We start from the raw sequence: 72,089 nt of genomic DNA, 5'->3' as shown, positions 1-72,089 counted from the left end.
TAGCCTTCAAAATCCAGGTCTAGAGCATCAGATTTATTTGTATGAAAATATACCCTTTCTTGCTTAAGGAAGGATATTAATTATAGATGCAAACCCATAAATCTTCTGGCTTTAGGTGAGATATTTGCTGGATTATAAATATGAATTGGAGATGAGGGTCCTGCTCTTCCTATTATTACTATTATTACTATTATTATTACTTACTGGTTATTATTTTCTATATGATCAGTATCTTCAGGTGGGTCAAACATTGTTGGGGAATGGGGAGCTAAGCCTTCAAAGGGTGCACACACGTTGAATTCATTAAAAGGTTTTCTACCCCAGCCTTGCTCTCCACTGTATTTCACAGTCCGGCGAGTCATTAAACACCCTGTTCAGGTCTCTTTCCCTCCTCTCCATCCTCCTTTTGGTACTTCATTTCATTGTACTGCTTTTGCCAGATCATATCAAGCTCCCTAATGTTTATTAACGATGTCCTGTGCATCCTATTGACAATGTGCTATTGTTTCCAAAGTTCTGCTTCAACACCAATCTTGGAAAGCAGCCAAACCAGGAGGCACCAGGGACCCCAATATCACCCAGGGCTTTGTCATAGGTGGCAATTTTCTTCTCCGCCATTTATTATGTCAGATCTGGGAACATCAGTAATAAGCCACAAGGGCTTGGTTGTCCAGGGAGCTGAGCACCCAGAATACCAAGTGGAGCGTTTGCTTCAGGCAGGACATCACAACTTTGATGTGACAACTGTGGACAGTCCTGATGCTGCCCAGCATCTCCCAGGGCAGGGCTGGGGGGCCCTCACCATACACCACCCCAGCGCTGAAGAACGGTGTGTCCCGAGTTAATTCGATACAAACCGAGACAGGAGTCTTTGCAGTGGATCTCCCAGACTTCACCAAGTGCTCCAGAGCCAGGAACACCAATTAATGATAATTAAATCGAAGACTTCATTAAGAACCTCAGGGCTTGCTGCATTTGCTGCTGTTTCCCTGCTGATCTCTGCTGCTCCAGCCATCCTGGTTGCTCTGTGGTCCATCAAGGACCAAGCAAAGCCAGATGCCAAATGCAAAGGGCTAGATAACACTGGTAGAAGCAAAAGACATGGAGCTGGGCTGGTGTGCACCAGGGGGGATTCCTAAAGGTAGCTCTGGCAGGTGCAGCAAAGCAGGAGGTTGCTGACCAAAGGAGAGCACGTAGGGGGAATCTCAAACTAAATTCATGTAACACCCTACCCTGAAATTAATGGGACCTTGTATGCCAGGACTGTAAAGATGGGGCTCTGTGTGAGGTCTGCTTTTTTGAATTACACTCCTGTGCTTAAATAAATTGAGCTGTCAATATATTAAATGATTTAATGCCTTCTTCAGTTTTGCAGTGGAATCCTAATGAAAATACTCCTCAATATAAAATGCTGAATAAATTAAATGGTGAAGTGTTTTAATAAACGGTCTGTTGTTACGGTGAACCACAGTAAAGTAGTGTTTATCTCTATGGTAATGATGTTGCTCTGGCTTTAAAAGAGTTTCTGCTGGTTCAGGCTTTTTCTGACAAAACATAAGCGTTGTGCTTAAGTTGTTCAGTTCAAAAGTGTCTGCACAGTTCCTGGGCCAAAAACTGAAATCAATGGAAATCTTGTTGGCTGGCTGACACGGAACTGAATTAAATGGCATTTGGAGCAGAGGGCTCTGGCAGACTGAGTTGAAGCTGCTGAAAAAGTTGCTGCCTGGTGCCCTCTGCCCCGAGCAGGAGATGCAAAGTGTGTGTGGTGTTAGTGACTGTGGTTGGCAGCATCCTCAGTGCTGCCTCCTCTCCACTAATTAATAATCTGGATTATCAACTGTGGCTCTCAGGGGCTGGTCACACCAGCAAAGAGGTGGCAGGCGGTGAGGACAGCAGTGATGGCTTGAATCATGCCAGAGCTTAATCCAGCACAGCTCAGGACCTGGAGTCCTCGATGGTGCACAGCTCGGTCCGTGGTGTGGGCAGCGGGGGTGAGACAAGGTCCCAGCCTCCCAGATTCAGGGACGAGGCCCTAAAGTTTAGAGCCAAATAGGTTTTGGCATTGAAGAACCACAGTGAAATCATGAATAAGCTCTGGAGGGGCTTAAAAGTCTTTCTTTGCTGATCTCATTACAAGTTAAGATAACAAATTACATCTCTTTTATATCCTTTATATAAGGTAGAGACCTGCTTTTAAAGGTAAAGACCTTACCAGAAGATAAAGGCCCTTATATATAAATCAATTATGAAACAACTTTAATTGTCCTGCTTCTGGATAACAGTTCTTATCTAACCACCTCCATCCATCACAGTACTTCTTTGGAAGGAAAACTTTTTCCTGACACCATTTGCAAAGCTTGAAAACCCAGAAATAATGTCACAGTACCAAAAGAAAAAAAAAATACATCTACACATATACCTGTTTGGTCCCCAGTGCATCAGTAAGATGTCAGCTGGGGCTTGCAGACCAGTCCCAGGAGAAGTCAATGGGTGGCTCCTGGAGCTGCCTGAGGGAAGGGTCTGCAGCCAGGACTCCTGCTGAATAATTTCCATGGAAGGAGAAATTTCAGCAGCTCCCAAACGAGAGAGCAGAGATGTGGTGGAGCTCCTGCAGAAAGCCCTGCTATGCAAGATGGTGGCTCTCTCTCATGCTGCGATGGGTGTAGGTGAGTGTGTTATCAAACTACGCATTTTTACTCACAGTTTTAGCAACTTTTAAGGAATATGGATGTGTCACTTTCTTAAAAAGTCTATCAAACCAAACCAGCAGATGAGGATCAGCAGGATTTAACTGGACCACAGGAACGCAGGTCCTTCAATACTTGCTTGGAGATGCTCTCTTTGACACTGCATTTCAGGGTTTTTTATAGCAGAGGGATGTAGGCTGGATTTGTTTTATTTGGTTTTATAGTACTTTTCCAGCCTTTCCGCTGACAAAGATGAAGTACTAATAACACCGAGGTGTCTGTGTGAGTCTCCACCAAGGCCAGACCAATAACTCTGAGAAAAGGGAATTGTCCCACTCAGTGCTCGGGGATGATGACTTAAATACTCATTATTAGGAACATAATAAAATGAAAGAAGGACCACCCCTTCCATGTGGTGTGGGTGTCTGTAAGTTGATTCACAGTGATCTTTGGTGGATCCAGGATAAAATTTAAAACAAACAAACAAACAAAACCAACACAATTTTGAAATGGCCAGTGATAATGAAACCGTCTGCTGGGAATTAGTTCTGATGTTACTTCTCCCAATTTAAAAAGCACACCCTTCCTGGTCCGAATTTAACAGTGTCAGCTTCCAGTCACCAGCTCTTTTTATAGCTCTGTCTATTAGATTGAAGAGCTCTCCCTTTCTGCATTTCTGTACCCTGTCTGAATACATTTGGATTGTCATTAAGCCATCCCTTAACCTTCTCTTTGTTAAGCTAAGCGTATTGGGGTCCTTGAATCTGTCACTATAAGGCATGTTTTGCAACGCTTCAGTCATTCTCGTGTGCCCTCTCCCATTCATCACCATCCTTCTTGAGTCACAGACACCAGAAATAGCTGCAGTGTCCCACTAGATGTTACACCGGAGATATTTCACTCTACTATTTTATCAAGTTTCCAACGTTGTGTAATAGGATCCCTCCTCCCCTCACTGCAATCCTGGTTCCTAGAAGTGTGGCTTTGTGTGTGCCCACGTTAAACCAGCTGGTGTTTGCTTATATCTGGTTCACGAAAGGTACAGGTCTGAGGAGGAGACCGATCCACATCCCGACTGTGGTCCTACTCCGAATGTCATCAGCAAACTTTGATTGTAATGAGTTTTGATTTTCTACCATTTGCTAAAAATGATGAAAAGAAGCACAGCCACTTGGGATGATTCTCTGATATGTTTAAGCATATCAGCAGGGTTTTCATCCGTTTAGTGCATGCCGTGTTGATTTTACATTGTTTTAGCTTCCTAATAAATGCGACAACATTGTTAAATGCCTCGCAGAAGTCAAATGTAACAGTGTTGATGAAATGTGCTAAATCAATCAAATCTATAATCATATTCTTGAAAAATTATATCAATTTCATTTAATAACATCTATTTTCCATTAACTCATGTTGATTGTAATTAGTTATTCTCCTTAAATTGTTATTAATCAAGTCCCTATCAGCTCTTCCATTATTTTTCACAAAATCAACATCAAACGATCAGATTTATAATCATGCAAGTCATCCTCCTCATCGATGTTTATGCATTGGCACAAAGTCAGCAATGCTTCAGTCTTCTGGAAGACTCCTCACCTCACAGACACTGCCGGCCCGGGGCGCTCCTGGGACAGATTTTAAAACTTTCAGGCACAGAATATTGAGGAATGCTGATCAAAAAAATCCTCTAGCTGTAGTAGCAGCTGTTTAACATCCTGAGTTGGAACTGAAGATCTTTCACATCATCATATTACATTGCTACTTCACTTAGCTTTTTCCCCAAAATAGAGAAATTAAATATTTAGTGTCTGCCTTTTATGCATTCTTTTTTAAATGTCTGCTATTCTGTCTAGACAACTACTTTTAGTCTCTTACATCTAAAGAGCACTCCCCTATTGCCCTCAGCTCTTCTAGCCATAGGTTTCACCTAACAGCCTTCTGCTTGAGGCTGGTTTAAGTTCATTACTACTCACTTCCCCTTCCTTCCTTTCGGTGAATTTAGACCTACTTGCACTCCCCTTTGAGCTTCTCATTTTAACCAGAATAACCTTCTCTTTCCCAATGCTGAGATTTTTACTAGATTCCCTAGAAGCCAGAGTCCCTTTAAACAAAGAGTTGGCAAATATCATTCACATTTTCTGTTTAAAATCCTCCGGGTGACCTGGCTTACAACACTGAAAAGCAATGGGTCCTACTGTCAGCTCAGGCTTTCTTCTGTCTGTGCCCAATGTGTATGATTGAAACAGGGTCTCCTCTGCGCTGGCTGTGGCTAGTTCTTGGATCTGTGATCAGTTGTCCAGCTGCCAAGATGATCTTGTCAAGAATCCTTCCAGTTTTGGTTAAGTAACACTCTCCTACAATATTTAGAAAATCCAAAAACCCGCATTATGAGCCCTCCAGCTGACATAATTCACGTTGAGGTTCTCCGGGAGAGTGTAGGGGAAATTTCTTAAATATTATATGTATGGAGCCATTATTCCCTCTTTTCTAGTGAGAATTGATGGTCTGGAGAAGTGTCTTCTTTTGGCTTTTATTTGTATTTGAGGTCACTTTCTCTTAAGTTTCAGGTGGTGCTTGGAACACAGCAATGTCACTTCTGTTATTGATTGTCGCTCCTGCGCCTTCTTTGACCACTCAATTCTTTCTAAATAGGTTACAACTATTGATTTTAATATTCCAGGCACATGGATTTTCTCCCCAAGTTTAAGTCATGCTCTCCAGATAGAATTTGTACTCATAAATTAGTCGTTCCCACTTTTTTTTTTATTGCTCAGACTCGCCGCACTGCTGTATAGGCAATTAATGTTCTCTTCACTTCCCGAGGTGTGTTCATTAGCTCTTTTCTCAGCAGCTTCATTTCCTTCCTTGGGCCAGGGATTGAGGTGGATGCTGAAGGATTTCTGTGCTTTTTTGTGCTCTCCAGTGCCCGTTCCTGCTCAACCAGTCTAAGTGTCCCTCCTTCCAGAAAGGCCACCAGCCCCAACAGCTGGCAGGAGACACACAGTAGAAGGGAAAACCTCAGCCCATCCACTGCCAGTTGCAGCACAGATGGATTTCAGGGTCATCATGGCGGTGGATGCAGAATGTCTCAAAAAACAATGTCGTGCGTCTGCTTCAGACAGTCTCCAACATCCTGATTTCTACTGGAAACACTTCCCATGTTCAGCTCCACCTGCTGTGACCGTTCCCCAGGCACACACAAGCGCTTTTAACGGGCTGCTACAAAACCATCACATTTGGGGAATAATCTCACTTGCCTTTTGGTCCTCACGGGATTTCCAGCGGTTTTGCGAGCCCCAGTGATGGGGTGGCTAAGCCAAGAGAGAGGAAGAACTGTGCTTAGGGCACCTGCACATGTGGTTTGAGATCTGAAAGTTTCTTCTCACCTCCTCATCTCCTGCCTTTGACGTGTGCTTCAAGGTTGTGTTGGCTTGAGCCCAGCCCAGGCCAAGCTGTGCTGACCACCTAACATGCCTGTGTTCATTTTAACTGGCTCTGTTAGAAAGCAGAAAAAAAAAAAATAAAAAATTACCAACTCTGTTCTTGCAGGTCCTAAGTGTTTTGCAGCCAAGGGCTGGAACAGAGACTTCTGATGGTTTTGAAAAGTCTCCCGTCTGGGTGATTTTATTTGCAGCTGGTGCACGTTAATGTATTATGGTTAGAAAATCACTGTTTCAGAGCAAAGTCAAACCACAGCAATTATCCACATTCGGCCCTTCCTGGGCTCAGGGACTGGGGATATGCCTGTCCCCAATCTTGAAAATAACTCACTCCATTTTCTTTAATCCAGCAGAGTATTTAGGGGCAAATCTGCGAGTAGAGAAGTGGAGAAGTATGAAAGAAGAAAGCCTGTAAAATAAACAAGAGACAAAATGCCTCCAGGTTGCTCTAAATTATGCATCCTTCCTGTTGTGAGATGTTCAAGGTTGTCTTTTTCTTTGAACGGCTCTCCTCCTGGATACCCACCTTCATTTTCTGGGATGCCTCTGCTGTGGGTCTATGGTTACTTTTCCTTCCATTTTGCTGCCTTTTAAACTATTTCTTTGCTACTTTTAAAAATTCAGAACATGATGAGTGAGGTCCCCTCTCAGCTGAGCGGTGTGGGAATGGGAAAGGGATGAAATCATCTCTAGTAAGAGGTCGGTGCTTGCTGCAGGGCAAGCATCATCGCAAGCCCCTCACCATGATTTCCCCCTGTTTGAGTTCAGGACAGACGGACATTGAGGTTTCTGCAGGGAGCCTGCACGGCTGCTGCCTGCTCAGAGCCCTGGTCCATCCCTTGTCAGAGCCAGGAGCTTCACTGGGACAAACTGGAGCTCCCTGCCTCTCACCACAAAATGTGGGGGCTGTTCTGGGAAAAAAGCCTCAGATGCTCATTTCCTTAATGCGATTGGTGCTTGGTTCGGTTATGAATTTCATTTTTAAATTGTAGCTTCTCCTTTTTTGTTGTTGTTGTTGTTGTTGTTGTTATAAAAACCTCTAAATTTCATTAGTTTGCACTTACAAAAATAAACCTGGCATCAACTAGTGAGCTCTCCTGAGACTGTGTCATCAATTTACCCTGCCACTGAAGCAGCCCCATGTCACGCCTGGCACGGTGACAGCACCCAGCTTCAATACTGCGGCTGCCTGCAGTCACCTGCCCTACCTGGAGGCGAAGAGGTACTTTCATGGACTTTTCTGATTAGGAACTTTGGTTTCAAGGTTTCAAGTGGAGGAAAAAAAAAAAAAAAAAAAAAAAAGGAAGTTGATTGTAAATTTAATCCCTGCATTTTAGTCATTTCTGAACCATGGGTCATTAACCACACATTAGTACTGCTAGCCATTTTTCACAGGGGCTGCACCAGCGACACAGAGCGTGGCTGCTGTGTCCTGGAGCATCCTGCCTGTGACCTGAGGGCATCTTGGGGTGGCGGGGGGCACCTGTAACCTGTGGGCTTGACAGTTTTTTACCAGGCAAATCCCAGAGGAGAGCCAGAACGGTGGCAGTCCTGAGCGTGAGTGTGACTGATAGCATATAAACGTCCTGGGAGTGGTGACTTCTCTATATTTTACATTAAAACACCTCCTTGTCTTATAAAATATCCCAGCGCCATTTCTTATCCTCGTCCCACTCTCCTGTTCATTTTTAACCCTTGCAGCTAGGTGCAGCTTAAACAGTTTTCGGCTTCAAGAATGTGGTCAAAGACTCATCCAGCCCTAACAGAACAAGTGCTATTTGTTGCCAGCATAAACTGAGGTTTTCTTTTAATGGAAAAGTCTCGTGTGTCTTGCAGTGTGAAAGATAAATCTGTGAGCATGTGAAAGACCTGTCCCGAAATGTGCTGAGCTGCCTGTGCTCAGCACCAGCCAGAGTCGCCTGAATGCTTGCGATGTCAGTCTGTCCGCAGGCTTGACAAACAGCTCGAGGAAGCCGGCTCCTTTAATAGGCTTCAGGGGTTTATTTATAGCCCCTTTGAATAAGTGCAGCTGATACTTAAGATAGGCAGATTTAATGACAGCGAGCTGGCAAAAGGCCAGGTCTGCAAATAGTGCCACTAAAAGTCTTCTCCGCCATAAAATTTGTTTAATGTAAGAAATCATATCGTGCAGGGTTTTGCCTGCCATTTTTATAATTAGCAAGAGAAATCTCCATTTCATTCCTAAGAGAGGCTAGCACTTTATGGGACGTGGCTGTCTTTCGGTGGCAGTTCTGGAATTTATCTCCAAGTTTGGAGGGACTCTTGTGCTTTGTGTCCCATGGGATGGGGACCTTGCTCACCCCAGATCTCCTTGAGCTTCCCCGGAGATGTGAGGAACAGAAAAAAGCATCAGGACGTGTGCCAGGTCCATGTGGTGGCTGATCATGGAGGAGAAGGATCACACCCCGTATGTGCCAAGCCCCAGGACCAAATCCTTGCCAAGGAGCCACCAGCCAATTCAGTGACACTCCTCTGAGATTTGACCAAAACCCCATCAAACCAACCAGAAAAGCAGCTTCTGGACTGGGTAGATGGGAGCGGGGCAGTTTGTGATCTGTAGACAGGCAAAACGCCTTGAAGCCACAACACTTTGGTCTCGCTTCATTGATGTTCGATAACTTTGCAATACTTTTCCCTAAAGGGCCATTTTAGATTTTTTGCAACTATTCCCACTTTTTACAGACCTCTTGCTCATATATAAAATACCCAGAAAACTACTTCACAGTCAGTTATTTTATTCTCTTTCTTCCCTTCCTCTAATAGAACAGAAATGTGCTGGAGTGGTTTTGCTTACTAACCACACAAATGACTCTAACGACACATAGAGCAGCGTACCACACCTTATGGCCTGGCATCGTCCCCGGCAGCATCACTGCTGATGGCAACGTGTCCCTGGGAACAGCCTTTGCAGGTGAGCATCTACCTTGGAGTTTACAGAGGGATCCCAGGCTGTGCTTGGGGAAGAAGGGAAATCTCATCTTCCAGCCCAACCCACAGCCCATTCCGCTTCACAAAAGGTGGTGGATTTTTTTGGTGTCGTTTGCCCTCTTCGAGGGAGAAGTGCCTTAAAAACCGATGTATTTGGGATAATAAAAAGAAAGAAAAAGCTAGCAAAAATCAGAGGGTTGGAAATCCCATTAGGTTTTACATTTAGATGTGCAGGTGCATTTCAGGAGCTCTCCGACTGTGATCTAGGTACAGTGCAACAACAAGCAGGCCGCCCACTTTCTCTTCACTGTGGTCACCCATCCAGCCTCCTCCAACAGCAGAAGAGCTGAGAAATAGGTTTTTGCTCATCTTATTTTCTGAAGGATCCCCTCGAGGTGTGTTCTCTACCTGCACACTTCCAGAGCAGCCATCACTGCTCACCTAAGCCACCACCACTCACCTCTGTCCCGAGGTGGCCCATGGGACTGTGAAAGAATCTGGATAAAATGGGATTATTCTGGGCATTTTTACAGGAATACCTTCCCCTTGTGTTCTCAGTGTATATATCCTCTCAGCTATACAGATTTTGGTCCAGCTTCCTCCTATTATAAAGATTAACCATGGGCAAGCCCCAACCAGCTCCATGATTTAGATTACCCATTTCTGTAGTGGACTGAACACTTTCCTGGCTGTAAGATGTGCTGATATTTATAGACACACTCAGGATGCCAGATAAAATGCTGTGTCTTTAGTTGAAGATGCAAGAGATGATTAGTGTCCTTTCTATGGGATATGGTTTAAAGTTGAGGTACTTCAGGAGTGCCTTAATGCCTTGCTGACCTGGGACCTACATTCAGAGGAAGCTTTAAAATTAAAAAAGGCCGGGTAAGGAAAATAATTGGGTGGATTGTGCTGAAAAAAGTGCTAGGTATGGCTGTTCACTCCGTCTTTTTTTAATTTTTAGGCTTTTCCTATCACATTTTCCCTCCAGCAGGATGAAAAATTGAAAGAGCCGGGCGCACGGTATCTCCTCTACAGATACAAGCAAGAAGTACACACACGGACATTTATTTACTGGAAGGAGGATAACTCCATCACACAGAGAAGTGAATGTGTCTCCTTCAATTGCCTCTGCACACACGGGGCCCGGGAAGTCACAGGGGGAGCTGCCAGCACTGGCGGGGTTCAAGCACAGGGAAAATGAAACTCATGCCCTTACAAGACACCATGTGCCCTATTTCCAGGTAACAACTGGGTGTGAAAGAGGCACCTTGTTGGCTGTACATGTGTTTAGACCTGAATTTCACACTTTGTTAGTCTTAGGGGTCCCTGGAGGCTCCTTCATGCTGCCGAGGGGGATTTGACCTTGGGAGAGGTTTGCTGGCGCTGTGCAGGCTGCAGCTCGCGATGTCTCCTGCGATGGCAGGATCCGTGCTGTGCCCGTCGGGATGCTCAGCCCAGCTCTGCATCGGCCAGGGCGCAGCTGTGAAATCCCCTTTGGGAGAGGTTAGTGCTGCTCAGGTGCAGCCGCTTTGCGGTGGCATCCAGGAGCGATGCTCCGGCACATCTGATAAATGAACCCTCCCCTGACACTGGGCAGTAAGTAGGAACAGGCAGTTTTGCTTTTCACCAAACACCTTCCTTCCAAATACACCAGAGGTGTTTGTAGTGATGTGATTAGCAATGGAGGCTGGCAGCTGTATTTTGAGCCCCAAAAAGGTCTTTCAAGTTTTTGAAATGGATTGCCAAAATCCCCCAAGAGATCTAACCCCCGAGCAACCGACACGTAGCAGCTTCAGTAACCCTAGTTTCAGAACAGCAACTCTTTCTCCTGCTCTCAGTCAATTCTACAAATAGAGGCTTTTCAACAAAATGATATTAATTCGAGTTGCCTGTACAGTTCTCACCCATGATCAAAACTCAGCAATCAGGAACATGCTTTTTCCACCCCGTATACACTGAGACGATGCAAACCCACCCACAATCGCTCTGGACAGGAGTGGGAGCTCCCGAAAGGATTTCAGGAGATTTCTGGGGTGCCATGACTGACCCAGTACCCAAGGAGGGTGATGTCCCCCATCCCTCCGTGCTGTTCTGCAGCGGACATGCACCCAGCAGAGATCTCTGGTGTTACTCAGTTACTCGGTCACTCTGGTACACGCAGACACAAGGAGGTTTCAGTGACTGGGGATTGTGCTGATGTATAAAAATTGAACCTATCTATTTAATGGAGGGCAGAGGGAGCAATCCAATGGATTATTCACAAAGACTCAATCCTGGTTGAATTTTGACAGAGCCCTGCTGTAGCCCTGTCCCACGTAGCCAAGCACTTCTACAGGAACAGGTATCATAAAAAAGCATCTGCAACACAGATATAATTTCAGGCAGTTGAAGCAAACTCTGGTCACATCACTCCCTGGCAGAGGAGAAGGTTTGAGCTCTGAGCTTCAGGTACCAGTTTGAACACACTTGTGTTTGTCCAGGGGCTTATCCCTCCGCAGACACCAGCGCACCCCAAGTGCCGTGCGAGGCACCGATGCAGCCTGAGCGTTAGCGACAAATGGTCACATCAAAATAACATGTTTACAGACCAAAAGCGGTTTTGCTACAAAATCTAGGATTTCAAGCAGTGAAAGCACCTGATCAGAGCATGTTATGCTTTGCTAGCATACAAATCACAAGCAAAAGAAGGCATTTCACTCAGTAAAGCTGCAAGTTTCGAACTAAACTGAATTTTTCTGGCCCAAATTACTAATTGCAAATTATTCACTCAGTTCTGGTAGAATGTGATGTTTTTGCTGAACTAAAACCAACTGTATAATACCCTCTTAGCCTACTGGGCTTATCTCCAGAGCTCAAAGCTGTTCAACTTCCTTGTCTCTCTTTTCCCTCTCATTTATTTTCCATATGATAAATAATAATAAAAAGGATTTTTAAACCAGAATAGGACAGAAGTTTTCTTTTTTAGCGCACAGTTTGCTGGGGCATGGGGGAAGGCTGGAGAACCTGTACTATTATCAAGAATGCCACTCAAATTACAATATAATTGTCTGAAAAAAAAATTCTGGCAGCTAATTCTGATTGCAGTGCACATTTCTGTGCTTGTGACAAATGATTTCTAAAGTTAGACTCAAGGACACTAAGCTTCCAAGAGGTCACTCATCTACGGTGTTTATTTTATTTGCTGTACCAAAAGAAGTTTTAAAAGTTACATTGAGAGGAGGGAAAAAACAAAAGTAAAGGGAAGAAAAGCATGGATGATGTGGAAAAGATTGAAGTGTTTTGTTTTAAAAGGACTGATGCTCGGAGCCATAAAGTATGAAATACAGGAGGGAAAGCAGATTTGGGGCTAACCTGCAATATCACATTAGACTTTAAAGCTGTTCCAACAGACTAAGCATTTCAGAAAGAATCGGAGCTGTTTGTGATAAGTTGCTCCTCTTATCGGCAAACTGTCATCCGTCTTGAGTGAGAACATTTTGTCCACCCTACCAAAACAAGTCAGAAAAATTGGATAAAAACAAAAATATAAATCAGAACGGTAGCTGGGAGCAGAACTGAAATGATGGCAATTTCCTGGCAAGGATTGCTGTACAGCTAAATGTCAGATGTGGCAGAAAGAATTATACTTTCAACTTGAGGTCAGGAATTATGTGTGAGCATGTGGTGGCCAGACCCCTGGCCAGTGCAGCCACAGCGGGACCCTCGTGGCCTCCTCTGGCAGCCACGGTGGCCCAGTGGGCAGCTTGCTCCCATCACCGTCCCACCGAGGCTCTGCTCCTTCCCTGGCTGTGGCATAGCCCAGCTCTGCGGCACGAACCTCCCGCTGATTTGGGCAAGGTCTGCGCGGCTGGGTCAGCACCTTTCTGCTCACAGCCAGAAGCAGAAGGTCACGGTGCCTGCAGCTCGCTGAGGGTCTCAAGGCAATCTTTGTGACTGGAGGTAAATGTTGCCGGAGCCGCCCTGCCCTGTGCCTGGCTCCCCGAAGAAGCTTTTCCACGGGGTAAGTGCTTGCAGATAATTACGAATTAAGTGCTTCCCAGGCTCTTTCTAACCTCTAACCATTTCCCTGCATTCCCACAGCACCCCTGGAGCTACAGCGGCGGATGGAGAATGGAGGTGCAACCTCTCCCTGGGTGTGTGCACGTGTGCGGGGTCCTGGGGGTCAACTGCAGCTGAAGTGCTGGGGTCCCCCTCTCCTCCGGGTCTCCTGCAGAGAAAGCCCACTCAGATCAGGGGAAAGCATGTGGGTACGACCTGCTCCTTCTCAGTGATAACTATGGCCAGCCCCTCTATCTGCCCTCCCCGTCTGAGCCGCACACGGGGAGGCATTTAGCTGCACCCTCAGTTCTCAGTGCTTCGTGTCCCCAGGCCAAGGGCACGCGGGGTATCACGGGTGCATGTGTGTCACTGGAGCATGGAAAAATATCTAGGGACATGGGCACGCTATCACGGCAACACCTTGGTGTTTGAGCTGGGGGCAAAGCGGGGTGTCCGTAACAGCACTGAGGATGAGCCATCTCCATCCTCTCCCAGGCAGAAGCTCGGCAGCCCAGGAGGGCAGACACTGTGCTCAAGGGACACACCAAATCGAGAGGGGCAGCAGCAGGATGCCCAGGGACCATGTTGGGTGGAGGGGAGCCAGGGTGCAGCCTGCCAGCCCCTTCCCCACGCTGTGCCTGATGCTCCCAAGTGTTTTTTTCCTTCACTTCCACACATTTAACACCGTGTTCCCACCGCAGCAGCCAAGCTGATATCACTGGAAGCAAGACCTGAATCAGATCCTGAAAAAAATCAGCTATTTAGATGCACCATGGCTGCTGCACTCTCGGCGGCAGTTAAACCACAAGACACCTAATTGTAATTTGGAAACAGAGGTACAGTGAGGGGAGATTTGGAGACACGCTTTTATGAAATCACCAAATAGGAAAAGAGAGATGCTGGGCAGAAATGAGGCGTGTGGTCCGACAGGTCATGAGTAGTAAGGACGTGGCAAAGTCAAAGGCTTGCACAGCCTGGGGTGGGGAGCAGCACTGTTGAAAGCAGATGAGGGAGGAGACGGTTCTGTGCCCCTTCTAAATGAGCAGCTGAAGGGGAATCACTGGCCCAACCTGCCTCAAGGTCACTGCACCCTGGCACCCCCAAAGCTCTTCCCCAGCCCCCAGCACTGCGGGAGCAGAGCACTCGATACAGCGGGGTTGTCGGGGCTGTGTTATGGCGAGCTGCTCTGCTTTATTTGGGGTTTTTAAACTTTTTTTTTTTTTTATGTTAGTCATTTTGCAACAGTTTGGTGCTCAGGGCATTGCAAGTGCTTCTGTAAATCCAGATGAATGAGCAATAGCTGAGCCTTTGCTTCAACCCAACGGGGAGTGAAACTTCCTAACACACAAAGGCTGGATTGCCGGGTACTGTGACATCACGGGCCCATCTCAGAAAGACTAAGTGGTTTGTAATAAGGGGACTGGGATAGAGGACAACAATTTATTCCCTTCTGGAAATATCACAACAGCAAGGACATCAAAGCTGCCACTGAAGCAGAAGCTGCTGAGAGGCTGGTGCAAACTCCTCTCCTAAGAGTATCACTTAATGCACATTTTGTGGCGAGAGAAGGGGTGACTCAGGCAAGGGTTAACCAAGGCTGAGCTGTGCACCTAGCACATACACACCGCATTTGCAGTAGTGTGGGTGCACATATATATTTATATCTCTCTCTCACATATATAGGTATTTAGTTATCTATGGCATGTGGGCTGGGGAGCAGACAAGCTCTCCTCTCACCACGGTGGGGTGTGGGATGCCACACAAATTCTCTCCATCGCTTCTCTGGAAATCCTGGCAAGCCCAGGGGAGCCTGCAGTTAATCAGCGCCGTGTCGCTGGGCACGGCTGCGGGCAGCAGGACTTCACTGCGGCGTTGCGGGAAGCCCTGGAGCAGCCATAGCCCAGACAACCACATTCCCCCCACACCCCAGGGACGCCTGAGCGCTCAGCCCCTTGTGGGCTTTGTCTGCAGGGTCCTGCGCTTGCTGATGAGACCTTCCAGCCCTATTTAGAACTTCATCATGTTTTGTTTTTTTTTTTCTTTTTTTTTTTTTTTGGCATTGTAATGCCCTAACAGCATGGTGGGTACGAAAAAGCTGGAGGATCAGCCAGCTCACGGCCAGTCCCTCTCTGCTGTTTAGACACACAGCAGATCTCAACTTCTGCTTTGGTTGCTTTTAGTTGTGCTGTTTGTCTGCTTGCAAGGATTATCATATTCCCCGCCTGTATTGCACCACTGACAATAAATCCAAAGGAACTGGGGCCCAAATTTTTTGAAGCAGTTTCCTGAAGGGAATGTCAATTACCTTTCCCTTCCAGCACCGCCGACGTCCTCTGGCACTTACAAATCCCAGTTTTATTCTGAGAAATGCAGCCACTTGCTCTAATTATTCAGCCTGCTCTCTAAGGTGAGAAAAAAAAAATAAATTTAGTAAGTAAACTTGAAAAGGCAAGGGGTGGTTTAAATTGGTACGGTTGTGACTCCAGGCATGAAGGAGTACAACTCCTAACAAAGACAGTCTGTGTGTATGCAATGGTGTGTGTGTGAAAGTATGGAAGGAGTGGGAGAACACTGTGGACTAACTCTTGAAGTCTCATTTTGGGTGAAATTCCTGTCTGAGGCAGCTTGATTCGGTTAGAGAAAATAGTGCCATGACCTGTATCGGTATTTCTCTCCCTGCCCAGCACAGTTACTACATTTGAGCCCACTAAGAGCCCTGTGCTTTTCTGCACTGGTGGCTGTTCAGAAAGGGAAACTCAAGAGCCTTGGGATCCAGAAGAGGATGGAGGAGAGACTTCCTTCCCTTGATCCGCCATCGCCACAGGGACCAAGGGGTCCTCCCAGTGCTGCTATGGAAAGGCAGGGAATTCTCCAGGGAGGTACTGTGCTCCTCTGCCCTTGGGTGACATGTTCCCCTCTCAGCATTTGTCCTCCAGGTGCTTCGTCTCACTCCATCCCCACCCCTTCCCCAGATCTCTCTTCATGGGCTGCCACACTCCTTCCACATTTAGATGCCAGTCTGTCCTTGCTCATTGCTATTCTCCACCCATCTCCTTAGCTCAGCCTAGTTTCAAACACAAATGCCTTGTCAAGGTGCCAGGATCCCCCGGCAGCGACAAAGGTTGGTAGATCAATGCCATGAATGCCTCCCAGAGCATGAGCATCTTCACACTCCTTGTGCCTGGAGAGAGAGACCAGCCCCCAGGGCTCGGAGATGCTGAGGACCCTCCCTGCAGTGGCACTTCCAGATCTGCAGCCCCACCTCAGCTGCCAGCTTTACTCCAGCACTTGGCTTTCCTCTGGGCTCACCAATCCAGCTATAAAAAATGTGGTATTTAGGAACCAGCAGCCTTAATTATCTTTTAAATCTCATTATCCTCTTTCGTATCATTGTTTCACCCCTCAGTGTCTGCGGGCAGCAGAGAGCTCTGCCTCTCCCGGCAATTCCTCGTAGCACCATGTTCCTGGACAACTTGCACACAAGCCAACGAGACTTTAATCTAAAACATCCCAAAATCAAGGACAAAATACAAGGTTCATCACTCCTGAATCACAACCAGACCACAGGCAGTGGCACCAACTCAAGAAGATGCAAATGCCTTTGCCAAAAACATGCCCCATTGCTGACAAGGGCGTCCCAAGGATTTCCAGGCTGGTCCCATAGGAGAAAGAAGTGCTATCATCCTGGGACTTGTGGTTCATATTATTTGTAAGGAAAATAACCCTGTTTGTCTCAGACCAGCTTGTCCTGAAATCTCAGAAATTAGATGTCATTACTCTGTGGGCATAAAGTCATACCTAGCCAGCAACCCAGCCATCTGCAGGTACACGAGGAGGATAATTTGATTCCATCTTTGGAAATGTCAGATTTTATGGATGAATAAAATACATTCCATTTTCTTCTGTTTATCAATATTGGGTGAAAACAGACTAGAAATTACTTATAAATGGGTAGTGTCAAGAGGAGGCAATCTGTTACCCCTAGCATGTGCCCAGTGCTGCCACAGCCGCAGACATCTGCATAGTGTGTAAGAGCCATGTAAAGCAAAAAACAAGGCACAGATGGAAAAAAGAGTAACCTCGGACACCTCTCCGTTACAGCTATTGCCATACAAGTAGGTGCAGGTCCTGCAGTCTATAATCCTGGTCTCACAAAATAAAATGGTCTCAAAGCTACTGCAAATTCTTGGTTTCGAAGGGAAATTTGAAGAACCTTGTAAGGATGTGCTCACCTGAGCTCTGAGCCAAAGGCAAAGCAGAGACCCGAGGCTAAATAAAAGGAACCCCGTGCCCTGCAGTACAGCCGAGCCCCCACCCTGCCCGTGGCCAGAGCAAAGAGGGCAGATGGGGCTGGTCCAGTGAAATGCTGATTGCTCGTCTGCTTTAATTGCCAAGCTCAAACCAGGTCAAAATCTGGGCATACAGAAAGGATGCGGTCCCTGACAGCATGGTAATGGTAAAGGGAGAGATTTCAGGAAGGAGAATAGAAGAACAGTGAATGAACTTTTCAGATAAATTATAGCTAAAGAGGAATGAAACATTATAGTTTCAATTACCGCTGTGCCCAGCCACGCAGGTAGTAATTCAAACAAGAAACAATTGGTGGATTGTCACCCTCAAATCAGACACATACCATTTAATTCCATTTACTGAGGGTTCACTGACTGTATTTTGAATCAAATGCAGCCATTAATGTGCAAAGATCTGAAAAATGCATGTGTCCCTTTTACAAATGTGACAGCGAGACACTAATTCCTGTAAAACCCTTTTTCTTCAGGTTGGGCTGTTCCTATTGCCTTTAGTTATGCAGATATTACTTATTAAAAGTTTCAGTATGCCAAGTTAGTTCTTTTGAAATGCCTTGTACCTTTTTGTTCAGGGCACACGAAAACCACGGCCAAATCCAGTCTTATATTCCGTCATCCAAACTTAGCAAATTGATTCGAATGCAGAAAAAGCTACTTTCATTAAAACAATTAAATCCTTACTATTATTGCCATATCTGGCTATTACAGCACAAATATAAATCATCAGTTATTGGAGCTAAAAGCTTTCAGATAGAATTGCTCTAACATCTGCCCCACGCGATGGGCAGAGGAAGGATGACGTTCACCAGGCTTCTTCATGGGCAATGCTGGTGCCTAAATAAAAACCTGACATGTTTATAAAGTGAATAATATTGTGGTGCCCCGTTTTGCTCTAGTAGAAAAGCAACAGGCGAGGTGAGTGGGAGGAGGAACGGTGCCCAGGATGGGACGAGCTGGCACCTTCCCCAGGTGATGCCTTCTCCCCTGCACAGCCGTCACAGGGGGTGTGTGACCCTGGCTGGGTTTTACATAGTTTGGACCATGCAGTGGCACTACACAAAGTTAAATCTATGCCCTCCCTCATCCAAGAAACAATTTTATGGGTGAGAATGTCCCGTTCAATGTGACATGACGGAATGGTTTTGGCACAAAGATCTGGGGGATCATCCGGACTGCTTTGGCTTTCCTTTTTAAAATAATAACTGCACGTATCCCATGTGTGTGCACTGTCACGTGCTCTCCATGGGGCCACGAAGTGTGTTGCCTAATAAAACCAGACCTTTCCACGAAACTGCACTCGCCCTTCTGATCTGGTTGAGATTGCATCAAAGGGCAGATTGTTTAAACATAATTTCACTGGTTATTGAGCGGGTCATCAGAACGGGATATGAAATTTCAAAGGCTTTTCTCCTCCTGCTCTTCACATCATTCCAGGTCACACTTCCCTACAGGTGCTCCCTGTTGACTCAAGGACACTTCCAGGCAGCAGAATATCAAAGGAGCAGGGATGGACAGGCCAGCTCATCCTACACATTTTAAATTGCTTAAAAAGACCCAGAAGCCTTTCTGCAAAGAGAGTTTGTGGCAGGGACTGAAATCAGTGCTCAGCATGTGGCTTAGACAAACAGAGTGGTCATTAGTGTCTGTTGTCATTGTCACACCGGTGTAGACTGTTAATTCAGCACAGGAGTCATTAAAAAAAAGCCTCAGTGGAGAAAGGGGGGTTTTGTAAATGCTAGATGACTTGGCAAAAAATGAAGATGACCCTCAATATCCTATGTTGCTCTGCTTGTAAATTCAGAACAGAAACTCCCAGGAATTTGCTGGGGACAGGATTAGGCACTAATTATTTTCTTATGCTGAAAACTGCTAAAACCTGACCTTGCTTTTCCTCACCCCACAACCAAGCTAAACTCACCAGTCATTCAACAGATCCCTCTCTTCCCGGAGGATGTCACCACCTCCGAAGCTTTCACCCTGACTTTGCTCCTGGGTTACAAAGGCGGTATCACCATCCCCAGTCCTTCTGCCAACCTGTGCCCTCAGCTCGAGGAGATGTTTGGCTCCATCACACTGAGTATGACTATTCCCATGTGTCTGAGAGCGAAGGGCTTTAGCCACTAGCACCCACTCCTGCTCCAGCCTGAGTCCCAGGGCTTTAATTGCAATTAAAGAGCAGCATCCGCTATGCTGCATGGGTGTCCCTCCGTTAGAGTTCCTCCTACCAGGGGCTTTTAATTTATTTGTATTTCCAGCAGCGATAATTGAGTTATCAATTTTGTGCTCTTTTGGACCAGAAGCAAAGAGATCAGAGAGCTATTTTATACACCTAATTATAGATTATTTCCCATAGCTATAAAACCACAGAGAGACAGATCCAGAAAACCTGTTGTGAGGTGCTCTGTGTCCTCTTCGTCTCGTGACTTCTCCTTATTGCTCCCTTAGGCTGAATGCCCGCCAGGCATAACAGTTGTCAAAAGCAAGGGATACCTATTTCCCCACAGGACAAAATCTCTCCCCACCCCAGCAGAGAGCTGCTTAAAAATCAAATTCAACTTATACCTAAACGATCTGTTTAAGCCTTTAGCACCTCGTAGAGTCAGGCTGAGATTTATTCCATTTCTGTGCAGTTTGGCTATAATCTGTCTCATAACAGTGGCCTGGGGTGCTGCTGAGGAGTGAAAAAATTGATTTTCTTTCCCACTTCTGGTCTTTGGGGGTTTGTGTTCGGTGTGGCCCTTCTAGGTCCCCACTCCCTGGGTCCGGCTGCGGTGCTGCAGTCACCCTCCATCCGATGCAGGTCTGAGCTGCCTTCAGCATCCGCAGATCAGGCAGAGCTGCCTGGAGCACGCTGCAGTGCAGAGCAAGTGCTAAAGTCCAGCAGATCCTATTTTTATATTTACGGAAAGAGATGGGAATTGTCTGTGTGCTGGTATTAGGTTTCTGGTGGTGACATGAAGAGGCCATCCAAGATGTATGACCTAGCAAATGTACTGTAATGCACACATCACATTTGTTCTCTGAGTAAATAGATATTGTCTAGGGTACATTACAGCTGTGCTTTCATGTTTAATTTAATGTAAGTGAACTGCCTTAATTCCTCTAAATTGTAGTAATAAACATAATGCTAACAGTGATATTGCTAATAATTTATTTAGCAAGTGATTAATCAACAATGAACTATTTTAATTACCCGTTCTGAAATGCCAAACTCTAAATTAATTATGTGTCATTATAAGAATTCATATGTATATATATATATATATATACACACTTATATGTGAATTCCAGGGCTAATTACAATGAATAAACTATCGGATTTGGTGAATTCATAGAGCTGAGGGGGGATCTGCTCTCCCCTGCTCTTCTGCCCTTTCGCATTTCATCCTCAGCACAAAGAGAATTACATTCCAGTGCTTTAAACAAGTCATTCGTGCTCCTGAAAAATATATTACCCAGAGAAAGTAGCAAACTCCCTGGGTCCCACGCTGCAAACAGAAGTGCTGCTGCGTGGCGAGGGCAGGGCAGTGGCTGGTGGGAGCAGGGGTGGGAAGCGTGAGCTGCAGCACTTCTGCCGGGGGGACATGCAGGGTGGGACTCTTCTGAGTAACCTCTGTGCCAGACCTTGGAGCTCCCTGGAAATAAAACCCAAAGGGAACTCGAATGGGGGAGAAGGACATGATTCAGATTCCCCGTCTTCAATTGTACACAACAATATTTGGAGGGAAATCGGGGATTGAATTAACAGATTTGGGGGGCACAATCAAAGAGTTTTTCTTTTTGCCTGGGAGGGGGGGCTACGAGGCACAAAGCTGACAGCGTTGGGGTATTTAGCAGCAGGAGCACCCCCAGGTGCCCCGAGACGAGGCTGGGCAGAAAGGGGAGACCATCTCTTTGCATTAAGTCTCAAGTCCAGAGCTCATGGCCAGGAGGTCCCCAGCCATCCAGCACTGGCCCAACCAGCAGCAGTGGTCTCTGGTGGGTCAGTGCTCGTGGTGGGATGTGCAGCAGGGAGGGGCAGGGGACTGCAGGGGAGGGAATCTCTAATTAAGGGGTGGGGAGTGAGACAGTTGTAGTGGTTTGTAGCACCGGCTTGAAGAACAGGATGATTAATGAGGGCAGTGGCATGAAGGAACCAGAAACTAAGTAATGAGATCTTTATTTGATACATAATACCACTGGGACCTTCTATAAAGAGAATACCAGGAGTAGGGCTAAGTTTTGCTGGTTTGGGAGTGTATCCGAAAGGGGGAAAGTATTGCTGACTTTGCAGTCAAAAGCCTGGGCTGTACACAACCGGGACTGCAGTGTTGTTCAAAGGAAGTCTGGGACATGTTAATTTGGTCATATATTTTCAGATGGTGCAAAGACACCCTGACTTTTGATTTAGTGCGCTGCGTGGATCTATGCAATGTTGTGGGTTTAAAATGCGGTGTCCAGAGCCTGATTCAGTCACCTGATGGTTGAATTCCAGCTGGGAGATGAAGAAGCCATTATATACACAACAAGAACTTCCAGCCAGAAATTACTTATGGTTTCAACTGAAGGAGAAGAAGTTGCTGATAGTTTAGGTATGGATGTCAGAAACACAGCAGTTAACAGCAGAGATGAATGAGAGATTGGGAGGTGATAACTTAGATAAATTGGTGTCTCATCCATATTAAGGAGACAGCTCATCCTCAGTTGCTGCCAGATGACATGAACAGTGGAGCGTATATGGATACTAAAATACATTGGTCTTAAAGTTAAATCCCCAAGAACCATCAGAAATAAGTCTCAGAAGCCAAAGTGAGATCTGATGCACACTGCAAAAATATGCAGTCTGTCAGAGCACACTGCTCTCTCCATATAACTTCCACCGTTTGTGGGACAATTATAGAGAAAACAATAGTGTGATCTGTAAAGCAGCTCCTGGAGTGGTTTTATTCACTAACTCAATGCTATGCATAATCATTGCCAGCAACATCTCCAGAGGTGTGTGCATAATAGAGAGACATCAAGTCAATGAGTCAAAACATCAGAAAATAAAATTCAGATGAACATCACATTCAAAAATTGTATCATCTGTCATTTAACACTGTCTGAAGACCTCCTTATTGAAATAATACATCTAAACCCAAAGTTACCCCAGGCAGTAATACCGTATTGCGCCGTGTTTAGGATCTACCAGGAATTGGGGTTTTTTTGCAACTTGAGCTGGCTGCCAAGGCAGGCGAGCTGGGGTTATAAGCCCTATGGGGTTCTTCAAACTGAAGCACCCAAAAGACTTGTAGAGGGGAAATACAGGGAGATGGGAGGGTCTCTTCCTCTCATGTACCCACTTCAAAACCTGTCAAAGTCCGTAGTGATCCCCCATTAGCGATCCCCTGCATCACCCATTTTGCTGTGTGGATGTGTGTAATAACGTTCCTTTTAAGACACACATTAGCCTCTAAAAAAAAGGTGTTGTATCCAAACGCAAAATTAATTTGGCCTCACTGACGTTACACTTCACTAGATTAAATCCTTCGCTCCTCCTGTTCCAAAACACCCATCGAGATAAGAAGTTTCCCTTTTTGAAAATGCAGGTCTGGAAGACCTTTAAATCCCTTAACTAAATTCTTATCATGCCGTTTTCCCAAAGCACCATGTATAGCATCATCTCTGCACTACAGCTTGAAAGAAACAATTCCCTGCAGATGCATGCATTGAGGCCAGATATCACAGCATGGGCCATAAGGCAAGCATATATATTTATAAATGTGTATTTATATATAGGTGTATTTTCTCTAATATATATATACACACATGTATTTCTTAAAAAACAAGGCTTTTATTCTCATCTTGATTTTCTCTTAAAACATATGAAAACGTATCTTATCCTGTTGTTCTAAAGGATAATAAAAGTTGACAAGTTGGTTATAATTCCCCACAAGTTCCTAGTTGTAGGTACAGGCAGAATGATAGTTCTGCTCCCTCCTTTTGCCAGCTGCCCGTATCTCCACAAGCAGCAGGCAGCACAGGTCCCTGCCGTGGCCGTGGGGGTCCCACCCCGCGTGCAGGCAGGTGCGGGGGCAAGAGCGAGCGCTGTGTAATGAGTCCGAGTTGCTTCAGGGTATGAGAATGAGCAATGAGCATCTCTGCTGGAAGCAAAATCAAGAACTTGGGCGAGCTTTGCCACTTAGACAACAAATCACCGGGTGTGCTTGAGAGTTCATTTTTCATTGGGAAACACCAGTGAAACGAGTACTTTGCTGCTTATCTCTTTATTGTTCATCGGTGCTTCTTTGCCCTTCATTTCTTGGAAAAGGCATGGTGCTTAAACGGGCTGAAGGGTGGGCGCTGTGAAAGAACTAAGCCACTTCTTTCATCCCAAAGGCTTCGCAAAGGGTTCATTTTGCTCTCTGGGAAAACCTCTGCTTTCCCGGTTCACCCGCCTCCCTCTCTCCGCCATCCATCTAGGTTGCGTCGTCTATATCTGAAAGCACGCTTGCCATCCTTTGAAGAGGTAGTCTCCTCTAAAAAATCAATAGTTAACATTGTCTTTAAATAGTCTGACATTTACCTTTACTGCAGTTTTCATTTCTTTCTGGGATTGCTCAGACATTTGTATTACCCGTGTACATTCCTTATTTCTCTGCCTGTAGCCACCGACCAAGAGCTTTGCAAGGATGGCAATTCTGGTGGTGTAGCTCACAGCCACAGATAAGGAGAATTTAGCAAGATAATTGAGAGGACTGGAGCTCACTAATAAAAGCATCTTTAATTTATGGAAGACATCAAGTGAGAATAATTACAAGCAAAAGGGTAGTGTAAATCCCTGAAGAAAATATCCTGAATGCAGTTTTCCCAACAAGCAAATCTGAATGCTGGCCCAAAGGTCAAAAATAAAAGATTGTGAGCTTTAACCTCCTGAGCCATCCACCTTTCCTTTCCCCTCTTGTCAAGAAATTGTCTGGGGGTTCATTTAGAAAGCTGCTTGTTCAGAGTAGGGCTGTTTGCAATCTGGGAAAGTTAAGCAAATTAGCAGAATTATTAGGTAAGAGGCAATTCTCCACAGCCTGCAAAGCAACCGCTTGTTAAATTAGCTCACACGAGAGAGTTGCACTGATCAAATGATGGTTGCAGTGTTTGCAGAGAGAAGGCTGTGCAGGCATTTTCTTTGAAATAACACTGCTGTACTCCAACTGAAAAATAAAAAAGGGGGAGTTTGTGCAGATTCCCTGGCAGGCTGGAATGGGCTCCTTGCACAAAGATACTGGAAGATGCCTTTGTCTTTAACACATTTCCCTGCTACTCAGTTCCGTCGGCAACAATAATAAAAAAAAAATACTGAAGAGCTAAAACCCAACACCTTCAAACTAGCTACTTCTAAAAATAGGGAGGGCTGCAGGAGAGCTGATGCCATGAGTCCCCTGGAAGCAGGTGGCTCGTTGCACCCACTCCCCTCCGGGACTTGCAAGGACACCTGAGGTTTTGCAGCCTCGTTGACCTGGGGCGACTTTGGGAATGGGTCTTTGAGCAGCAGGAACAGAATTCGGAGTCCTCCATGAAGCAAGGAGAGCGTGGCTCACACACGGTTTCTGATCACTCAGTCTCGTTTTTATATACTCTTTGGCTATTGATTTGATATTTTTATATCTTATGTAGTGCACTTAGTACGGAAAAAAAATGGATTAACCAAGTAAATGTGCTTTATTAGCAGGTCTCTGATGGAAAATTATGTCAGTTTTCCATTTAAAAGATGCATCAGATTAATCCACTCATGAATCAATTTGTCCATGCTTGAAAACCCAACACCCCACATAAAAATTTCCAGCGTCAAGCTGCACGCTGGATATAACAATGAAAGTTTTAAAATGAAGAAAAGGTATTATCGGGAAGTCTTTAGCACTTCCAACACAGCTGAGAATGAAATGCTCATCCCCAAAGCGAAGTGAGGGTGTTACAATAGGCTTAACTCCAGCTTAACTCGCGGGAGATGAAGCTATCTTACTAAAGTCATGGAACTGCATCCATCAACATCAGCACAAGCAGCAAACTGCTGGGCTTTTCAACCCTCACCCTGCCTATTCAGAAGTGCAAAAAATCACCGACAACTACAAGCAGAAGAACTCTGGAGACCAACAGTGTTTAAAACAAGGGCCAAGACACCTGCCAGCTCCTTCCTAACTGCACCCCACGGTCTGACAGCCCCTTACAAACCCAAGGACCTGGGAGTGTGGCTGCAGTGAACCTCAGCTAGATCCTGCAGTAACTCTGCCGGCAGATCGATGGGGAGGCTTAAGGGAGAACCCGCTTTCCCTGCAGCCCTGACGCAGGTGAGGCTCCTGCAGATGTCAAGGCGGGCATTTGCCCACGGGGAATCTGCAAAGTCAGGCTGGGCGTATTCACCAGATAAATCCTCTGCAGTTGCCGCAACGGACCTGAGCCACGATGCGGAAACTCTGGATCCAGATTCAACTCTTCTCCCAGGTTTAAGAGGTACGGAGTCTGGAGCCAGTTTAAGTCTCTGCCCAACTGTTAGCTAATAGCTACTTTCTGACTGTTCCCTGGTCCCCCAAATCTCTTTTTTTTTATTTGACTGCTTCACACTCCATCATCTGCTTTAAAATGATGAAGGATACAACTCTTAAGGCTCTCCAGCAGTAGTTTTGGGGCCAGGATCATTAGACTTCGGAATTGCCTTCTGTTGAACACTGCCCTATGGCATGAATGGTGCAGATACTTTTTTTTTTTTTCTTCTCCTGCTTCTTTCTTTAACTGTCCCAGGTTTTGTCCTTCCAGGCTTTTTTGGCTCGCTGGGCCATGCTCCTCACCATGAAAAGATGGATTATGCCTTTAGTTTCCATGTGATCCACTTTTCCCCCTAAATACTTAACAACCAACATGTTCCCCTTCCTCCTCTTGTCTTTGCATAAAAACTTCAAGCTCTCTTGCAAAGATAGATGGGGCAAACTAGCTATGATTACTGTCCACCTGGGAATAATGCTGCCACGGTATTAGACAAAAGTCTACTTAGATTTCATTGTGTTTCATTACTAAAGCACGGAGCATGCTGGAATTTCACAGAAGAGGAGTTTTAGCACAGGAAGGGAGAAGAGGGCTCAGGGTTGGAAATTCCCCTTAAATTCTGCAGGAGTCCCTCTAATAGAAAGTTACTTCGTCAGCCCTTTCCCAGCCACCAGCACTGGGAGCCAAAGCGATGAGGACACCTCACTAAAGCACACGGGCAGACCAACTCAGCGCAGGGCATGACCAGCCACGTAAACCACCCCATGAGGGGACATTTTATCTACTCTTTGAGTAAAACTACAATGGCACAGAATCAGGAGGTCTGGCAGCTAATCTGCGGAGTGAAAGGGATTGAAAATGGGGGTTCTGGTCTTTAGAGCAGGTGTTTCGGGGAACACAGATCTTTCCATCCATGGTCATGGGCAGGAGTGGACAGTATGAGCTAATTGTCCAGCAACAAAATGTCCCTTAAAAGGGAATGACAGAGGCTGGGAGAGGGGGATCCCAGGCTCAGAAGAATGAGCTGCCTCACAAAAGAGGGATAGAAATTAGCTCCTTTCACAATGCTGAGGAGGAACTGCAGGATAATTCATTATTTGTTCCTGAGTTCAGCACAGGGCCACCTCTTACCCCTGCCAGGGTATCAGCTCATGGCTGAACACTTGCATATTTGGGAAATAGTTTCAAATCTCTCCCTCTCATTCTTCACACACACACACACTTAGCAGTAAAAGGAGAAAGCAGAAGCTATCTGTCATACACTGCACAAAATGATTTCGAGAAGGAGGAGGGCAGAAAGAGCCAGAGGCAAAGGTTATCGGAGGGAGGTGCTAAGTGACGTGAAATACCTGTCCCACATGGAGGTGGAAAAGAAGTCCTTGGTGTTCAAACCCTTGTACCTTCAAGAGCAACACTGGCCATGTTCTGCCTTCATTACCCATTTATTCAGTTCGTTGTAGCCCACCTGTAGCAGATGGTGCTTCTGTGCTCAGCCCCAGCTCTGTGGTGCAATCCTACCTTGCAGCCTGGGGACTACACGGAACATCACAGTGTTTATTTTTGATGGAGTAAAATAAAAGAGGACTACATATAGCCAGCTGAGATGCCTGGGCCTTCATTAATATCACAGGCATACGGTAAGAGCAGGTGAACATAAAAATAGGGAGTTTGTCCAATCCACGCAGGCCAATTGCATAAAAAAATACCTTGCATGTGGCATTGACAAGCTATTTTCCGTTATAAATCTGCTTGCTGAATACCCCAAAATGAAGGATTTTACTCCTTGGGAGAAAAAGGAGGACTTGTCCACACCCCAGGCTGGGGTGTTACTACAGCTCGGCACCGCCGCAGTCACGGAGGTAATGCATGAACCCGCCAAGCTGCTACCACCAGCCACGTGAGTGCTGTCGGGCCACGTCAAACACAAAGGACAGGACGTTTGCTTAAACCTCAGCCAAAGAAATACGCGTGGACACGTTTTATCTCATGGCTGCAAACATTTCAGGCTGTGCAGACAGTCACTGTTGCACAGCTCACCGGGGCTGGGCAGCAAAGGAGCAGCCCACGTGCAGGAGCTGAGGCATCCTTCTTACGTTCTCGCATGGATGTACAGAAGATACCATCATTCAACCCTTTATTCCTTTAGAAAACACGTGCAGCGCATCTCACTGTTTATGTTTAGTCCAAATTAATGTCCTACAGCTATCATACGCATGATTATGGCAGTCATTTTTAATTAGGGATTGTGTCAATAGTATTGACATTTTCATTGCTTTTGGGGGAAGTAGAAACTATTTTCTTGCAGGTGAAGTCCTCTCTTTGCAGTTCTCTATCCCTTCAGCTGCTCCCACTGTACAAAAGGGCTGTGCAGCTTATTAAAAAAAAATGCAAGAGTATTAAGCTCATTCTCTGTGCAAGTAAATTACAGCGACTTAAGCAACACCAAACTCAAGGAATGCAGAAATTCCAATTCCCTCCATCCTGTGCAAGATTTACAATCTTATTCTGAATGCAATATTTATTATTAACAGAAGCCCTGGCAGGACCTGGGAAACACTGGTGGTCCTTTGATGAAGGGGATGCATTCAGTAGCTTGCTGGGAAGTGGAGTTAGACATGAATGGCTCAAGCCGGTCGTTGCACTCAGTGATAAACACCCTGCAGGAGCCATCATTCACCCGGAAAGAAAGGGGAAGGCAGATCATTACATTTATTGGTCATAGTTTTTCAAGAGTCAATAAAAACCTACTAGAAAGGGCATGGTTAGTAGCAGGAATATATATATTTTTCACCTATCTCAAAAATACCCTTGGCTCAACAGCTATACATAACACCAGTAGAAGGTCTGTCTTCTGCCCAATATGTCAGGATGAATCTTCCTCCTAGGTGATGGTCCTGGTGTAGATGGCGCTCACATTGTACAGTTTTTAATGTCTTTAACCATCTTTAACTTTGTATCCTGATAGCCCCTTCAGGCTATATGTCAATGCCATCTGGGAAGAAAAGAAGAGACTTCTGCTCAAGCGCCGTGGTAACGCAGATCTCTTGACTAAAATTGTGCTTCCTTCACTTGACAAACTGTCAGCACAGAACAATTATCTGCCTGTTGGTTTGCTTGTCCTTTCTTTTCTCTCTTGAGAAAAAAAAAACAGATGAAGGAAAAGGACACACATAATACAACTCCATGGACATAATCCAGCTGATCTGATCACACCCACCCGGAGATGCACTTGCAGATGTATCAGAAGTAGAAGTGGGTCCCTTCTTTACCACCTCTTTTGCCACCTTCTCTTCCTGCAACTGACTGATGAATAATCTCAGGTCTTTGGGACAGATAATGTGTCTGGTTTTATCTGTCTTAAGTCCTATATAAATATGTATATTAGAGTATTAGTGTATTTAGGCTGATGTGTTTAGCAGCTCTAGATTATAAATTGCTCCTCAAAATAACATTTGCATTTGCCAGCTAAGGTCTTTATTCAGAAGAGGGTCAAGCAAAAAAGGATTATTTCTGCTAATTATTCAATGTTATTTAATATTTGCACAAAAGGTTTGCAGGACTGAGTCCTCGGGATTGCCTTGTTTGAGAAGCTAATAGGGTTTCCAGGAAACCAGCAGTGTCTGGTGGGCCATCAGAGCAGCTCTTAGTGGATATGGAGGACAATTAGATTTGATCTAGTTAAGGGTGGTTGGCTAAAGGCTTATAATGATTTAGCCAGGACTTGATCCTGGGGTTTTCAAAGTCAGCAGTAAAACTTCCACTCAGAGCTGTGCTTTATGGGAGACGGACGCTGATCCCGTTTTCAGAGCATGGATACCCTTGTGACCTGGGCAGCTCCTGACTGCAATGGGCAGCCATGAGCGAGCTCCGTTTGCTCCAAAACCCTGTTGCGACAGGAGGGATTTAGGAGTGAACAGAGCTGAAAATGTTGAGAGGGATATTTGTAATTTTTTGACCTATGCCTTAGGTTTGTCCCCAGAGAGTTCCCTTGAAGTCTACCTGTTGCCTTCTTCTTGGGCCTCATATTTCCTTGACTAGACCATAATAGGCTGTATTGCTATAGAAATTCCTTGCTAAGTAAATTGAATTTCTCATTCCATAAAAATCTAATTAGGCAATAAAAATACTGGCAGATACCTTCAAGCATGGGTGCCTGAAGGTGGGATCCACATTTAAGCATCTAAATACACATCCCAACTTTTGGGATCCCTGTGTATTCATTTCTTCTCTAGTTTCAAAAGAACTGGAAGCTTTCCTGATATTCGAGGCTCGGGTGGCTTTGGGGTACCTAAATACGGACCACACTTCTTTAAGGAGAAAACATTTTCATTTACATTCCATGGTTTTGTTCAAGTCGCAATGCCTCCAGCTTCCCCATTTGACATTTTTTAGTAACTTAATTATCACTACCATGGAAGAATTTTAATAATGGTGTTGTTTACACTGGATGCAGCCCTGGGGAACGAGAGAGAATAACCCAGATTGCAGAAGCAGGAGGGAGGAGCGTGGTATTTTGCAAACCCAGGACACAGCCTGCTGGAAGCATCTGTTTCTACTCAACCTTTTCCTCTAGAGTCCTGATATCATTCACAGCCCAAACTGCCAGCAATTAGGGACTTGTGTTGAGGATTCCCCTTCCCTTGTGCTTTCGTCCCCATCCTTCCTTGTTTATGAATCTTGGGATTGACAGCTTTAAGATGATGTTTGCTCAGCGACTGCCACTCACGCAGTCATTCCTGTCTCAGCAGATGCCTTCACTTGATGTTTCTGAGATGGAAATTAGGAGGTGGGATCGGGTAGTGCTGGGAAACCAGCACTGCTAATTGCAAAGCAAGTAATCGGCTGGGAAAAGACAGTGTGTCAAGATATGACTTGGAGCTACAGAGGCGGTGGCCACTTGGCTATTTTGCCAAGGGCAGAGCTGTGCTGTGTGTCTGCAGCTGGAAAGCCACAAGCATCCTTACTACCCACAGCTGCAAACTGGCTCCATGCTAATGTGAGGATTTGTTGTAGCTGCTCATTTTCCTCTGTTTGAAGGCACAGATGTCAGTAAATGCATACTGCAAAGGCTTGGGTCTCTTCTATTAGGCCAGGTCAAAGCCCTTTTGGATGCACTGTCAGGTGTTTGGAAAGACGTTGCACTTGTGAAAAATAAATAAATAAAACCCCCAGTAACTGCTTTTATATGTTTTCAGGAAATCACCTGGTGACATGAAGGTGAACATCCTTCTTCAAGAGTTCATCTGTTGCTTCCCACTTTTTCATTAAAAAAATAAAATAAAATAAAAAGCAGGAAATATTTCTGATCAGTTCTGATACAACCGCTTCTTGATGGTGTATTTACACTTCAATACTGATGAACTGATGAAAGGGAAGAAGTTACGAGAACAACTTAGTACCTTACATCTTCCCGGCAGCAACCTGGAAATGTATCTGTCATCACTGTTGTACAGATCCAGGCTCTAGCAAAAGGGGATTTCACCAGGAAGATGGTCTCACTGCATGGCAGCTACAGAGGCACTGGTCCCATTTAGTGATGTTTTGACATCTCAGCAGTCTTTTCAGTATGAAAACTGATCACTGCATCCCAAAAGAGACAGCTGGAGACCTGAGCTCTCAGCTCCACACTTGCTTTTCCATCTGAACTTGTTCTTGGGCAGAAGTACCGGGTAGGTGCCAGATCTAATTGAAGTATATGGGGAAAAAAAAAAAAACATGTAGACTTCAGCAGGATTTTGGCATGGATGTTTAGGCACTGTTAAAGTGCAGAAAAATGAGTTAGCAGAATTGGGTAAGTCCTGTTTTTCCTTTTCACTGTGGAAAGGTGCTCCTGCAGTAACATTGCTCCCGATGTCTTTCCCTTTTAAATAACCAGTGGCATAATATTAGATGCATGTTAAGCCTCAGAGCCATCAAATAGCCCCTTATCTTAAAGCACATGAATACTCTTAGCCCTAGTAAGAAACTAAAAGATGAGAAACATGGAATTGAGTGAACCAAATTTCTGGCGCTTGAAAAGAGACAAATCTCTGCACTCTCTGATGCCAAGGGGTTAACTTGGGCCAGGTGTCCTTAAGAAATAAGGACATGAATAACCTCACATCAAATTTTTGCATCCAAATGGCTCATTATACCAGCAATATTCATAGCTTGTGATAGTCCTGTAGATTTACGATGGTTAAGAAAAGATGGTTAGGAAAAGATGACGCCCAGCTTACTTTCCCACCAATCGTTATTGCATAGAAAAGTAAGTGATTTTCTTTAATTCCATTAGCATAACATTAGTGCTTGTAAGGACCAGACTGGAGTAAACACTTTTACAGGTCTTTTAGGCCAACAAAGTCAAATGGGGGACCCTTTTTTAGGAGCATAGCTTTTATTTCCCAAACAAAAAAACCCCGTTGTTGGCTAGTAGAGGCTGTGGTTATTTGCAATTTGGGATAATTCAGAAGAAGCCATCAGTCCTAACTCATTCCCAGCTCTGGTAGCCCTGTAACAACCCATTTCTCCACTAAAGCCTATTGAATGAGCAACTTGGCGCGTGGTACAAAACACAAGGAGGGAACTTCAGATTAAAATGTTTATTCTTCATTGCAGCAGGTGAAACACCGAGGAACGGGGCTCCTGGGTGGGCACGAGAGAATACATATGAAAATGCACAGCATTTGCAGTTGAAATACACAGTCCTGAATTACAGCTGAGATCAATATAGGAGGACGATAGAGATTATCAATCTTGAGTGGTCTCCGTTAGACAGAATTGACTGGCAACCACATAATGACTCAGGCTCAGCCCACCAGTTTAGAGCCCGAATGATAGATCTGCAGATGCCAGTCATCATAATTTCTTTATCGGCAGCATCCACGTGGCCATTTGTCTTCTGCTACCTGAGTTTCCTTGGTCTTGTTCAAGTGCTTTATCCTCCAAGGTGTGTCTGAGAGATCAATGCACAGCTACAGCTGGTTGAAGGGGACCAAATCCATTGAACAGTTGATTTGGTTCCATTTTACCAGCTTTAGCAAAGCATTTGGCCTCATGGGTTGTGGCCAGCAGAGGGAAATTCCTCAGGGTCTTTTCTTTCCCAGCTGCCTGGTCCTCTTCTGAACTTGCTGGCCTGACGTTGCACTGGTTCACATAGCTTCACTTTCAGACAGTCAGGATTTATTTAAGCTTCTTAGAGGCTACGACCGAAGAGTGGGTCTGAATTAAAGAGGCAGGTTTAATAGCAGTGGGGTAGTCTGCAGCAGTAACCACCAGCCTGGAGCATTTTTAAACCTGATATTTGGCTCTGTCTGTTTTGAGAGCCTCATTGCTATTACAGTGTGACATAAGTAAAAGCTATTATTTTAATCCAGATAGGTATTTTAATTGTCACCTCCTGCCTTCTTCCTTTCAGTGTTTTATGGTCTGCTGTCCTCTTCCATGCTCTGTGTTTCGGTATCTGAAGTGCCACCTAACACGCAGCAGCAGGTAAAGCAGAGAGATGTCCTTTGCTAGGATCAGCCCAGCCCCCAGCCAAGTAACTCAAGGCTGCAGAGCTCTTCTCCCCTTGGGGCTCTCCTTGGCAAATGGGAGGGAAAAGGCTGAAATACCTGAAATCTTTTTTAGAGGTTAGCAAACTGTGCCTCCCTACCCTGCAGCCTCCTGTGTTTTCTTGTCTGGCATTAAAATCAGCGGTTTCAGCGGTTTTAAGATCTGCTTGCGACAAGCAATGGTCGCATTTGCCATCACCAGAAACCAACAGGCAAGAGGTGGAAAGGAAAAGAAAGAGGGGAGGAAATAGAAAAAGTGGCTTTTCTTTCTTGCAATCTCATAATTTGGCAATTTGCCCCCAAACGGCAAAAGCAAACCCCTGCCAGGCAGCCCTGTCACGGCCACCGCTGCCCAAGTCACTCGCGCCATGGGTCATGTTGCAGCACTGGGGAGCTGATTTCTCCTGGAGAGCCCTGCAGCATGAACACCCCACTGCTAAAAATAACTCTGTAAATCAAATTTAAAAATCACAGCAGCTCCAATCATTTCTGCAGTGGGAGCCAATAAAGTCAGGCCTTTCCTCCTTAACCCAGAGCCACACGCAGATATTGCACATTGCCATGTGCATAACCTATTTAAAGAATTTATATGCGTCATGAGGCAAAGGTGACTTTCCCCCCCTCTTCCTCGCTGCCCACCATACTGCAAGATGATATTGGGAAAAAGCACCTGTGCTTATAACCTCTGCACGCAGAAATACTGCAAGTGGGCCAGCGTTACAGCTCCCCAAGAAATACAGGCTTTGCATTGTAATGGTAAGTACTGCAGATCACTTAACTGCCCAAACCCGTTACTCTAAGCTGCCTATAAATAAATGGAGAGAGAGATGGAGAGAGAGAGAGAGAAAGAGAGAGAACAGCTTTTTAAAAAGAGCTCTACAATTAATTTAATCGAGTTATCTCTAGGTACCTTTTCAAGAGACAATCAAGCCAAGGAACTAAATGGAAACTTAGACAGTGAAGACCTGGAAGTATTAAATTCATCCTTTGGTGAGTTACAAGAGGCAAAGGAAAGTAATTATTTAGTGGTGATTGGGTGGAGGTGGAAGTGCCATCAGTGACCGATGCCGCACTGAGCCTGCAGGCTAAACCCTAATGGGCACGTGGATTTTTGGGTTTTGTGCACCAAGCTGCCTGAGCATCACTACTGCACACTTAAAACACGCTCTGCTCCCCGGGTACGCGTGCTCTGTCCCAGTCCCATTGATTTGGGGACAGTCATTGGAAACTGTGGGAGAGTGATGCGGGGAGTTCCACAGAGCATCTTCTGCTGGGGATGAGTATTGTCCCCTCTCCCCCCCGTTTTGCTTTGGGGAGTGCCCAGGAACACATCTGAAATCAATGCAAGTTGGCGTGGGTGTTCTGTAACATTTTGTTTAAATTCTCCACAGTGAGTTATGGGTGAGGTTTTCCTTTTTAGAAAATTAGCTTTTCTCTTCTGGATGCCATTAATCAAAACTAATGATGTCTCTCTGGTGGTGAGGCTTTCCCAGCAGCCAAGAAAGAGCAGCCTCCGTTATCGGCTGGAGGGGACTGCAACCCACCAGGGCTTGTAGCCTCCCGACAGGGAGGGCACAGCTCTCCGCTGGCTCAGGTACCGCCGGGCTGGGCTCTGAGGCTGTACAAATCATCCGAGCAAGATGAATTACAGCAGCTTCCCTCAGACATGTTCAAAGGTCTGAGCTGTTTTGAAGCTCCTGATCTCTCCTGCAAGGCAGTGCCCGTCCTCTGAATGCCTGTGGGCCCCCACTTCTGTGAAATGGGGGGGGACAGGGTTCTCCTCTGCCTGCTCAGTGCTGCCAGGTTCAGCAGGCAGGACCTGGCAGGAGAGCTTTGCCTAGCCCTAACAGCCAGGCAGGGGCTCGGGGTCGCTCTCCCTTCCTGCCTAGGCTGACGTTGCAAGTGCAGTCTGCGACAGCACCATGTCCCCAGTTCAAAAATTCAACAAAATGACACCACAAAATTTAGGTTTGTCGTCCAAAGTGAAGCCAGGTCTAGTCATTTCCTCGTGAAATGGGGTCTCACATTGGAAAGGTCCTTTGTGGCCCCTGCGGCCCAGGATCTGAAGCTGATGCCACCCTTCATGGGGCCCTGCTCCCATCCCTGCCTGCCCATTGCACTGGCACATCCCCGAGCAGGGCGCAGTCCGTGCAGGCTGCAGGATGGCATTGCAGAGCCATGGGCACACCGAGTGAATGACACGTGTTCAAGGCAAATCAAAGTCAAAATAACAAAACATAGCGCAAAGCAATAGAGGCATAGTGCATCTGTTTTGCTTTTGGCCCCGGTATCAGCTACGCTGTTAACGATTACAGGCATGAGAACAAGCAAAAGTCCTGCATTGCCAAACAATTTCCGTGGCAAGTAGCATCTGTAGTAGGCAACGTATGAGGATCTGCTCTATCGAAAACCTTTCCACTTCAGTCTCACCATTCTAATAAAGACGTGTTATAGACAGCACAGAAAAGCCAAAGAATTTATCAGCATTTGTCGATATTCCTAATGAAGCAGAAGATTCAACATGCAATAGAATTAGCCTACAACAAACCCTTGCGTAGGGCCCATCCTTCTGAGTCCAGAAATCTCCTGCCTACTCCAGTCCGATACCCTTTTGAGAAATGAGCATCCCTCGAAGCCATTATCATTATAAGCTAAAAGGCCAAATGAGACAAAGTACTGTTGCTCTTCATCTGAATAAACAAATCATTTTTAGATCAAATGCATTAACAATTTATCATTCTAAAATCCAATCAAAAGGGAAAAACAACAATACAGAACATTGATTTCCTACAGCTTTATCTTAATGAAGTGCACATTCCCTTCGTAATTAGCTTTGGAAGGTTTTTTTCGCCTTTCCTCAAGCTAATGTGTTATTTGATTTCCATCCAAACGTTACTAAATTGGAGGAAATTTCCCCAAAATGAAGTGGCTTTTGATAATACAGGAAAATGTCTACTCTCTCACTTTGCTATTTTTTTCCACCAAACAGCCATACTTGTACTGCAGATGATTCAACTTTATTGCATGGTGTCTTTGTGAGGATGCTTAAATCAATGCCACAGTCGCTGTATTCTGCACAATTTGCCATTTGTAAACCAGAAAATACAACCTCGCCGCTTTTATCCTTTTCCTTACAGACATCAAATATTAATTTAGCTTATATTATTACAGGGAAAAAGTAGACTGTGTTTTATTAACATTTCTAAAATTATAGATATTCAACCCAAAAAGTAGACTCCAGACAAGGCTCGAGAGTCTTCCGCTTGGATTTTATTTGACTTAATTAAAAAGCACTCAGTTCCTTTGTGCGCTGAAGTAGTTGCTGACATTGCAGTAGCCACTCAGTCTTTCAAATCAAAACTATTACCTGAACTTAATAAAGTGTCTGTTTAATTTATACACCCCCATGAACTCACCTGTCTCCCACAGACACAACGTGGTTCTTGCTAATGACCAGTGAAGGCAACAAGTTGACAGCAAACTCACCAGCACCCCAGGGTAACTCAGCTGCCCCATAATATAATTTCCATCACCTTTTATCTGCCTTCTCTGCCATTAACACTGTTATCCAATATCCACGATTCAATGATCCACCGTGCATTGCTGGAAACGTGTTTTTGCCAGGCCATCTATCCGTTCCTCCCCTAAATCTCTCTTTTAAATCTTTTCTTCTTTAAATGATGCTGAACAGAGGACTATTGCTTTCATCCTGCTTCATTGAGTATTTGTTCAAACGCAGTGCCTAATTTGATAGTCCGGTTTTATTTGGAGGCATTGCCAAGATACACAGCAATATCTATGACAAAAAATAAAGCCCCAAACCCTACGGTTATCACCTTATTCCTTAGTTGTACACAACGCTAAAAGTGACCTTATCAAAATCTTGGATCTTCATCTAAAAATCTCTGTCTTAATCCAAATTTTGGTCCTAGGCTTCTTGTAAAAATAACGATACTATTCCAAGCACAGACCTGATCTGTTCTGGCAATGCAGAGCTTCGGTACCTGGAGGGAGCTGCAAATGCTCTGGCTCCACACAGCACCGAGATGGATCCTCCAGAGCTCTTTACCTCAAACACAAGGCTCTGAGAAGGTCTCGGAGCTGCATCTCCTGAAACAGGCAGTGGAAATAGTTGTGGGGTTGGATTTTTTTTTTTTTTTTTTTCAACTCACACACTCAAAAGAGAACAAAGCCGTTCCCTAATACAGTTTGTGCATTTTATGGACCAAACAATTAAATAGGTTTTAAAACATCTGCTGACTGCATAATTCCATACAGGGGAGTGTACTCAGCATTTTTAAACAGCAACTGATACGAGATACCACTTAATAGTACAAAACACCAGCAGTCCCGTTAAAATCAATAGAAAATTAGATGCTATGAAAATGCAATATGTGTCCAATTAGTTATAATTGGAGCAAATGGTGATGCAGATAAACTCCTGGAGGAAGACGTATTTGTCCAGAATGCTCCCTGCCTGCTTTCGGCACGGCACAGTATCGGCAGTGGAGGGCTCTGCTGTATCCTATAGCACGAATGATGATCCATCTAATACACGTATGTTAACTGTTATCTAATTATGGAGTTGCTCAGAGCCTGCAGGACTGCTTTGGTGCACCACTGTGCATGGTGAAAAATGATCCTCTGTCACACGGAAACCTCCCTGTTGGACTTGACAAATTATGCCAGCAAACCTGTTTAAGAACTAAAAAATCCTTGGACACGGTGACAGGCAGAGAAAGATGCTGTTTGGGGACAGTTATTTATTTATTTATCCAACGGAGTTTAAGAATTGTGGTTCAGTCCCACGGACACTCACTTTTTTCCCTGCCTATCTGTTGTTACATCAGTTCAAACTCCTCACCGGTTATTTTTCAGGCTTCTTTCAACTTCTAAAAACTCAGCTGCATGGCAAAACGGGAACTAGGTTATGCGATTCTAACGCTTTATTTTTAACATCTTTGGTGCAACATATTGGCCTCCTCTTTGTTTCATCTTATGACTAAAGAAAAAGAGCAAAGATCCCATATCGCAGCGGCACAAAAGTTACATCCCCAGCCAAGCATTGCTCCAAACGCTTCGTGCCCTTGCAGTGGATGGAAGCCCATCATTTGGGGTAAAGCAAATATTATTAATTTGGGGGCATTTTTTTCATGTAAACACTATAAAGTATCATTTATTTTACCAAAACTACTGGCTCAGAGCTAAGAAGCAATAACTTCCTCCAGGGTTCATATCTTATTCCCATTTTAAGTTAATAATTCAAACTATTCAAGACTTATAGCAGCAACAACAACAACAACAACAAAGCTCATGTTCACCCAGACCCGAAACCTTTTTGTGTTATTGGACACTGTTACTTACACTGTTAAGAGAACTGTCTCTCAAGAAAGGGGAAAAAAAAAAAAAAAAGAAGTGGCAGCTTTTATTTGTTACGCTGACTCAGCCGAATGGTGGAACAAGAAACGTTAAGACCCAATCCATAACTTTTGTGGCCGCTCAAAGGACGTATTCTGCCTCGACACTGATAAAAGTTTAATATGTAGTTGCCCAGGTTTTTAATAAACTTGTCAACAAAAGAGCAAGGCAAATTGATGGGGACCTTCCCAGGAATAAATTCAGCTTCAAATAGGCCAAATGAGTGTGGAGGACAGGGAGGGGACAGCACACGGGCGACTTTTGCTGGTCTTTGCAAAAATGGCACAATAGATTTTAGCGGGTGCGTCTTATTGTCTCAAAGACAAGACTTTAGGACAAAGCTGGCTTAATTTAAAGAAAGCAAAGTGATGCAGCTCCCCGTGCATCACAGCCCTGACACCAGTGAGGAAGGGAAGGGACAAAGCCCGGATATAAATACCCGTCTCACCCTGCCTGCCTGCGCGTCCTGGTCCCTGTCCTGCAGCAGACCCGCTCAGGGACAAAGTGCAGCGTCACTCCCTGCTTTTTATTCCCAGTCCCCCGTTGCACATGTTTCAGTACATCCCCTCCAGGTATCACTTGCACAGCCATCTCCTCTCCTCAGCCAAACCATCCCCACTCCCTGCTCCATCTTCTCCCATCAAATACTCAAGGCTGAGCTTAATTCAAGCAAACCACAGTCCTCTTCCACATCTGGTATGGGACCTGGCTCACACTCCTGCAGCTACACGTACCCCTCGCGTATAGGGACCAGTTATATTGCATCCACGTGGACATAAACTACACACACTCCACCTTCTGCAAGGTTAGGAATGAAATAATTGGGTGAGGTTCATTAGTTTTGACTAGCCTAAATCAAGCCGATGCCTTAAATTATTAAGACTTGGGGTTTTTTTGTTAATTTGTTTACCTGAAGTAAACACAAATATTAAGTCAGAGCTTCCAGTAATCTCACTGCCAACAAATTAACTCACATCCCAGAAGGGGACACCAGTTTCTTCATCTTGGCAACTCCTTGCGACACTTTTCTTCCCACGTTGCCAGCTCCCTCCCGACACCTTCCTTCGCCTGCACCAAACAGCTTCCACAGCTGAAGGCCAAGTCCCGCCTCTGACACCAGGTCACTTCTCACATTGGAAGCGCTGCCCCGGCCATCACAGTGAACTTTATTCTTGATTGCTCTTAGGTCATTGGATTCCTGCTCCTGTAGCTTTATCCGACTCCCCAAATGCCAGGGTTGACTTGCCTATGTAAGGGCTTTGCAGGGATGGCTCCCAGCCTTACAGCTGCTGGGTGACTTCTGCAGGCCGTGGTCACGAGTCCTGCGCCTCTTGGCTGCCCAGATGCCACCTAATCCAGTCCCACCAGAAGGGCAGCTGAGAATGAGCACTATTTATAGCATTTGTTCCCCGGTCCCCCCGGGCTCATCAGTCTGCCCAGGGCTTTTTTAGATAGCAGCACAGGTCCCAGCACAGGCCATATCTGGGCATGGCGAGGCATTTACAGGCGCAGCCCTGTGCTTCATGAAAAAAAAAAAAAAAGGAAAAAAAAGAGGAAAACCCTGCATCTGCTGGAGATGTCAGTCGCCCTGCTTCCCTTGAGCCCCAGCATGTAGCTTGCTTCCTGAGCACCACTAGCAACTGCTCTGACTGCTAAAACCTTTCACTATTAAATTCTGCTTTATTCAAGACGTATCTGTGTCTGGAAGCATTCCCCTTGTACACAAGAATATCCACCATCAGCCTCTGCTCCTCCATACAAACCGCTTTGCAAAAATACAAACTGAACCAGAGATGCACGCTGACGCTGGAACAGCACAAGCAGAAACGCCCTCAGAGCACCGCGGGGCGCAGCCATGGGCAGGAGGAGGCAGCCCACGGGGAAGGTGCCCACCGAGGAGCTCATGGCTGCGCGTGGGTACGGCCGGGCAGGGCCGGGGGCCACGCTGGCACGGCGCATCCCCCCGGCACAGTCGCCTGGCGATGCGGCACTGAGCAGTGTTGCACCCAGACTGGCAGCCAGCATCCGTGAGGCAGAGGACAGCCCCACGGCGCTGGAACATCTCATGGGCACCATCACCCTGCTCACTTCTGCTTGGGTATCGCCCAGGCAGCCACAGCCCTGTGGGGTCCCAGTGGAGGTCTGGCCTCGGCACCTCTCACCCCGCACCCGCGCAGAGATCTTGGGGAGTCCAGATGAGTTTTTGCTTTTCCCCATGAGGGCAGAGGGGACACAGGCCAGCCAGGCGGTGCCATCTCCCCACAACATGTCCCAGACATCACTGTGCAAGCCAACACCGCAGCAGGGAAGTCCTTATCAACCCAGAACGACCTTGTTCTCAGGTAGTTGCATCAACCCACCTGGGCCCACTCCAGCTTTAGCCTCACAGTGCAAACAACAACTTCAACAACTCTACAGTGAGCACCTCCTCTGCCTTTGGGGGAAACTGAGGCAGAGGAGCTACCTGACTCATCTGTAAGCCCAGCAAGCTGTGCCCTTGGCTCCCATCCTTGGAGCACTGGGCTGCTCTCTAGTGATCCCCTGCATCCCAACAGGAAAGCATCTTGCAGCATTGCTCCTACTTGGCCGCAGCCAAGAGCAACTTCAGCGTCAAGCAGCAAATGTTAAACTTAACATCTTCTCTGGAAGGCAATTGCAAGTGCGGTACTTAAATCAGCCCTGGGCTTTCAGGGGAGGGATCCAAGCTTAGGAGCGAGGATATTTCTCTTGCGAGGAACACGCCACCCCCTCGCCCACAGTCACTGCTAAGTGCAAGATGTGGTGAAAGTCTTTAAAAATAGATATATTCCCAAGCAATTCATGCCGCTTGCATCTGGCAGGGCAAACCTAGCATGGAAGCTCTTTCTTACTGACTAAAAATGATCGTTAGCAGCTTGAGGCTCGTGCAACCTTGACTCTCTCCTCCTCTCTTCAGGGCCTTCTCTTGTTCTTGGCCTAAACCAGTCCTGGGAAACACAAGGGAAGCCCTGCCCAGCTAGGCTGGTGTCAAAGGCAGGGAAAGATACTGCAGTGCAGTGCTGATCTCTTCTGCAATCGGACGTGCAGACTAGCCCGAATGCTGAGTCAGCACAATTTCTTTTTTGATTGGTTGATCTGAGTAACATACTTTCAATGTATGCTAAAGGGGCAGCAATTAATACATTTTTCCCCCTTTCCCCACCTTTCTAAACCACTTCGAATCAAATGCACAGACCTCACCCCCAAAGTCACTCTCTGGTCCTAAATATTCTGAGGCTCTTTCATTTTTAATTTAGGGCATTAAAAAAAAAAAAATTTGCAATCTAAGCGATGCTCACTTTGATCGACTTGTGCTGCTGCAGCTAAAATATCTGTCCTGCAGGTCAATCTAATCATGCTTAATAGCAGTTTATTCTTCAACGCAACATTTTTCACGTTGGGTCGACAGTTTTAAATGAGATTGCTGATGCACCCCTTTACTAATGCTTTTACCAGGGCCAGCACATCCCTTGAAATACTTGTGCAATAAAATGCTTTATTGCTCTTGATGAATGCACTATTAAACTTGAATTGCAAACATGCCCCCCCTTTTATTTTTTTTTCAAAAGAGGGTGCTGGAATTTATGGGACCACCTGTCTTCCAATATTAAGTAATACTAACAACTGTAATAATAGATCATCGACATAACAAACACAAAGAACTAACAAAAAACCTCAAAGCCGCTGGGGAAAACCACATGGCACAAATTTGTCCCTGTGCTCTCATGTGCACGTGCAAAATATCCATCTTATACCTGCCGGTAGTTCCGCTTACATGCGGAGCATTCATCTCGAGAACGGCTGGATTTTGTGAGGCATAGAATAGAAAAATTTAACTAATTTGGTCTACTGGATTTATGGCTTTTACAATTCTCAAAGCTCCTGTTTCTGCGCCTGGCACTGCACAGTCCTCAGTTTGCAGGATGGATGGGAGCACCTGAGCATCCCGGCGCTGCTGCGCGGCAGCGGGTCCAGCACCGATGCTCCTCGCAGCGCACCCGCGACGGCGCTCAAGGCTGGGAGATGCTCACCAGTTTATAAAGCGCGAAAGAGAAGTGGTTTAATTTTTAGCTACCAAATAGAGGGGACCTAGTGCAATGTAACGGTTGCTGTTTTAATCCAAAGAAGTGTGAAAGGGAAGAGGAGCTGCCACGAAACAGAATAACGGCGCAAACTGGTTGCTGAAGGCCTGCAGCCATCATATGGTTCCATCGATGCCAACAGCAAGGGGTTGCTGTGGCTCTGGGGGGGCCACACACAGACACCCCATTTCATTTTTAACATCATCTGAGCCTGGGTGCCTTGGGACACATACCATGGCAAAGCCTCCCCTGCCACCTCCGCTCCCATGCTGCGAGACAGCGCTCAGAATTACAGCTTTGAAAATATTTACATAAAAAATAAATCTGAGCACTTAGTGACTTCCTAAAGTTAGCAATTCCATGTGATTAACAAGCATATTAATTCAGAGAAGGGGGGAAGGAGATAAAAATTGCATTAGGAATGCAGGTATCTACTGTAAATCAGACCATGAGCACCTTTGCAAGACAAGACGCAGTGGCACAGGAGTTTGAGTAAAACCTGTGGTGAGGAAAGAAAGAAAGGGAAGAAAAGAGAAAGAGAAAAAGATGGCGGGGAGAAAAAAGAAAGAAGAAAAAATTAAAATAAATAAATAAATAAACAAACAAAAAAAAAGAAAAAAGAAAAAAATAAAAAGAAAAAGAGAAAAAGAGAAAGAGGAAAAGAAAAGAGAAAAAGGAAGAAAAAGGAAGAAAAAGGAAGAAAAAGGAAGAAAAAGGAAGAAAAAGGAAGAAAAAGGAAGAAAAAGGAAGAAAAAGGAAGAAAAAAAAGAAGAAAAAAAAGAAGAAAAAAAGAAGAAAAAAAGAAGAAAAAAAGAAGAAAAAAAAGAAGAAAAAAAGAAGAAAAAAGAAGAAAAAAAGAAAAGAAAAAAGAAGAAAAAAGAAGAAAAAAGAAGAAAAAAGAAGAAAAAAGAAGAAAAGAAGAAAAGAAGAAAAAAATAAAAAAAGAAAAAAGAAGAAGACAAGGAAAGACAAGGAAAGAAGGTAGGAAAAGGAAAAAGAGAAGAGGTAGGGCAAAGGCTCAGCAAGGATAGGAGGAAAATTATATATATAAATTATATATAACATATAATTTTATGTTTTATCTAGAATGGTGGGAATTGTCCTCATTTTTCATCCAGAGACTCCAACTAACATCAGTGATTTACAAGGCAGCAAAACTGCAACCCTGGTGCTTGGGCACCAGAACTTTCCTGCTCAGGCTCAACATCCCAACATCCACCAGCTTCACACTTAAATCTGACCCCAAACTGGGGCTGGACCCCCACAGCACCCATCCTCGTGGGGACCTGGGGGGCTGGGGACCATCGCCACGCAGGGAGGCTGCTGGTGGGGCTGAGCCCAGGGGATGTCACATCCCTGCAGCGAGGCCCCTGCCACAGCCAGCCAGGAAAGGCCCAGCTCACCAGGGCCCAGCATAACCAGAGCATCCTAAAATGCAAACAGGATGATGTGCAAATCAGCCATCCTTCAGCGCAAACCCGGCCTTCCCAAAGCCACCTGGCAAAGAAAAGGCTCCTCCTCTGCTAGGAAGGGGCTCAGCACTTCCCATACCTCCACCAGCCACGGCATTTACTTTAAACAAACCAAAATAAAGCTCTTAATAAACCCCACCAAATCCTGTACGTAGGAAATCTCCCCGATAACTCAGCCCGCCTTTTCTAACCCGCTATTCACGAGCCTGCTTACAGTTAAATCCCCTTTGGCGTACGTGTAACAAGTGCCGACGGTTCTCGCCATGAATAGTGCCAGATAAAGCCTCTGCAAAATCCAAACTCTGAGTCTCGCCCACTCCCCGTGCCCGGGAGAGGATGCTGTGATGGGTAAGACTTGATTCACCTCTGTGCGGGATGCCGAGGCATCACACGTACCAAACGATGCCTTAGGAGCCAACTGAAGAGGGGTGTTGCGATTGCAGGGAAATCAATCAAAGGAAAACGTTGCTCTCAGCTGCCCCGTGGAGATGGGAACGTGTGTTTGGGGAGCTGGGAATTGCCTTTCTGCGGAGTTTGGCTTTGCCCATCATTGCAGGCATCACAGATGCATGAGGACGTTTGGGACTGAAAGTTTTAAACCCTCGGACACAACACCCGTCTACGCAGAACGTTAAACCCGTACTTAAACCCAGTTTCTTTCATCCTGCCTCATTATTGTAGGATCCTGGAAAAATAGCCAGCTATTTTACATTGGAAAATATTAAAGAGGAAAAGCGAAAACCAGTGAAGACTTCCAGAACTAAAGGAGCTAATTTTCTTATTTTCCTTTGGGAAAATAAGACCCTTATATTCAGAGCGCTCCTCTGGCTTTAGCAGCGATCTGCCGGCTCGATAGCTCGTCACACCAACAAGGAAGATCTCTTTCTCTCCAGTTTTAAGCACAAAAAGTTTGAACGTGGGAAAGATTCGAAAAGCGGAGTTTGCACGCCAATTTAAAGCTAAAACACTGCACGCCCGAGTCACAACTGTGATATCCTTTTTCTCTCTCTTCCTCTCCCCCTCCTCCATCTCCTTTTGTTTTTTATAGATTTAAAGATCAGCCAGCTCTGTTTGCTAACTAGCCTTATTTTGGGGGAAAAAAGGGTTGAGAAGGAAGCAGGAAAAAGGAGTGATTGGCCTGCATCCCTGTTAAAACCCAGGAGCGGACAGCCAGCTTTCCTCTGGCATCGCCTTTCAAAGCCCATGCCGCAGTCAGCATATTGAATATTTAATGTCCTGATGAGCATTTCCACCTGCTGACACAGGCAAAGTGACAGAACAATACACGCGCTGGAACAAGATCATCAATTGACTCCCCAGTCGGTCTGCCAGGTCAGGCAGTTAAAAAAAAAAAATAAAAAAAAAAAAATAATCTGTCTGTCTTTCTCCCCCGCTTTGCCCGGGGCCACACATTGCTCCTCTGAGAAGGGTTCCCACCTGAAATACATACTTCTTTACATTCCATAGCTTGCCAGGTTCATATGGGCATATAAAGAAGTATGTCTCTCAAGCAGGTAGTTTCAATATGCGCATTTATATGGTCACAGGAGGAAAAATAACGCTGATTTACAATTTACATCCCGAGAGTGAGTTACGGTTCAGTTTAAACCAGCAGACTTTCCTCCTGCCCAGCCCATGTGCAGAGACACACACACACCCCCCGGCTCCCGCTCCTCGCCGGTAATCCCGGGCTTTGCCCTCGGCAGGTGATGGATTTTGGTCCCTGGGAAGAGGAACTGGATAATTCACCGGACACAAAGCAGCATCGGTCCGGTGGCTGCCCTGGCAGGGGCTCTTTGTCACGTAAACAGCACAGAGTAAAAGCCAACCTCCCACTCCACCTAAAAAGTAGGTGTTTCATTGCAAATCGTAAACTTTCAGCAATTAAAAAGACCAAATCGTGGTTTAGTGGAAGGGGTTTCCTTTATATGCATAGAGATATAATTTTAGACAAAGCCATGTGGGAGAAAGTTAAATATATATTATTTTCCAATTGCCTCCATCCTGCAATTTGGAAACAAAAAGCCAATCTGCTTTCAGAAAGACAAATATCAAATGGCTAGCTACTGATTTACAAACCAACACTGGGAAGGACTGCTCCATTTGCCAGAGTATGAAAACTCATCAGCCCCCAGACAAGCAACTGCTTTCATCAGTAAGTAGAGATTAAAGCATAGGAAGAAGAAAGCATCTTACCTAGTGAATCCAATGATTTTTTTCCTCTGCTGGTCACTCAGAGTGAGACACTACCTCGCAGATAAGCAAACCCCAACAGATAGCACACGCCTTTTGGGGAGTTCAGGGTATTTAAAAAAAAATTTTAAAAATAAAAAAAAAAATAAAAATTGCCTCTAGTAAGTCATCCAGTTGAGCTCCAACGCCAGCTAAAGGTTTTTGGGGAGACACCTGCAGACGTGCAATGTAAAAGGCAGCCAAAGCAAGGTGCCGGGAGCTTGGGCCAAAGTCTTTTTGAGTTATTCCCGCAGCCCCGGTGGGCTGCGTGCCCGCGCACGCCGCCGTGCGCCTGAGCACCCATGGGGCTCAGCCCCGCGTGCAGCTGCTGCCTCTCCCCCTCTCCCTCGCCTCCTCGCAGCCGCGCTGAGCTTTAAAGCTCCCTGAACAATGTGGGCCGAGTGGCAGAGCTGCAAACGCTGCCCGGGCTGAATAGGAGACTATTATAGGCAGGATTTAGGCAGGGAGCGGCGGCGGAGGTCACGCCGGGCGCTGCCTGCACGCTCAGCAGGGTGGGCAGGGCACGCTCACCTGCGCCCGCCGCCCCTCGCCCCGCTGCTGCCGGTCGATACCAATTTAGAGGCAAATGCAGAATGGCTGCCTTCGTGTTAATGAATTTTACCGTTCCTCGCAGTCTTCTAATGAAGCCTTTAAAGAGGGTTTAAGTAAACTTAGCAAGTGGCAAACTAAGCACTTTGGAATACCTAATTGCATCAATGCTTTTCCACTGCTTTATAAAATAGCACTGCCAACCTGGGAGTAAATATTTCCCTGCTCCCCATCAACTTCTAGCGCCACCGAAAAGCAAAGGCCGCACGGAACCGGGGTGTAAATCCGCTGTGCTCATCCCCCAGCCCCCAAAATGGCTTTACACCACTCATGCAACACCAGCACGTGCCTTGATTCTGGCTCTGTGCAGCTCCCCTCCTCATTCCCTGAGTTTGTTGGCCTTTTTAACCATCATTATTTGTCTCATTTCAAGGCAAATTTCAACCCTTAGTTTGGATTAAGGGGAAGAGAGATGGAGCTGTGGCACTATTGTAATGCATGACTGCAGTGAAATTAAAGCAAAGGGAGAGCTGAGGAGCATGAGGGAAAAGTCTGAGTGCTTAAGATTCAAAAAAAGCCCCCACAAAAATCAAAGTGCTGGTGGGGGGTTTTACACAGCCAAGGCATTCCATGGTATTGAATTTTCTTCAGACCAACAACAGTAGAACAGCTACTGGAGTTCTTGGACCATTAAACATCTGCCACTCGTACCCAATTTGCTTTCTTCAAATGCATTTGACATGGGCTGTGCTGAATGGTCCCCAACTTCTGAGCGGGACAGTGGCTGCTGGCCACTGAGGAGAGAACTGTGTAAGAGCTAAAAAAAATTACTTTTTAAATCCTCACTGAAACTGAAGACAATGACACAGCCACGGCAGCAAAGTTCATCCTGGAGGTTTAAATTTGCTTTGAGGCTCTGCGCGGAAGCTTGTGCTTTCTAGAGTTGTGCCTTTTGGTGGAGGAACAGATAAATGGCGTGACGGTGCTTTTAATGGTGACGCCAGAGGCACCCTGTGGTTCCCATCCTGCAGCTACTACCAAGAGTAAGTGGTGGTGGGCGAGCGTCATCCAACATCCTCAACCCACCTAGGCTTGCTGAGCTCCTGGGCTTGCTCTTAGCAGAAAAACACGTGCAATAAAATTATGGCTGTTCCAAGGAGAGAAATGGATGGAGACCTGGATAGTGCAGAGGCCAAGGGGCAAATAAAAGGGAAGAGCCTGAGGTATTGTTGGAGGCCGAGGGGGAAGGAGGATTGTGGGAGGGATGAAAAGTAAGGTGCTGTCTATTATATCCCTGCTTTGCCCCAGGCTCGAGGTGCTGCTCAGGTCCAGGTGGCAAAGTTGAGCTGGAGCTGCGCAGCACAAAACTTTGGGGACTTTGGAGCCAGCCCGTATGTAGGGCTGGGCGCCGGAGAAGGGAAAGACAAGCGGGGCTGAGGCAGAGACGTGTGCTCACCCCAGCACAGCGCACGGCAGCGGGGCTGGGCTGGGCACAGGGCTCAGTCCTTGCGAGACACAGCCACAGCCATCCAGTCGAGAGAAACCCAGCAATTAAACTGACAGCACAAATCACAGATTTCTGCCTATACAATTACACACGATTACTGAGTGTACACCCTCTCCAGCACAGGCGTATATACACGGATCCATACTCTAAACACAGCCTGGAGATGCACCGTATTTGGATGATATGTTACACCTGCTTATATATAGCATTTAGATACCTATGTATAAAGAGGTGTAAAATATACATATGCACGCTATAAAACATACCTAAATTTCTGTGCGTGTGTGTATGTACCACAGTATCCATCTCACAATACTGGTCTATATATTTATGTGACTAGGTATCACCACTATCATATAAAATACAATGACCACAGTCAACTCTGAGCTGCAGAAGCCGTAACAGTCAATTGATGTATGAAGTGTAACCTGAATTCCAAACCCTTGCAGGGAAAACCTAACTTCTCTTCCTCCTCCTCATATTCCCTTTCTGATTGTCCACAAACTATGCGCATGTAATTAATGCTCATTTCTCAGCATTTTAACAGTTAACCACCGCAGCATTGAGATCATTGCAAGTTAGGCTAAGTTTAACCACATTTTACCCTTTTGCTCTGGCTGGTATTAGCTCATAGCACTAGTTTGTTGCAAATAAATAAATAAAGCCCCAATCCCCCCAGGTGTCATTAGCCAGCCTGTGTCTGAATTAGGCATTTAAAGGCCGGTTTAACCTTGCAGAACGGTTGCATGTCAAAGTTCTAACATTTCAGTTCAGATTATTCTAGTGCACTGCTTGCTCTGCAGTTTGTTAGGTTTGGGTTTGGTTTTTTTTTTTTTTTTTAAAATGCGGAGTGTGCCACAGCAGAACACACACACACACACACCAAAAAAAAAAAAAAAAAAAGAAAGAAAGGGGGGGGGGGGAAGGTCTCCTAACCCATCCACAGATTAAACACACACCCAGCACATCCCCGCACAGACACACACACGCGGCACACACGCACATACATCTGCCGGATGCAAAAGCCCACATTTAAGTCCCCGGGTAAGTTGGATGGGCACTCGGTCCTGCATTGGCCAGAAAAAGTGTTTAAAAACAAGCTGAGCTGGTAGCGGTTAAAGACAAGGCAGGGAGCCGAAGAGGGGAAGGGGGGGGGGAGGAAAAAAAAAAAAAAAAAAAAAAAAAGACATACCAGTTAGGAGCTTCTGTTGCAGCAGAGGACTCACCAGAGCACTAGCTGAAAGCTGAATCAGCTTTCGAGAGTTAGGGATGCATAGAGGAGGGTCATGGAATCACAAGGTAATAATGCGCTTCATGCTGCAGCCGTCAGCCTTCTCCTTATAGCCAATCTCTAATGCAGGAAGGGAAAAAGAGAGCAGGCCCAGGAATGGTATTAGTCCTCACTTGGAGAAAAAAAAAAAAAAAAAAAAAAAAAAATCATCAGGCAAACCCTCCGCTCCCCATCCACCCTTACCTCACCCCCTCCACCCAGCACCGCTACAACTCCATCCCCGCTGCTGCATCGCGGCTTGGCGGGGGGGCGAGGGGGGGGGAGGAAGGCGGCAGGCAGCGCGGTACAGCGGGGGCTGAGCGGCGGAGCCGGCGCGGGGGGAGCGGGGCTCCGGGGAGCGCTGCCGGCGCGGCAGGAGTTAAGGAGAAGCAACCTTGCCCGCCCGGATTGCAGCACACCTTGATGCGAAAGGGCTGCGCCTGCAGAAGTGCCTGCGCCCCCCCCCCGCCCCCCCTTTCCTCCTCCTCACCCCCCCACACCCCTCCACACCCCTCCACCCCCCCCGCAGCCGGGGGTCAGGCCGGGCTGGGGGTCAGGCTGCCGGGAGGGGTGCACACACCCAGCCGGGGGGGTGGAGGGGAGGGGGGAGCGCTGGTCAGAAGGCGAGTCCACCTTTCCAGTGCTTATATACCCAGCGAAGCATCCGAAACACGCACTCCCGGGCCAGCGGCCCCTTCCCGTGCTCTTCCCTCCCTGACCATATTTAGTCAACCACGGCAAAAAATAGCCTGTCAGCTGGAGGCTGGGAGCAGTATTTGGAGTTCAATCGCTCCTCGCAGCCCATTGACTACTGGTCCTGCAGGGTCCTGACTCTGCCTTTTTTTTTTTTTTTTTTTTTTTTTTTCCCCTCTGCTATTTTTAGCTAGGCCAAATAAAGCAGGAGCTCATCTTACTACTCTCCGCCGGCCCGAGGTTGCGCGGGGCCCTGGCTATGTTTGGTAAGTGCCGGCGTTGGGAGACACGGAGCAGAGACCTTCTCTGTGCTGGAAGACCTTTGGCTTCCTCCTGTATTTATTCTTTTCCTTTCCTTTAGTTCAATTTGTATTTCTTCCTCTGTGGTAGAAAGTATCCAGGCGAGAAGGTGGGGAAGAAGCTCGAGGGATTCTCATTTTCACCTTATGAAAGAGCTGGGATGTGAAGATGTCATGCCGCGGCCAAGTCCCCCACCATGTGGCCCCGGCCACAACTGTCCTCCCGCGTCTCCAAAGGTGCTGAAGGCTGGGAAGGTGTTGGACCTTCTGCCCTACATGGGGAGCCCTGGGGAGCCCCATTGCTAGCCAGGGAACCCCCCCGGTCACACTGGGTTAATGCAGGTCACCAACACAGTGGTGTCCCCTGGGCCTTGAGGTCATGGGAGCTTTCCAGGCCCAAAGCCTCACCCAGTGGTGCACCAAGGAAGGGTGATTTTGGCAGCACAGGCACTGCCCATGGCTTTCACCCAGAGAAGCAGGTGAACATCTCCAGAAACTCGAGTTAGACCCAGCTCCAAAGTAAAGATATCCAGGACAGCAGAGCCCTGGCATTGGTCACCTTGGGAGAGTGGGTAAATGATGACAGACATGGTGTTGGCTGCATCCAGCCAACCTGTCCTTCTTGTTTGCAGCAGACCCCCATCAGGAGCAGCTCCTGAATCCAATGTGTCCCTCCTGCGCTGCCCACACCTGGTCTCTACACCGTGCCACCTTGCTGAGGCTCACCCAGAAGGACCACGACACTTCCTCACACCCCAAGGGCACCTCACGCTGCTGATGGGACACTGCAATGGGCAGGATTTGGGGGATCGGGCCTGGGGGGGATCAGTATCTGCCAACACAGACGTGGGTGCTGCTGGCGGGATGTGGAACAGGGGTGGGAAGTTTGAGTGAACCCCAGTGAGGTGCCCAATGCCGCCTGTTCCCACCAGCTGTCAGTGAACGTGGAGCGACGTGTAACAGAGACGCCCACCCCCAGGGCCTGTGCACAGGGACCCGGTGGTGCTGATCCCAGCGGACACCTCGGCTCAGGACATCGGTGTGAGACCGTCAGGCAACACTCGTCTGAGGTTGTTGTACTTGTTGGGAGCTGATAGCAAGTCATCTAAGGATGGGAAATGCCTTCAGGACCCGCCCCATAGTACCATGAGGTGGGAAGGGCTCCCAGGAGGTCCCAGTGGTGCTTCCCCGTGCCCTGATGTCTGAGCTCCCCAGCTCCGAGGACAATGCCAGAAATAGCCGCTACGGCTGACACGTCTGCTCTCTGTCCTGGGCTGCTTTGGCTCTGTCTCGGCCGACAGCTCTCCTGAACCCGCACTGGGAACCTGGATTCCCCTCTGCCCTCCCAGTCCCAAGGACAGGCTTTTCCACATCGTCATGTTCAGATAGCCCAGGACATCATGTGTGGCAGCAAAACAATGATGTCTGGTGTCTCTGAGGTGCCAGAGCTATCTCTGCGGTGGCCACAACATAGAGCAGCCCTTGGGCAGCTCTATCTGACCCCAGGGACCAAACCTACCACTCCCCATGGGACTAGTAGCAGGGAGAGAGCCTGTGGGAGTGTTTGTCCCCGCTCCCCACTCTGCCCCAATGTGGTCCTTGTGACCACCGATGTCTCCTTCACACCTTCAACTCGCTTCCCTGCAGTACAGCCGGGACTTTCCAGCATAAACCTCATCCATTGGTTTTTTGTCCTTCTCTTTTCCATCACAGCAGGGATGTGCGAGCCACTCCCCCTCAGGCATCAGCCAGGACTTTCAATGTTTTCCCAGGCCATGCCCTTCCAAAGCCATGAAAGCCCTTCTCCACCCTGGCTCATCCCAAGGCCACCCCATATTCATCCAGAAAGGCCTTTACCCAAAATACCAGCCCAGCCAGCAGAGGGAGAATTCCTTGCCTGTTATCCTCTCAGGAGCATCTTGGGGTTTTTGAGAACCTGAGTGCCAAAAGTGACAGGTTCTCGCACTATTTTCAGCCCCCTCCGAAATCACAGAGTCCCTGGGAGGAGCGGCTCCCTGTGCTCCAGCGGGACTGTGCCCTGGTGGCCCACGAGCTGTTAAGATCCACTCACTATCGCAGGCGCAATCGTGCCCTTCTTTGGGTTGAGTGAGTTGTTATCACATCCCTGACAGGTTCCCCGGGGTTGAGAATCCATCCCGACACCAAGATATGTTGGGAACAGGAGCAAACTATAAACAGAGATGAACCAACAGCAAATCTCTGAGATGTGAATTGAGATTGTTTAAAACCTAAACCTGCTTTTTGCACACAGATTTCTTCATTTCACTAAGTGATTTACACCACACTTACCCTTGAGCCCACAGGGACTAAAATATCTGCATTCCTCTCCAAAATGCATGGCATCTTTTTTATCAGGACTTTGTTTGGAGCTTGCTCCAATGCGCCGATAATGCTGGGAGTTTGGCATGCAGAGAGTGCCAGGAGAGATGAGTCCTGAATGTGCAGCCACGACAGCCTGCTAGACTTTATATATATATATTTGCATACACACATACATATATACATATATGCATGTGCGTAGGTAATAATAATGTATGCATGTGTGCACATCATAATTCTGCATTAAGGCTCCTTTATCCAAAGAAACCTGAGGAAGATGCACGACAGACTGTAAAACCGAACCAGTTCAAAATATTATGTGAGAGATTGCAACACTCCAAACAAAATGCAAGATGTTACTTTAAAAGAAGCAGGCTTGGGCTTTTTGAATTTATGTAACCTAAACTGATTTTGTCTGTTTGAAATTGTTGTTGCGTGTTGGGAATCTCAAAGAGGCGAGGAGCAAAGCTGCAGACGTTTCCTTTGGAGTCCAAGATTACAAGCCCCTTTACTTCTTCTTGCAGCTCCAAAGCTGTTAATGGTTTGCTTCATTTTATTAACAGGAGACGAGAAAAAAAAAAAAAAAAATCCTCCTCGGAGCATGTGTGAGGTGACAAGTTGGATAATAACAGCTCCTTTGGAAGCTTTTATAGTACATTAGGCAAACATAGTGGATGTTTATAGACTTTTAAAAATGCTGATTATATAAAAAAGCATTTATAGCCTTCTAAAATACCAAGCTACTGTAATATAAATATTTCCAATAATAAAAAACTAAAAATGCAGATTATTGACCCAATTGGAGCATTTTTTTGTATCGATTTCTGGTTTTCTTTGGGCCAAAATCTGATCTCGAACCAAAAGAACGGGCGGTACCCTGTGATAAGAGTCAGGTCAGTCAGTTATTCCATGTCCTGCAGAAGATGCTGCACTTCCCTGGGATGAAGCCAGACTGACTGAACCATGCACCCCATTCGCCCTCCCATCACCCCAAACACCTCCAGCTCAAGGAAGCTCCTGGAAAAGCCAAGGCACGTCTCAGCAGCCTGCTGGCCCAGCCACCTTGCCACCTCGCTGGTGGTGAGGAGGCTCTTGGTCACCCAGTGCTTGGTCTTCCTCTGTTCTCCCGAAGAACTTGTATGAATAAATAATTTTTTATTGGCACAGAAGCTTGAATGTGGCTCTGTCCTGTTCCTGGCTGATAAGGTTGCTGGGGATGTGCCTTCTCTCTTTTTTGTCTTTTTTTCTTACTTTGGCCCAAAACTCCATCAGCAGGTAGAATTAGCTTTTGCCAGTGGTAGTTGTCTCAACACAGATAAATTCTGTCTGAAAATTAATCTTGACAAATTGACTCATCCCTACCAAAACCCCACATATTCCAAACACCTAGTGAAAAGATGAGTTGTTCTTTATTTTTATAAACTTTTCTTGGCTTTGTCCTTTATTAGTGAGTGGGAGAGACCAACTCAGCTTTGGAGCTGCCTGCAAAGTTCCCTAGGTCAGCATGAGATCTGGCTCTTATATCACACGACTGTAACACCTGATATATAGTTTGACCCAAAAGAAGAGTGTTTATTTTAGTTTCGTCTTCCTGAAGCTAATTTTCTTCCTTTTGGTAATTTCAGTTCTTTTTTTTTTTTAATAAAAAGCACATTTTTTTTGGCGTAGGGTCTCACCACTCCATTAACTGAGCCCATTGAAAAATTTCGCATTACCTGAGAAAATCTCAGTCCCAACAGCAAAGACAGACCGAGGGAAGCAGCTGCCTGCAACTCTCCCATCACATGAAAGCAGCTTTTGCATCACCATTTTGCAACATAATGGTGCTTAAAAAACATGTCTTCTAACTTCTCCCAGAGGCCAACTCCAGCCTTTCCCAATGTACATGGATATAACGTGTCTGTGTGACACACAATTTATGTGGATATGATGCAAAAAGTGCTTTTTTTCCTGCCTGCCCCCAAGCCTTTTCCTTTTGTTTGGTGTTTCTAGCAAGAGGAAGAAAATAAAATCCTTCCCTCTCAAAATCCTAATGTAAGAGTCAGCTGTGTGATGCTCTCCCTTTTTTAATTGGGAAACTGAGGCAGGAGAAGGGATTGCTCTGCCCTGGGAGCAAGGGCACAGCCCTGGCTGCTTCCCCACATCCTCCCAGTGAGCTCAGCCACCTCTGGGGCTTATCAGCATCTTGCTGTTGGAGGATGAAACAGTGACATTAGAGATAACTTAGCCAATTACCCACCAGCTGACTCGAGTTCATTCACATGTTGCGGGCTTTTTTTGTTCAGCGAGATGTAAAGGCTGCTTTGGGTTTTTCTTCGACTTTTCAGAAGTTGTGAAATACAGCCCTCGGATGCTATCGTAACAATGAAATACGGCTGTTTCGCTGGCTGACTGGGAGATTTTCAGTATCTCTATATGCACATATATGCAAAACCAGCACCTTGTTTCTGCAGTTTGCGTGTGTAATATAATGCTCTTTGTTTTGGAAGATACTTCTCTGAAGACACTAACCACCTCATCTCCAAACACAAATGTTTTTCAATTATTAGAGGTTTTTTTCCCCTGCATTGTTGGAGCAATATTAACAATGGGCAAAAATGCAGCAGAACAAAAGATTTTCATAGCGGTCTATCTGTTTAAGTATTTATAAAGCACCAATCTCTCAGGTACCTGGCTCCTACTGTGGTTTTAAAAGATTATTAAGCTATCATACTATAAAGGAAAGAACAAAGGACCACTCATAAATTTAACCGAAACAACCATATTTTCTAATCTGTGTGATCTCTCTGAAACCTGGGATCTTCTTTTGTGTCAGGGACATTTATGTCTTCTCCGATGTCCTTCCAACAATAAGCATTCCAGCAACAGAGATCACATTATATACTGTGGTTTTGTTTGTGGCAGAACAAAATTAAATGAGTACATAAATTACTCTGCTCCTGGAATAAAGAAACAAGCAAAAGAGCATTTTTTTTTAGATTGCTTTTTTTTTTTTTTTTTTTTTTCTCCTGATAGGATGAGTTAGATTTCCTGAAACCATGTGCAAATTAAAAAGTTCACAGTTCAGGCTTATTGTGAAAGCTAAATCTCAGCCTCATTTTGAGAGGCGGTGTATTTAGGAAAGACACATTTGGATTTGTGTAAGAACTTGTAATTGGTTTCCCACATCTTCCCTGAGCGAGCACGCCTCCCGCTCCCTCCCAGATTAACATTGGTGGCGCTTAACAGCAAAAAGGACACTCGTGGCTTGGTGCACGCTACAGAAATATCTCCTGACGTTAATGGAGCACTGCAGCATTTCTCTGCAAAGACCTGCTACCTTGAATAACTCATAGCTGTAATGCAGCGGTGCCCTTTGCACCCCCAAATGCAGCCTGCTGCAGGGTACCGTCCTCAGCAAGGTTTTGAGGAGCGAGAAGAGCATCCCTGGAGGGATGGGGCCTGCGGCAGGGCCACCAGTGGAGATGGTCCAAGTCCCTTGAGCACCTCCACACCACCCCACTGAGCATGAACCTGCTCTCAGGCTTCTTATCAGGCTCCTCCATGGCAAATCTCAGGCCAGGAGTACCTGGAGTCACTGTTGCTGGCTGGCCAGAGCCAGGGTTGGACAAGACAGGATTGGAAGCAGAGGAACTGTGGAGGATGGGAGAGAAGCCAGACCAGGAACTGACACAAGAGATGTGCAGGCTGGTGGGAAAAATGAAGTGCTGGAAGGGCCCTGTGTTTTTTTGCTCAAACACATCTTTTCCGTGTGTACGGGATAAGGTAACAAGATGCATGATTTATTTAACACAGAGAAAGCAGCTGTTCAGAGGAAGTGTGGGAGTTTTTAGGCAATCATGTTCAGTTCCTGAGGAGTCCCATTTACAAATGCTCACTGCTTCATTTTACCCCCTCCCTTCCTCTCATTTGCCTACGGTTGTCTCCCCATCAGGCTGTGCTGCACAGATGCTTTAGGCTCTCACTCAGTCTTTACTTCTGGCTTCACTTCAATTCCCTGAAGTTGTTGGGACTGCCTAGCTTTGAATGTCACCCCATCACCTTTATCTAATCCTTGAGACTCTTTCTGAGTTTCTGACATCTGAGCTAAGGAAATCCTGCAGCACTGTGTGAGGGTGTTAAAAATGAGCAACCTGCTGCAGCCAGGGGCATGGGTGAGGCTCCACTGCCTGCCCAGGAGCAAGCGAGACATCCTCTGAGGGACCTGTGCCAGCAGCTTTGTGCCTGATGCTCTGCTGAACCAAGCCCTTGCTCAGATCAGCCACTCTCTACAAATTCAGCTTTCCTACAGGATCTGAGTTCCCCCCCCCTCCAACATATTACACAAGACTTGTGCTGCTGGATGGGGTCAACCTCATCCATAAGGTTAATATCTCCTTCTCTTTTGTCCAGGGCTGGGAATGAAACTGCATCACTTCTCGATACAGTGTTGGTGGTGCAGAGATCACCAGCTCACCGGGAGTCGCCCTGGGAAGCATGGCACGTACCCTCAGCCCTTCTGCAGAATTTCTAAGAGGTCTGGAATTAACTGTTCTCCTGCAAGTAACTCACTAATAGACGTGATTAGCAATTAAGAAAAACATTATTATCTGTCACATGGGACAGAGGAAATATTCATTGCAAGCTTGTGCGTGACAGTGGTAGGAAAAGGGTGCAGGAAGGCTAAGAAAATATCAGTAAGACAATGTCAGGGAGGTTGTCATAGGCAAAAACATAATGATGGGAGAGGAAGCCAGCAAGATGATCCATGAAAGATGGTAATGAACGGCAGTGCCAGCCATCAGAGTGTGCGCCGTGTTGCACTTACAGAAGGTAATTTATCATCAGATATGGGTAAAAGTTCTTCTGAAAGATCCAAGAATCCTTTGATAAGTCAGGGGGAAAAAAAAATTAAAAAAGCGTAGGTGAAGCGGTGAGCAAAATTAATTTAGCAAAACAAGGTGCTCTGTACTCATCGTGATAGGCAGTTCAAAAATTTGCTGTTCTTAATCTCTGCCTTGTGCAGAGCTTTCACAGTGGTCTAAAATATCTGAGGAGATTTTAATGCAGTCCCTGCCCCTGCCAGACCTTCAACAGCAATTAGGCACCAACCCATGCAGACAGATATGTGCTTGGTAACATTTCCAAAAGCACAAGCAGTGAATTAGATGCTTACTTATGGCAAAGCACTTCTGAAATTCATCTGAACTTCCTCCCACATCTTAAGAGACCCGAGTATCTTTGGAAATCTACTCCTTCCAGCCACACTGCTGTGCCTCCATCTAAGCACGATGTACCTGAAGTAGCTGTGACCAAAGCACTTCTGGAAGAGCCATGTCAGAGATGCCGTGCTGAGAGATGGTCAGACGGCATCTAGACCACACCTAGACTCTGGTCAGGTATCTCCAGCTGGAGCTTTCCCAGACTGCTGGGACACAACAGCTTGATGGGAGAAATCTTGTGCTTTTTACATTTCAAACTTAGAGCTACAGCCCTAGTTCCTTTTCCCTAAAAAATATGGAACCAATATAAGGGAAAGTAAATGGTATTTTTTCCTCAAGTTTCAAAAGTTGGGTTAGTTTTTCGTGCTCAGGCTGCATCAGGATGCAATATAGTCAAGAATAACTAATTTCCTCTTGGGATTGTTGGAATAATTGGAGCTCTTTAGGAAGGACACAAGTAACCCTTAGCCATGTTCTGACTGAAAAGTGTCATCTCATCTAAAATTGTGAAGAAATTCCCTTCTGGAAATGAAGCCTCTAATACAAATCTTGTTAAACCAACTGGCATTGAAGCCAAACCTAAGTAGGCTAGTTTTTGTTAGGACATACCCCTCATGCATCATGAGCTTACAGTGTCACTGACAGGCTTTTGCCCATTCCTTTTGGTCATGCTTCTCTATTTATTTAACATTAGCCAATTTATTCAAGTATAAGTTAAGAACCAATGGATTATAATAAATATTTATTGAAGTTTAACAAATCTGTAGGATCTGTATGTATATTAATCCTCATTATAAGTGCTGTCAGTTGCCACTTAACCTACATTAGCTGTCTTCCAAATTTATTATATTAAATACATATTTGAGATGACTAATTTATAGCATTAGCAGAATACATTTCTGTCACATCCCATACTCCCTGCCTTTGCAGGCTCCTCACAGAGAATCTCTCAGGAACCAGCCGACGCATCCCAAAGCTCCTGTGAAACGAACATTGTGGAAAGTCCACCGACCACCTTGTAAAACAGGAGTCCAGAGAGCAGCAGACCCAAAACCTGTGGAGGACACTGCTAAAGCCAAAAGTCTCCTTGGAGGCTGAAGCGGGAAGCAGATGCCACAGCTTTCCCCTTCCTGGGGCCACTGGGAATCCATGCCCTCGCCTCGGCCACATGTTTTGCTGGAGCCTTCTAGAAGTCAATGACCTTCTGTCTGCTACTCCTTCCATGAACATGGTTGAATTTGGCTTTCAGGTTCAAAACATACTTAAATGCCCACAGATTATGAATGCCTAATCTACCTTTCTTTAGGAATCCATGTCAAGAAGTCTGAGGGTCCTGATCCAAAACTCACTGTTGTCAATAAAAGGCTCATTTTGATGCCACTGACACAGACCCAGATTTTCGAACAAGTCCTGTCGCTAACAGCACCTGTGGTTTTTGCACACATCTGACTTGGGGCTGCAATTTTTCTGAGCAAACACTGGATCTCTCCTTGATTTTTGTGCTTGAATCGAGCATGCACCACAGTGTGCGTGCAACGAGGTGTGTGCCCATTCGAAGGCAGAGGTGAGGTGTGTTGTTCTGCAGTAATGGCATGGTAACTCCATTAGAAATAATGGTAATTATATTGTGACTCACCTTAACGCTACCACATTATTTCCTAATGACTGTTCAGTTAATTCATTTTTATTGGCTGTGTCTTGGAATGGAGCTTTGGAGTGTGCTGCTAATGCACTAGAAATTAAGAGTGTACACAGGCCCGTGGGGTGATTTGTACCCAGCTGCATGTTGGTCCTCCTGCCTATAGCAAAGAGATTGTGAAATCAAAAGGGATTTATGCAAGGAGTAGGAGATGCAGCCCTACCGTGGGTCGGTCAGTAATGTCACCTTTGTGGAGAGGCAGTGGGAAATGCAAACAGGGCTCCTGCTGCAAAGAGCTCCCTGGAAAACTCAAGTGGGTGTCATTGGATGCAGGAAAAGTAGAGCAGCAAATGAATCATTGTCTGGCTTGTAGAGGAAGGTGGCTGGGAGACACACTGCCTGCATGCACCAAGAGAAACGGCCTCGGTCTGCCCAAGCTGCAGCCCCAGTCTGCCGGGCTGAGAAGGTCCCAACCTTCTTTGTCAGCTGTTGCACTGACAGGAGATAACAACCAGGCTCTTGGCTGAAGCTGGAACCTTCCCTCCTGCTTCTTTGTTTACAAGGAAAGGTCTTTCCCTGTTGCCTTTGTGGTTCATTATGACTGTAATTTATTTGGGGATAGTGTTTTTGCAAGGTACAAATTACCTCCCTCCAGGGAGGACCTGGCTACAGAGCAGAGTCTCCACCTTCCCAGTTTGTAGCTCTCCAGCCATCCAGACTGATCACCGCAGGTATTTTTAGAAGGTCATTCTGAAGCAGTAATTTCATCTAGCGATTTTATCTCTGCCTTTTAGCAAATATTGTTATTTTTTCCCCTGCTGTTTCAGATGGTGACAGGTTTTAATGTCAACATCAAATTACCCCATATTTCTCAGCCCAGTTCCTGAGCCAGGACCTCTGCTGACACACGAAATCACGCTGGTTGTCATTCTCAGCAGAGGGACCAAGACGGTGTGAGCCTGGATGAATAAATTTCTTTCTTCCCTTTAGAGGTGGTCCCTCGAGACCATTTTTTCAAGCAGAGGGATTTTCCACTCTGCAGGACAAACAGTGCCATTCATAGAAAAAATATGGTAATGGAAGGGAGCTTTATGCCAGAATCTCTCTGCGTGTGTATCAGCCTCAGCAGCAATGACAGTGCAGCTAGAGCAACAGGTTGCTTCAGCTAGCCAGGCTTGGAAGCTGCAGAAGCAGAAATGACTGTGTTTCTACAGAGCCTAACAAAATAGAGCTCTTTTCTTTCTCTTTTGGCAGAGTGTCATTTTCCCCTTTAAAAAAAAAAAAATTTAAAAATCCAGATTTCAAATAGCTATCCCATTTAATAACAGCTATTTTAAGGTAGGTCAAACCTGTGGCCCGAAAATCCTTGACAGTGTCCCTTTGATATATTCCATTAGCCAACAAAGGGTTTGATGTAAACTGACATACATCTTTTAAAGGAGCAAACTGGATTGCGACAGCTGATAATCTCATTTCGTTGAAGCACTTCGATCACATTACCTTTAGCTTGAGGCTGAGGTCTCCAGCAGGAGTTGGAGACAGCAGCAGGTTGGTGAGGAGCCCTGCTCCAGGGCAGGTTGGGACATGGGGACCACGGCAAGCCCAGAAGCCACATCTCACGGGAGAGCAAAGCATAGCAATGCTTCTGAAATCCCTGCAGAGAGTCAACCAGTCACCCAGATAGGAGCTTGCTTAACCCGACATAGCTTAATTCTCCTCTTGTTCTCATATTGGCGAGAACAGCACCTGGAGGCAGTCACAGATGGCTCAAGAAAGACTTAGTTCTTTCTGCAAGGTCAAAGCGAGCCAGGCAGGCGAGACACCATTCCCCAGCTCCATCCAGGCAGCGTGAGAAGTGACCCAGCCCCGATGGGGTGGTGCAGACATGGGAGGTGGCCGAGTGGTGATAAGCTTCTGATGGGAAGCTCAGGCTGCGCCTGCGCAACCCTGCCACCCATCTCTCTTCCCAATGCCGCTGTAAGCAATGCGTCTTGGTGCTGCTTTCCCCGTGCAGAAAGGTGCCCTGATGGAGGCAAGAGGACTAGAGGACATCTTTGGTCCTTCCAGCAGTCATGAAGTCAACAGGTACCACTATTGGCAGTGACAGCTCCTCACTGTGCAGGGCCTTGTACCACCCGCAGTGGTGGTACATGGTTTTCATGCCACTAATGGGACACGTACCTTGGTTCTGGAGCCTTTTTCCAGTACTTGGAGCACTATTAACAAATAATTTTGTCCGACATGTCCTAAAGGTATTAGTTACATTTACTGTTCTGCCAAATAGCTGTTCCTTTCTGGTTTGGCATGTAGCATCTCATTGAGGAGAGAAGATAATTGTCTGGCTCAATAGCTGATCTATTTTCTACCCAATGATGGTTTCCCTTTTTGAAAACTGATGATCGATCAGTTACATTAAGGATCACTAGGTGTAATATGTTTACCACATATTATATTTATTCCAGCATGAGAGGAATGCATTAGGCTTCGTAACATCCAAAGGGGATATTTCTGATGTAAAACTGGGCTGTATTAATGAGACTACCCATCAAAACGGATGGGTCAAATTAAAGTACAACAAATTGCAGACTCCTGCTTAAAAGTCACACTGGAACCTCCAGCCTACATTATCTGTAAAATTCAAACTGAGCCCATTTTTGGCTCAGACATGTTTACATTCTTCTTGAAAAATATATTAAACTGCATTTAATGCTATTGATATAAAAGGCTGTATTATTTTTCTTGCTTGATGCCACCCAAGATGACTGAACGTCGAGCTCAGGACTTCAAGATACTACTGTAATTCAAATATTGATATTATCTCTGCAAGCTAGGTCTGGACATGCAAGCAAAGCCTTTCCTCTTTTCCAAAAGAATCACAGTGATTTAGGAATCATTTCACCTCCTTTTGTTACATTTCAAGTTTTACATTATATTTTAATGTCTGTCACACAGTGCAGACAAAAGGATGTTCAGCTTCTGCTGTAATTAAAGAAAATGGATAATATCAACTCAGCAGATTTCAATGATCTTGCTTTCACTGCTCCAAACTCCGCATACTGAACTAAAACAAAGTCAGTCTCCAGGCTGCTGCTCTCAGGAGGATTTATCTCCCCCAGCTTTGGCTTCTAAAGATGGACACTAAGTCAATCATTCAGAATCTCACTGTAGGATAATTCGTCCCATGTTAGCTTTAGCCACCTGTGTTAAGCCTACTAATTTCTTCTGCAGTAGCTCTGGGAGAAAACTGGGCAGGAGGTCGGCAACATATCTCCAGGAATGGAAGAATTATCACTTTGATGTATCCCAAAAAAATCCCATGGGAAAATTACGCTTTTGGTGTTCCCATGAGCATCTCTGGCCAGTATGCAGAATTTCTTCTGGAATATCAAGCTGCAATCAGCTTATTAGACCAGACCCACTCCTGTCTAGAACCACCATTGCCTGGTCAGAACATCCCCCTGCAGATGTGGAGGAAATCTTGCCAGTGCTACATTTCACAGATTTAAATAGACAGCAGAGCTCTCCTTTACGATTTTATGCTTTCCTCTCCCTTAGACGTGTTAGCTGTGGAGAAAATCACCTATAGTTAAAGTTAGTCCATTGGAAACTGTGAATATTATATTGTCCTTTGAGCAAGAAAGGAATTAAAGAAATGGATTTGGCCTTGATTTTTTCATTTGAACTTCTCTGCTTGAGCTGCACTTTTCTATTACCTCTGCGACTCTGCCTTCGTTATGTTATTAAAAGAAAAGTAATTTATGATTGCCAGTCTTGTAGTCTCTAATTATTTCTGGCTGTGCATCACAATTATTAACTTGAGTATCCACCCTTTTTCTAACAGGATGAAAGACATTCAACCCCTTTCGGGTGAGTTACTCATAGGTAGCCATTCATCCATCCTTGCAAGCCACTGTGTCCGGTCCATAACGACACTTTCCCATTTTACGTTGTTTATATTTGGTGCAAGCCAAAGGCTGGATTTACAGTGAAGATGAAACACAGTCACAGGTTACTTGAGGCTTGGGTGGGTGTACTAAAGCATCTTGCACTGTTCATAGTCTCATTCAAGACCAGGCAATAAAGTACCACTCTGCATGAACAAGAATATCAACGTACCACTGTTCCCCGTTTTTTCCCCTGGATTGCACTGGTTTTCCATTTACTTCTGGTGGGTAATGAAGACATCTGTTCTCATCCCAACAGCCCTCTGCAACTTGCTTTCTGAGAAATGGAATAGTACTATTTCAGCAATTTTGATCAACTGAGAAAATACTACCCTGTATTTATGGAGGTCAGGACAGTCATTATATTCAGAACATTTCTATGAAAGGTCCCGAGGAATGGATGATGAATAGGAAAATCGGATTTCTGAAACAAGTTCAGATACCCCAGAGATGTTTCATAAGTGGATCTTGGGTAAGAACATCTCAAGCAGAAATGCCCTGGCCAGGTGTAGTGATCATGAAAACCAGTCAAATTCAAAAAGGCTGGGAAAGACCCCACTATCACAGTAGAACCCCAGAGCTACTGGGGAAACTCATTTTGTGTCAGTGAGTGTGATTTCCCCAGTCCCTGTGGCCCCCCAGCCCTTTCACTGACTCATGCTGGATTAAAAGCCTGGATGTGCTCTGCTGAATTCCAGATTTCATCCGTATCAATCATTTCCCCATGTACCAGCATAAAAATATGCTACCTGGCCCAAATACAGCAGTCAAAGAGCTCCATGCCAAACAACATGTCTCTCAGTGAAGCCAGGCTGGACTGCTTTTTTGTGTCCAGCCTCTCACTTTTCTCTAACAAGACCATTTGTCTTTAAAGCACATCTCTTTTTTATCCTCTTTAAGATAGCCTTTATGGTAGGTGTAACTACATGCAAAGGAAAGAGGGGGGGAAAACCTTTAAGTGTTTTGCATTTATAGTTATATGTAGCTTTATTGCATAGTCAGTAAAAATCCCTGCTGATTATGTCATTGCTGAAGCAATCAGGTGCCAAAAATATTTTTTTTTATTTCATCTGAGCAATAATCATTTTCTGCCTGAACAGTAGACCCAGTTATTGTTTCTTTCCCTTATGTTTTCATTAATTAGAAGGAAGTGGAGAGGTAACAAATGACTCCCTGGATGCTGAAGTGTACATTTTTCACTGTCAGGTTATAAGAGGCAATGGGCAAAGACAATATATCCTGTCAGATGTGACAGTACTTATTGTCAGCATGGTTTGCAAAAATAGAAAGTGAGGTAGCTTTTCTGGATGGAGTTGAAGCTATCTATGGATGGAGTTTAATCTGACTAATTATAACTAAAGTCTTTGGCAAACAGTGTCATGTAGCTGTGAGAATACTGGATAGTGCTTTTTTTCTTATCAAGTCCGTGTGAATGTTAATGTGTGTAAGTGTAAAATCGACTTCTATTAAATCTTCTAAATTGCCATGCACTTCTTCACCCGCAATGCCTCACTTCTTCGTAACTGCGCTGAGGAGTTCCTGGTAAAAGTATTAAAACTCTTTGAAACAGTCATATATCTTCTGGTTTACAGGAAGTGCTTCAAGTGAAGACCAAAAAAAAAAAAGAATAATTTCCAAGGAGCACTTCTCTTTTGCAGCAGAGCGAGGAGAAGGGAGTTTCCTCTACATCCGAATGTCTGGCCAGGCTCCATTTTATTGAGCAGCTCCCTAAATCCCACTGTGATGAAGGCAGCCCTTCTGGCAGAGATGTTGTTTCTTACTGGAGAGGCACTAAGGAGGAAACCCTCGGACCGATGCCTCGGCGTAAGAATTTGAGAGACCTCAAGGAGCTTCTTCTGACACTCTCTTGCCAAGATACAACCCCTTATCCCAATACTGGGAGGTGCAGAAGCCCAAGAGAGCCAAGACTCCCCAGTCTGACCCCCAGTTAACTGGGGATTCATGGAGAGCCTTTGCTCCTGGAGCGAAGAGTCAGACAACACCTGGAGATGAGCCCTGCATGAAGATGAGCCCTGCGTGGAGATGAGCCCTGCCCTTTGCACGCTGAGGGTTGCCCCAGCCCCTGTGCTGCCTGCGCTTCCCTCCCCGGGGCCACCGTGCCGCTTCCCCAAGGTCCTCTCTAGGAGCTGGCGAGCTAATGCAGAATAGGAAAACAGGCAAGAAAGAACAAGCTGAAGTTTTTCTGGCATGCAAACAATAAGTTGAGCTCGGCTATTTTTCTGCACTGGCGAATCTTATCTTAATTGCATCAGGCTGTTCAAGACTCCCAGATGCAGAGCGCTCTGTAGCCAGGCCATCTCTGTAGCCATAACCATTCCCACCGTCCTTAGCCCAAACACTTTTCATGACCACCAAATCACCCTTTGCTTTGGCCAGGTCTGAGCAACCCCGAGCCAGGGACCGGCTCTTCTGCGTGGTGTGAGCTGTCTCATGTGCTTCTTGGAGCACTATGAGAAGGACCCTTCCCTAAGACCACCCCAGTGTTCAGCACCCTGCAAGTGCAGCCCACTTTCACAGCGGACTTCTCTAGTGTACAGGCAGAGTAGTGCAGGCATCTAGAAATCTGACAAGCTGAGCATTAGCAATGCAAAGCACCATGCCACAAACCCAGCTCCAGGCCTAGGGAGAGGAGGCAGGAGAGGAAATCCACTGTGTGTGACAGATGTGAGCTGCAGCACTTAATCACACCTCATAAGGTGCAATGTCAAGGGTGGTGAATAGGATAGAATAGGGTAGGATAGGATAGGATAGAATAGAATGGAATGGAATGGAATGGAATAGAATAGAATAGAATAGAATAGAATAGAATAGAATAGAATAGAATAGAATAGAATAGAATAGAAGCAGAATTCATTATATGTCGTTATTGTGTGTCAGTCTGTCCTTTGCAGGTTAACAGCTTTACAGATATGTCTCCCAGATACCCATTTTTAAGACATCCTATTTTCTGCTCTAAGAATGGCAGCCACGAAATCTACTCTGCATGTCCCAGGAAGACAATGATGTTTAGGCAACTGAAAAAAAAAATAAAAAAATTATTCTGATGATTCACTTTGCCTAGCCGAGATGGGTCTGAGATCTTTTCTTATTTTCCTAATTAATAGATAGTTACTGACTAATTCACTTCTGTGACTTAGAAACAAGGTTAATATGCTGGAAAGAGCAACCAAGTTACAGCCAGATCCTCACTGGTTTGACTTTTCTTCATTGGCTTCAATCAGGTTACAGATTAACCCAGCCAAAATCTGGCCCAGCTCTCTTGGCAGTGTCTGTCCATAAATGCTATGATAATATTTCCCATGTAAAGCTGTGGGTATTTCGCAATTTCACATCCCAGAACAACTGTGATGACTGCTGAGAGCATTTGCTTGATGGCATTGCTGCTGCTTGGATGGCTCTTGGAGATATGTGTATTTCAAAAAAAAAAAAAAAAAGATAAAAGGATAAGAAAAAGAAAGAAAGAAAAGAGAGAGAGGAGGTAGTAAAAAGAAAACTAAAATTTATCTGAGTTGAATGAAGATTTTATCTTCCATTCTGCCTAATCCTAAATGTGAAAGGTCAGTAATGACAGTGTGCTATGAAAAGGAAAAGGCTGTGGGTGCATATAAAGGAGACTAACAGTAAATTGCAGCAGTTTTACATAAGACTGCGACTCCAGTGTGGGGAATTCGATGATGCCGACCTGAGGGGCAAAGTCATCACCCGTGATGTCCAGGGAAGCCTGGGCTCTGGTCCCTGTGCAGCCCCCGATGCAGGCTGGGGACAGAGGCTGTCCCTTGGGTCCTCCCATGCAGGGCCCCACTCCCCCCTTAGAGCAGCTCTTTGCCAGCATCAGGGAAGCCAGGTATGATCAGAAATACTTCTCTATTCCCCATACTGTGCTAAAATTGGTGAGAGGGGCCTGTCCTTGCTGTTATATCATAAAACACATCTATAAAATGAAGAAGGAAGAAAGAGAATAAAATGAGGAAAGTGGCATTGTGTGCAATCGAGCCTTTTACCCGCCTGAGAAATAGTCTTCGGAGTTGCCTTTGCACCATATGTGATGGGGTTTGAAATGAAAGATGAGGACTGAGCAAACCGTGTGGCCATCAGAGTGCTCTTCGCCCAAGGACATCCCTCCTCAAACCCACACACGCCGCTGGCAGCTGCCAATCACTGTGAAGAAGATATTTTATGGTGACAAAAATATGAAGTCTCTTGCGACATTCTGCAGTTTTTATTTCCCCTGCCTGATTCTCAGTGGCTGTTAAACATGATGGACATTGAAGGCTTTTTTCCAGCGCATGCTCAGCATTATAGTTCCCAGAGCCAGCACTGCCTGCAGTAATAAAAGGTGATTGTTTTAAAAACTGACTATCCCCTTCATTTGGGCCATTCTTTTAATTGACTTCATTAATAAAGGAAAGGCCCTATTTAAACATAACTTCATCTTCCTGGCAGAATATAAGCAGATGTCATAAAGAAAACAACACGCACCGTTTTTAACTCAAAACTTTAATACTAAATTGCATTAACTAATAACATAAAAACACCAACCATCTGGCTTTTTGGTGGGAGGACTCTAATTCCATTAGGACTTTAATAAATGTACTGCACTGTAGAGACATTTTACTTTGATAGCCTGGGCAAAAATGAGTAGCGTTTACAAGATTAGTATACGCAGCAGCCCCAGGATCTCTCCCCTGAAACAGCTTTAGATGGAGCCAAGGGGTCATCACTGAAGGACAGAGATGATGCAAAAAGTACCAGCACTGGGGAATGTATCTGGGGCTTCCACATGCCCTTGGGTGTGATGCCCTGGCACGTGGATGTGCTGCTGCCCGGGGAAGGGGAAATAGCTGGCGGCTCTTGCACTAGTGGGGAGTGGAGACTTTCAGTGCAGTCAGCAGAAACGATGCTCCAGACCCTGACATCTTTGTCTCTCTGGGGTGACCGTTGTCATTCCCAGCACAAGGCCTCAGCCGTGCTGGGGTGGCTTCCTGGTGCCTCGCTCTGCCTCCTGCCAGCCTTGTGTGTCTGCCCTCCCGACACGCCCTGAACCCTCCTGCCCTGAGCACATCCCACCCGCTCGTTTGAGGTGGCCTATGCCAGCTCTCTCTGTCTATCCAAGCCCTTGCACCCACATTAGTCGCTTCTTCTCCGTCCCTTTCAGGAAAAGAAAGCACGGCATAAACATTGTGCTGGTGACTGTTACGTCCATGCAAATGCCACATTGATTGAATAAAATGTGGAGGTTGAAATGTACCCAGTCACCAGTAAACTGAATATTTGAACTGGTTAATCACTAGCAGCATTAATATCTCAGGTGCGCTGGCAGAACAAAGGATGCAGAGTCCCATTTTGCTCTTGGGATATTATGAAGGTGAATTAATCTGCATATGCTGGGAGGCACAAGAGCAGTTCTGTGTCCTGTGGTAGGGTAGATCGACAAACCCTGACTAATGCAACGGGCTGATTTCTGGCATGCCAAGCTTTCCTGGATGAGTAACAAATGCAAATCAGTGAGGGGAAAACCCAACAGCATTATTTTTCTCTGAGAATTAACATGCGACACAGAATTGTAGGTCTTCCCTTACATCAGCTTTGTTTTCCTCGGGTCTATTTTCTTGCAACACACTCAGAGCAGATCCCCACCTTCCTATGAACCCTGGCTCATCCCACAGTGAGAAAGAGTAAGCAAAACAAGGCAAAGAACATCCGTGTATCTTATTATTAATATTTTTGACAGAATTTATTAATGATGGGCATGTTTGGGTTATTTTGAACAATATGTATTCCCAATTGGTCTTAACGGCAGGTGACCCTCGTGATCACTTTGTCACAGTAATTACTGGAGCTTCTTTAAGAGGCATCCTGTGCCCAGAAATATTTGTGAGTGAAAGCGCATTTCCATGTAGGTATCTTTGGAACACAAAGTCGATTTGCAAGGAGCTGCAGTGTCAGATGAAGCTTTTAAAAAGTTGGATGCCTTCCAGATTTTAATTTACATGATCATTAATACTGACTTACTCCAAATATATCAATCTGTTTAAAAAACACCATGTCTCATTCCCTGTTCAGGAAAGAATCCTTAACCAGGTGAATGCTTAAGCACTTGCTTAGCTTTAGGCAAGCGCTTAAGTCTTACTGAATGGCTCAGTGTTAAGCACATTTTCCACTGAGAGAAGGTTGGAATTATGTTTTCAAAATGAAACATCCAGACCTAGCTTGAGAACAGATTCCCTGGGAAACCACTGCATGGGGTATGGGTGATGCTCTGCACCCCACAGCCCCCAAAATCCAAGCCTGAGCCACCCTGGGGCTAACACAAGGATTTTCAGCAGCCTGTTTGAGCTTCTGTTTAGACACACTGCTACAGCCAAGCAGATATAGCTCCTTTCATTAATGCTCCTTATTATCAGCTGAAATAATATTTCCCTCTACTGCCAGTATTTGCACAGCATGGTGTTACCATCAGCTAGGAAACCCCACAATCCCTTTAACCTGGCGAAGGATGAACCTGTTTTTTTCAGACATGGAAAGCTATAATAAAGCCATCCAGAAAATGACAGGTTACAGGGCTCTGTGATTTGGAAACAGTTTCTATTAAGTTGCCTTCTTGTCTAGTGGCGGCGGGAGGGATGCTGATACTTATGCTGGGACCCAGCCGAGCCCTCGAGCACGCCGCTGCGAGAGCAGCTAATGCCCTGTCTCTCGTGATCCTTCTACTTCTGGTTGTTAATGCCGTTTCTCTGTAATACATTGTAAAATAAACACCCTTTGGGTTTTCTACCTAAATCCACAATACAAAAGGGGAGTTGACTTGAATTGCCCGGCTGAATCATTAGAAAATGAATGCTTTGGGGGAAAAAAAAAAAAAAAGAATTACATTAGTGAACCCCCAGCCTGCCTTTGTGTCTTTTCTCTTTCAGAAATCTCTCATGTTGCTGCTCTCTGCATTTTTCTCACAGTATTGATACATGAAATAAAGCATAAATAACCTCCCTTTCTATTCTTAAGCCTTCGATCCCAGATCACTCCAAGCCTCTTGCCGGTAAGACCATTTTCAGCATCCACTGGCCTGGAAGTAGCCAGAAATGGTCAATGAGCTTAGAAAAAGTTCTGAATATTTGCCCTGTCACCATTCAGGATGTGCTGTCATCCCATCAGGCATTTCTTTGGGCTCATTCCAGGTGGACAGTGAGATTTTTTTTTATCCAGAGGGGAGCAGTCATGGGATGTGTTCAATATTTTGGGGGGGTTTCGAGGGTGAGGGCCATGCTGACATGCTGCCAGTGGGTTTCAACACGGAGGCTGCCTTCCTGTTGCTGGTTGTGCTCTGCTGATGGGCACAGTTTGGTGAACGGATGTAAATTCATCCCAGAACTGCCCACATAGTTTTATATTAATTGTACTTTCTTCTGCTCTTACACACAAAGGTTTCCATTTGCAGTAAGGTGGCTGGTAAGGGTGTAAAGCTGATAATATATAAAAGGAGAAAAGGGGGTTACTTGGCCCAAGCCCATCCCGATTTTACTGCTGTCCACCCTTTTTTGTGTTTATGTGGAGCTCCCAGAAAAATTGTTAGCCCTTCCAATGAGGTGATTGCAGAATGATTGCTTTTCAAGGTCAACAATTTAAGTTTTACCATTCTTCCTCCAAAAGGACAAAAGAGCAGCAGGCAGGTAGGCAGAGATGCATAGATTAAGCAACATGATCAGCTGTTAATTAAAGTCCTTTAGGAGGAAGAAGAAATTACTTAACCCTTCCCATCACTAGGCGAAGCCCCTTTTTAGGGGCAGAGTGATTTTTTTTCCTTTCCTTTCCTTTCCTTTCCTTTCCTTTCCTTTCCTTTCCTTTCCTTTCCTTTCCTTTCCTTTCCTTTCCTTTCCTTTCCTTTCCTTTCCTTTCCTTTCCTTTCCTTTCCTTTCCTTTCCTTTCCTTTCCTTTCCTTTCCTTTCCTTTCCTTCCCTTCC

General features: G+C 45.7%; 1 long non-coding RNA gene across 1 annotated transcript; it reads right to left on the bottom strand.

Moving 5' to 3' along the window:
- Positions 1-21,564: 21,564 nt before the first annotated feature.
- LOC141966830 (uncharacterized) lies at positions 21,565-50,623 on the bottom strand. Its single transcript, XR_012634624.1, has 3 exons — positions 50,199-50,623; positions 49,917-50,075; positions 21,565-23,918 (listed from the first exon to the last, which is right to left on the bottom strand). It is a non-coding gene; the product is annotated as an uncharacterized LOC141966830 (long non-coding RNA).
- Between the last annotated feature and the right edge of the window lie 21,466 nt (positions 50,624-72,089).

This window comes from Athene noctua, chromosome 16, assembly GCF_965140245.1.
Source record: "Athene noctua chromosome 16, bAthNoc1.hap1.1, whole genome shotgun sequence".
Taxonomy (NCBI): Eukaryota; Metazoa; Chordata; class Aves; order Strigiformes; family Strigidae; genus Athene; species Athene noctua.
This window is presented reverse-complemented; position numbering and strand designations above follow the sequence as displayed.